General features: G+C 43.4%; 1 non-coding gene across 1 annotated transcript; it reads left to right on the top strand.

Moving 5' to 3' along the window:
• Positions 1 to 13,706: 13,706 nt before the first annotated feature.
• TRNAE-UUC lies at positions 13,707 to 13,779 on the top strand. The gene has a single exon. It is a non-coding gene; the product is annotated as a tRNA-Glu (tRNA).
• The last annotated feature ends 58,310 nt before the right edge of the window (positions 13,780 to 72,089 follow it).

Consider the following 72,089-nt stretch of genomic DNA (forward strand, 5'->3'; position numbering starts at 1 on the left):
TCAAGGCCCTACTGAGAGCTCACCTCCTCCAGGAGGCCTTCCCAGACTGAGCCCCTTCTTTCCTCTCCCCCTCGTCCCCCTCTCCATCCCCCCCATCTTACCTCCTTCCCTTCCCCACTGCACCTGTATATATGCATATATGTTTGTACATATTTGTTACTCTATTTATTTATTTTACTTGTACATATCTATTCTATTTATTTTATTTTGTTAGTATGTTTGGTTTTGTTGTCTGTCTCCCCCTTTTAGACTGTGAGCCCACTGTTGGGTAGGGACCATCTCTATATGTTGCCAACTTGTACTTCCCAAGCGCTTAGTACAGTGCTCTGCACACAGTAAGCACTCAATAAATACGATTGATGATGATGATGATGTGCCAAGCATTGTTCAAAGCACTGGGATAAATACAAGGTAATCAGGTTGTCCCACATGGGGCTGATGGTCTTAATCCCCATTTTACAGATGGGCTAACTGAGGCACAGAGGAGTTAAGTGGCTTGCCCAAGGTCACACAGCAGACAAGTGGCGGAGTCGAAATTAGAACTCAGGTCCTCTGACTCCCAAACCCGTGCTCTTTCCATTAAGCCAAGCTGTTTACAGATATGTAAACATATCTGGAAGCAGCGTGGCTCAGTGGAAAGTGCACGGGCTTTGGAGTCAGAGGTCACGGGTTCAAATCCCGGCTCCACCAGCTGTGTGACTTTGGGCAAGTCACTTCACTTCTCTGGGCCTCAGTTACCTCATCCGGAAAATGGGGATGAAGTGAGCCCACTTTTGGGTAGGGACTGTCTCTATATGTTGTCAACTTGTACTTCCCAAGCGCTTAGTACAGTGCTCTGCACGCAGTAAGCACTTAATAATAATGATAATAATAATAATGGTGGCATTTATTAAGCGCTTACTATGTGCAAAGCACTGTTCTAAGCGCTGGGGAGGTTACAAGGTGATCAGGTTGTCCCACGGGGGGCACACAGTCTTAATCCCCATTTTACAGATGAGGGAACTGAAGCACAGAGAAGTGAAGTGACCTGCCCAAAGTCACACAGCTGACAAGTGGTGGAGGTGGGATTTGAACCCATGACCTCTGACTCCAAAGCCCGGGCTCTTTCCACTGAGCCATGCCGCTTCTCCTACGATTGATTGATTGACTGTGAGCCCCCCATGGGACAACCTGATCACCTTGTAACCTCCCCAGCGCTTAGAACAGTGCTTTGCATGTAGTAAGCGCTTAATAAATGCCATTATTACTATTATTACATGTAAATAAATGCTACGGAGCTGGGAGAGGGGATGAATAAAGGGAGCAAGGCCGGGCAACGAAGAAGGGAGTGGGAGAAAACGAATGGAGACCTTGGTCAGGGCAGGCCTCTTGGAGGAGATCTGCTTTCAATAAGACTCTGAAGGCCGGGGTAGAGTAAGTGTCCGTCGGATGGGAAGAGGGAGGGAATTCCGGGCCAGAGGCAGGATGTGGCTTGGTAAGCGCTCAATAAATACGATCGATTGATTGATTGATTGATTGATTGAAAGACGAGATCTAGGTACAGTGAGAAGGTTGTCCTGAGAGGAACCAAGTGTACGAGCTGGGCTGTACGAGGAAAGAAGTGAAGCGGGATGGGATGGGGCAAGGTGATTGAGGGCTTTAAGGCCAGTAGTAAGGAGATTCTGGTTGAGAATCAATCAATCAATCGTATTTATTGAGCGCTTACTGGGTCACAGCAAAGGGAGCATCTCTGCCACCCCTTCTGCCCCTCCCCTTACCTGGGGGGGGGGGGGGGGATTTAGAATCACACTCGAAGGAATAATAATATCAATCAATCAATCAGTCGTATTTATTGAGCGCTTACTGTGTGCAGAGCACTGTACTAAGCGCTTGGGAAGTCCAAGTTGGCAACATATAGAGACGGTCCCGACTCAACAGTGGATTCCCACCCAACCAGAGGATCCTAGGTTCTAATCCCAGCTCTACCAGTTGCATGCTGTGTGACTCTGGGTGAGTCACTGGACTTCTCTGTGCCTCTTTAAAATGGGGATTAAATACCTGTTCTCCCCTCCACTTAGACTGTGAGCCCCTCGTGGGACAGGTACTGTGTCTCAACTTGTGCTTCCCAAGCGCTTAGTACAGTGCTCTGCACACAGTAAGCGCTCAATAAATACAATTGAATGAATGAATGAATGACCTAATTAACTTGTCCCTACCCCTGCCCTTAGAACAGTGTTTGACACATAGTAAGTGCTTAACAAATACCCGAAAAGAAATATTGCTAAGGCTTCGTGTCTTCAGGTTCATAACTTCTGGGGTTCCCAACACAGTGGAATTTGTTCCTCTGATTGGTAAATGTTGGAAACAGACTCTGAGAGAAGAGAGGACTCAAGCCTCATTGCTGATATTTCTCCACAGGTTATTATTATTAATATTATATTAATAATAACATATGATATTATTATATTATTGTATAATTATTATTATTATTATTAATAACAATAATAATGGGATTTATTAAGCACTTACTATGTGCCAAGCACTGTTCTAAGTGCTGGGGTAGATACAAGGTAATCAGGCTATACCACATGGGGCTCACAGTGTTTATCCCCATTTTACAGATGAAGTAACGGAGGCACAGAAAAGTTGTGATTTTCCCAAAGTCACACAGCTAACAAGTGGTGGAGATGGGATTAATAATAATAATAATATTGGCATTTATTAAGCACTTACTATGTGCCAAGCCCTGTTCTAAGCACTGGGGAGGTTACAAGGTGATCAGGTTGTCCCAAAGGGGACTCACAGTCTTAATCCCCATTTTACAGGTGAGGTAACTAAGGCACAGAGAAGTTAATTGACTTGCCCAGGGTCACACAGCTGACAAATGGCAGGGCCGAGATTTGAACCCATGACCTCTGACTCCAAGGCCCTTGCTCTTTCCACTGAGCCACGCTGCTTCTCTAGAGGGAAAGAGAGAGAGATGGAGGGAAAGAGAGAAATAGAAAGAGTGAGATGGGGGAAAGAGAGAGAGAGATAGAGGGGGAGGGAGAGAGAGAGAGAGAGAGAGAGAGAGAGAGGGAGAGAGAGAGAGAGAGAGATGGAAAGAGAGAGAGGGAGAGAGAGTGGGAGAGAGAGAGAGAAAGATAGAGAGAGAGGGAAAGAGAGAGAAGGAAAGAGAGAAAGAGAGAGAGAGGGAGAGAGAGGGAGAGAGAGGGAGAGAGAGGGAGAGAGAGGGAAAGAGAGAGAGAGGGAGAGAGAGGGAGAGAGAGAGGGAAAGAGAGAGAGAGGGAGAGGGAGAGAGAGAGGGAAAGAGAGAGAGAGAGAAAGAGAGAAAGAGAGAAGAGAGAGAGAGGGAGAGGGAAAGAGAGAAAGGGAGAGAGGGAGGGAAAGAGAGAAAGTGGGAAAGACAGAGAGAAGGAGAGGGAAAGAGAGAGGGAGAGGGAAAGAGAGAGAGAGAGGGAAAGATGGGGGGAAGAGAGAGAGGGAAAGAGAGAGAGACAGGGATAGAGAGGGAGAGAGAGAGGGAAAGAGAGAGAGAGGAAGAGAGAGGGAGAGAGAGAGGGAAAGAGAGAGAGTGGGAAAAGAGAGAGCGAGGGAAAGAGAGAGAGGGAAAGAGAGAGAGAGGGAAAGAGAGAGAGAGAGAGGGAAAGAGAGAGAGGGAAAGAGAGAGAGAGGGAAAGAGAGAGAGAGAGAGAGGGAAAGAGAGAAAGAGAGAAGAGAGAGAGAGGGAGAGGGAAAGAGAAAGTGGGAAAGACAGAGAGAGGGAGAGGGAAAGAGAGGGAAAGAGAGAGAGGGAGAGGGAAAGAGAGAGAGGGAGAGGGAAAGAGAGAGAGAGAGGGAAAGAGGGGGGGGAAGAGAGAGAGGGAAAGAGAGAGAGAGGGATAGAGAGGGAGAGAGAGAGGGAAAGAGAGAGAGAGGGAAAGAGAGAGAGAGGGAGAGAGAGAGGGAAAGAGAGAGAGAGGGAAAGAGAGAAAGAGAGAAGAGAGAGAGGGAGAGGGAAAGAGAGAAAGGGAGAGAGAGAGGGAAAGAGAGAAAGTGGGAAAGACAGAGAGAAGGAGAGGGAAAGAGAGAGGGAGAGGGAGAGGGAAAGAGAGAGAGAGAGGGAAAGATGAGGGAAAGAGAGAGACAGGGATAGAGAAGGAGAGAGAGAGGGAAAAAGAGAGAGAGGAAGAGAGAGGGAGAGAGAGAGGGAAAGAGAGAGAGTGGGAAAAGAGAGAGAGAGGGAAAGAGAGAGAGAGAGAGGGAAAGAGAGAGATAAATTAGATTAGAACCCACGACCTCTGGCTTCCAAGCCCATGATTGGTTAAGTAGATACATGTGTGCAGCTGGGCATCTTGACATTCAGCCGGCGAGGGACAATGGGTAGCTAAGGCTTTCCTACTGGTTACCTTGGCAGCACTCTTAGACCAAGGCTAGACCCTGCCTTCTGCTGTTTGTTCTTCAGTTTCAACATTTCTTTGGGTAGAAGCCTGCAGGCCCGGTTCCAGCATTGCTCATCTCACATCTGTCCCATTGTGAGCTTCCCGACATCGTCCTGGCTGCCGCTGTCTCTCACCCCTCCAGTCGAAGAAGTCGTCTTTCTGGATGTGGAATGCTGCTCATCCCTCAGTGCCCCGGGCATAGTTTCACACCCCTCCGGGAATCCAGACTCTCCTCCTCAGCACTCACCTGCCTCCTTCGCCTCCCTCCCCCTACCCCAGCTCATTCCCCTAGATTTAGTAAAGTTCCCATCTTGGCTCTGCCGCCTGTCTGCTGTGTGACCTTGGGAAAGTCCCTTCACTTCTCTGTGACCCATCTGTAAAGTGGGGATTGAGATCAGGAGCCCCACATGGGACAGGGACAGTCTGAACCTCTCTCCCGAGGCCTTCGGTTCCAATCTCCATGTTTAGATCAGTGGTTTTTTCCCCCCTATTTAGAAAACCGGAAAGACAGAGATTGAGAGAAAGAAGCGGATGGTGAGAAAGAGGCAACAGACATTTTTCCAAATGTCATGAAAGTTTCTCGGCTTTCTGCTACCTAAGCATTCTTTGCCTAATATTAAAAATGTGCGGCCAACCGAACTCTGTGATAGCTACATAGGCGATCCCTAACCCCCCAAATGAAAATAGGATATGAGTGAACATCAATCAATCTGATCATCTCCAGATGTGGGATCTGGTGATTTACATAGTTGGCACTACATAGCGTAGTGCTCAATATGGGCTAAATTAGACAAAAACACATTTTTTTCCAAGGGAATGCAGAATCTGAAAAAAATCTAAGCAAATGGGATCACACCCATTCCTCTTCTTCAGGAAGTAAATAAGGCGACCCTTAAAAGCTTGGAGTTTAATCTGCATACTATTCCCAAACTTTCCCAGATAGATATTACTATTCCCAAACTTTCCCAGATAGCTATAAGCCTGAAAAATCTCTAAGCTAAAAGTTAGTGGAAAATTAATGCCATTCCATGAAAGGATCTAGGTCCTTAAATTCTGATCAATGGGTAAATTTCCCCAGTATTTTTGAAAAGTTCCTGAGCACGGAACTTCCATTTACTTTTTACTGGATTTCAGAAACTCTCACGGAAGTTAATTATAACTTCTTCAAGACACTGAGATTGGCGCATCTCTTTCTTGCTCTCTGTGTGTCAGCACACTTAACAGAACACAGCACGGATAACCCTGTGGCAGTTTTGAAAAGCAGCATTCCTGAGACTGAAGTTTTGAGATACAGCCCAGGACAGAACAGAAAGGAAGCATCAACCGCTGACAGTTTTAAATTCGGTGCTGGTTCTGCCATTTCCAAATGCTGCCAGCATATTCCAGAGCAGAGATAGATGTGGGTACCCTTGTCACCAGTAAGATCATGTGAATCTTCTCTAAGCATCATTAGCCATCACCTTTGTCTTTCTTTCCCTTATTTCACAATGGGAATTCCGCTCCCTGCATTTGTAAGGAACAATTCAACCAGAAATGTAGTGCTTTGCAGAAGCCTCCTTTTCAAGTCCTTCTGCTAAAAGTACGTTATGAATAGTTTATTAGTCGTCGACAGATCGGCTTGTAGACTTGAGCCTGTGTTTCTTATTTAAAACATTATGTCATCCAGAAATATATTTGCTAGCTAGCGGCATTTTGACATGTGCACATCTCCTGCTGCCCACGGTAATAAGCAACACCAATTGTAGACAGCTCCAATGTGTCATCAAAAAGGTATGCTATAGAAAAGAACCCCGAAACAAGTCTCATAATCTTTCTCTCTCCTTTCTAGGAACTAATTGGGTCCACAATGGGCTAAATTATTTTATGAATTTGATAAACCTAAAGTGACCAAATGCTTGGGAAATAATTTTGAATGGGATAAAATATTGCCCTCAATTGAGTAACAGGGGAAATGTCAAATTCTGACTGACGAGTTTTCCAGTGTGTTTCTTCAGTCATGTAAACTAATCATGCTCAGACTTTCCCATGCCATTTAATCCCTCTCCTCAATGTTTCCTACTTTCCTAAACTCTCTAATGAAAACCAGAGGTCATGACAGAACTTAGACCTGCTTGTTAGTTGAATTCAACTTTGCCAAATCTCATTCCTCCATCTGTCTCCCCTGGGGTGGGAAAAATAGTGCCCACTTAACTATAAAAAATTAAAGAAAATAAGAGGGCAATCTCTCCGCAGAAGAGATAGGGTCCAGTTTTCCAATGTATTGTGAACCTGTAGACAAGTCATTCAATCATGCATCCCATTAACATGCTCATTTTCACTCTTACCCAGCAGATATTAAAGAAAAGCATTTAGTATTCAATGAGCTCCATTCTCTTGGCTAAGGCCCATCAGTCACTCAATCGATGGTATTTATTGAGCACCTACTGTGTGCACTGTACTTGAGAAAGTACAGTAAAATAGAGGTGGTAGGGGTGAATCCTGCCTATTAGGAGCTTATAGCCTGCTGCCGGAGTTTACAGTCTACAAGCCTACTTGAAAAGAATTGAGAGATTCTTTCTGTTCTTTTTTAGTTTTAGTGTTCTATTTGGATTTATGGAGACTAGACTTAGAGAAGCTGGGTTCACCCACGTAGAAAGTGGTGTAAGTGGATTTCTGAGAGACAATAATGCTAAGTGGTGTGGCCTAATGGAAATAGCTGGGAGTCGGGAGAGATGGGTTCTAATCCCAGCTTGGCCCCTTACCTGCTGTGCTGCCTTGAACAAGTCACTTGACTTCTCTGTGTCTCAATTTCCTCATCTGAAAAATTACGATTAAATATCTGTTCCTATTCACCTTTCCTAAAGTGTTCTTGATGAGTCAGTTGTGCCATTTGTCACTGGGTAGAGCTCATAGATGAGGCTGAAAACCCTGACTTCAGAAGCTGGAAGTACCTTCTATTCATTCATTCAATCATATTTATTGAGCGCTTACTGTGTAGGCACTTGCTCCACAGACTGTGAACTTCCTGAGGGCAGGGATTGGGTTTCCCAACCGGACTTTCCCAGAAAGTTAGCTCTACACACAGTAAGTAATCAATAAATACCATGGACGAACTGATAGGTTGATATGAAGCTGGATGCCTTATTGCCACTGGATTCGGTCTGCCAATCTTCCACAGGCCATACTGCCCTTCTTGATGTGGCTGTCTCCTGCTTTGATTAGCCATGCATCATTGGATGGTGCCTTGCCTAAGTAGCAAATTTAGTGGGGACATTCAATTCATTTTGTCAATGAAAACATTTTATTATGTGTAGCGATTCCTACCCTGTTGGAAAAACTGTAACAGCAAAGGTGACAACTGAATTACTACCTGTTTTCAGGCGAGAGAGTAATACTTTCCTCAGGGAAAAAACTGATCCACAATATCGTCCTTTTGCATTAGGATGCACGTCACAGGTGGATGTCAGCCTCTTCTAGGAGCTCTACCCAACATCAAATAGCATCAACAGGGAGGTTGTTCAATACTCAGTTCACCAGCATTGAGCAATACTCCTAGAAATACTGCTGCACTTTAGGCAGGGAATGGAAGAAGCGGGATGACCAGGGCCATTGTGTATCTGGGAGAAGGTGTGTAGATGGCGGGGGACAGAGAGGCTGCCCCAGTAGGGGCTTGGTCGGGGGCTAAATCTCTGGTGTTTGGGGGAAGCAGACCATCTGCCGTGGACATGCACAGAACTGACCGGGGAGTGGACTGGGGGGTGGGCTCCAGGCTGACATCAGATTGCATCATATGCCTGGCAGATGTCACTCACAGGGGATAAAGTGCTTGGTCTATAATAGGCACTGAACAAATACCACAGTTACTATTTAGAACCTATCTTTTCATTGCGCTATTTAGGGAATGTACAACACGAGCCTCCTGGACTGTAATCATCTACAAATCAGTTCTGGTAGATTCAGTGTAAGAAGAAATGGGTGTGCACAAGCGTGTCAGGGTTGATACGGTGCTGTGCTTCTTCGCCACTGTCTTCATCTCCCTATACTGTACTGCACTTTGCATTTCATTATAGTTTTTCAATTTCACTGTTTTTAATACACAAAGAGAACAGTGAGTGGCAAGGGTGTGAAGCATTCTTCTAACGTGGCCATAATAATATAACATGGGAATTTGTAGCAAAAGTCTCCCACATATCCTGTCATATAAAGCCATCAACCATTATTTGCTCTGAAGAACATACCCCAGTAATTGATGTCACCATGCGTAGTGTCGCATGGGGTGGATAGAATGCAGAGGTTGGTCTCTGGTACCCACCCCTGAAAAGGTGCAACATCAGCTGTTAGGTGCTCAGTCATCTCTCTCCTGGCTACTTATCCGCACTCCATTCACTACAACGTCGCCTGAACATTACACTCTTTTAACTCCAACCTACCCACCGTCCCTCACTCCTGCCTGTTTGTCATCTAACCCTTTCTCACTGTCTCTCTCCTATCTGGAACTACCTCCCCATCTACAATTACTACCATCATTAAGTGCCGTCGAGTTGTTTCCGATTCTTAGTGACACTATGGGAATAGTTTCTCCAGAATGTCCTGTCTTCTGCCATAATCTGTAACCTTTCTAACAGTTCTCCCGTAATCGTTGTTATGGTCTCTATCCATCTAGCTGCTGGTCTACGTCTTCCATGTTTTCCCTAGACTTTGGCTAGCATTTGTGTCTTTTCCAGAGAATTAGTTCTCCTGATTATGTGTCCAAAATATGCTAAGTTGAGTCATTTGGCCTTCCAAAGACCACTGTGGCTTAATTTGCTGCAAAATCCATTTGTTTGTTTTTCAGTCATTCCATGGTATTCACAAAAGCCTTTTCTGACACCACATTTCAAAAGAATCGATGCTCTTTCTATCCTGTTTTTTTTAACTGTCCAGCCTTCAGATCCATACACTGTCATTGGAAACACCATGGAATTGACAATTTGTATTTTTGTGGCAACTGTCTTCAAAGCCCTACTAAAATTACACCTCCTCCAGGAGGTCTTCCCTGTCTTATATCCCATATTCCTACACTTTTTCTCCCCCATGGATCAGAGATGACTCAAGAGCAGAACACAAGACTGAGTCACCTCTACTGAGCCATCACTCCCTAAGCTCTTAGGTCCTCACCCTACACTTTATCACCACAGCATTTATTTACACATGTTTAAACTCTGTTGTCTCCCCTACCTGTAATTTATTTTAGTGCCTGTCTCCCCTGATAGACTCCAAACTCCTTGCAGGCAGGACACCTGTCCTATCTATCTATCTTTCAAGTTCTCCCAAGTGTTTAGTAGTAGTAATGGTATCTACAAAGTATTTACCATATGCAGAGCACTGTATTCAAGACTGGGAATGAATAGGCCTCTACAAAGAGAAAGTGCTCTATAAATACCAGTGACTGGTTGATCTGAAGGGATTTAGGTTAGAGGAAGTTTATCTACAAATGTTCCCATTGCTGAATATCACTGAAATGGATATTTTAGGCCTTAAACCCGGTAAAATGAGCTAAAGTGGTGATCAGATGCAAGAAATAAGAGAAGTCCCACTGGAAATTGAAGTACCATAGAATATATAAAAGATAAGCAGAATGCAAATAGGTATAAATGAGACTTAAAAAGCACACTCAGTTCTCCTATAATGTATTTTTTCACAACTTGCCTCGACCTATATTCAGAGTGGTATGTGTTTAGTGCTGATTACGTGTCAAGCACTGTATTAAACACTGGGGAAGATACAAGATAATCGGGTCAGGCAGTCCCTCTCCTATGTGAAGCACATAGTCTAAGGAGGAGGGAGACTAAGTAATCAAATCCCCATTTTCCATATGGGAAAACTGGAGCACAAAGAAGTGAAGTGACTTTCCCAGTGTCACAGGGCAGGCAAGTGTCAGAGGAAGAATTAGAACCTAGATCCTCTTGACTCCCGGGGCTATGCTCTTTCCAGTAGGCCATGCTGCTTCTGAGAACCAAAACACCATTAGGGAATTCGGGAATGTCATCCAACAATATAACAATAATAATAATGGTATTTGTTAAGCATTTATTATGGGCCAAGCACTGTTCTAAGCACTGGGGTAGATACAAGGTAATCAGGTTGTTCCACGTGGGACTCACATTCTTCATCGCCATTTTACAGATGAGGTAACTGAGGCACAGAGAAGTGAAGTGACTCACCCAAAGTCACACAGTTGACAAGTGACGGAGCCAGGATTAGAACCCATGACCTCCGACTCCCAAGCCTGTGCTCTTTCCACTAAGCCACGCTGCTTCTCAATATGAGCTTGGTTAGGTACAGTTTTCCATGGAGTCGGAGAAAATGATTTGTGAGTAGGCTCAAAGCATTAGAATGGGTCAATCCTACGGCCTGAGTTTTCCTTATCTTGAGATTTGTGAACCTCAACTCCTGAGTTCTGAGAGGACAGAGTGTATGGAACTGATACTATCTGATTCACAAGCCAGATGAGTTAATATTTGCTCATCAGCTATTTGATGTTCAGTGAACAGCTGCTCACAGCATATTAAAATTCGGAAACCAAGTCAACTCCCACTACGCATGATATCATAGATGGAAACAATATGTGATAATCCAAAGCAGCCAGCTAATGTGATGCAGCAAAGACCCACTTAGGAGAAGTGTTTCAATTAAATACCACTTAATTATTATAATTAGATACTAAACAATTTCATTGGAAAGAAATCACTGTGAATTCAGGGTTTTTTGGTCAATGTATGAAACAATAAGGCTACATTAGGAGAGAAATAGAGCGTGCTGAGAACTCTGCCTCTCTGGAAATTTTCAAATAGCAGTGTAAAAGTTACAGGAAAACTTTTGATTATTTGCCTTAGTTTGCATTCTGAAAAATCTATACACCCCACCACTACCACACACACATATAAATGTATATATAAGTAATATACAGCAGAGACCGAAGAGGAAAGGAGAAAAGAGAGAGAGAGAGGGAGAGTTAGAGGGAAGAGAGAGGGAGATGGAGAGAGGGGTAAGGTGGAAGAAAAAAGAGACAGAGAAGAGAGGGAGAAAGGGAGAGAGGGAGAGAGAGAAGGGAGATGGAGAGAGAGAGAGAGAAAGAGAGAAAGAAGGGAGAGGGAGAAAGAGAAGTATTGTAGCTAAGTGGAAAGAGTGCAGGCTTGGGAGTCAGAAGTCATGGGTTCTAATCCTGATTCCACCACTTGTCAGCTGTGTGACTTTGGGCAAGTCACTTAACTTCTCTGGGCCTCAGTTACCTCATCTGTGAAATGGGGATTAAGACTGTGAGCCCCACGTGGGACAACCTGATCACCTTGTATCCCCTAGCACTTAAAACAGTGCTTTGCACATAGTAAGCACTTAATACCATCATTATTATTATTGTTATTAGAAAGAGCATCCAGAGGATATGCATGTTTGGCAGCAATATGCCATAGTGGAAGACAGCACAGGTATGAAAATCAGATGACCTGGATTCTAATCCCAACACTGCCACTTGTCTGCTGAGTTCATTTGGAAGACACATAACTTCTCTGTGCCTCAGTATCCTCACATGTAAAATGAGAATTAATGATTGTGGTATTTGTTAAGCACTTACTACATTTTTTGTATTTGTTAAGTGCTTACTGTGTGCCAGACACTGTTCTAAGTGCTGGGGTAGATACAGGATAATCAGGTTGGACATAGCCCCTGCCTCAAATAATAGTAATAATAATCATAATAATAATGGATTTTGTTAAGCGCTTACTATGTGCCAAGCAGTGTTCTAAGCGCTGGGAGGGATACAAGATAATCAGGTTGTCCCACATGAGGCTCACGGTCTTAATCCCCATTTTCCAGATGAGGTAACTGAGGCCCAGAGAAGGAAAGTGACATGTCCAAAGTCACACAGGTGACAAGTGGCAGAGTTGGGACTACAACCCACGACCTCTGACTCCCAAGCCCGGGCTTTTTCCAGCGAGGCCCAGAGAAGTGAAGTGACTTCCCCAAGGTCACACAGCATTCAAGCAGAGGAATTGCAATTTTAACTCAGGTCTTTTTGACCCCCAGGCCCAAACTCCATCGACTAGGCCATGCTGCTTCTCTAAGATTCAATACTTACTCTCTCCTACTTAGACCATGAGCCCCATATGCGCAGGCACTGTGTCCCACCTGATTATCTTGAGTCTAAGCAACATGGTGTGATGGATAGAGCACGAGCTGGGTTCTAATCCCAGCTCTGCCGCTTGTTCATTCAGTCATTCATTCAATTGTATTTATTGAGCGCTTGCTGTGTGCAGAGCACTGTACTAAGCGCTTGGGAAGTACAAGTTGGCAACATATAGAGATGGTCCCTATTCAACAATGGGCTCACAGTCTAGAATGCCCCACCTCCTTGCGGGATGGGGGAGCCTCTTTATCAGTAAATTGGATCTCTGCTGTGGGGCAGCTGCCTTCTATTCCCTTCCTCCACCTCAGGTTATATCATAACCTCTTCTAGGTGTGGTCCCAACCCCTGCCCTTCAGGAGGCTCAGACGGGGGCAGAGGGAGGGTCTTTGGTATTTATTTTACTCAGTTCTACTTGTCTGCTGTACATTCTGCTGTGCTGTGCATGTCTGCTGAGAAGCAGCGTGGCTCAATGGAAAGAGCCCGGGCTTTGGAGTCAGAGGTCATGGGTTCAACTCCCGGCTCTGCCAATTGTCGGCTGTGTGACTTTGGGCGAGTCACTTTGCTTCTCTGGGCCTCAGTTACCTCATCTGTAAAATGGGGATTAAGATTGTGAGGCCCCCGTGGGACAACCTGATCACCTTGTATCCTCCCCAGTGTTTAGAGCAGTGCTTTGCACATAGTAAGGGCTTTATTATTGTTATTATGATGCTTGGGCAAGTCACTACACAACCTTCTAGACTGTGAGCCCACTGTTGGGTAGGTACTGTCTCTATGTGTTGCCAACTTGTACTTCCCAAGTGCTTAGTATAGTGCTCTGCACACAGTAAGCACTCAATTAATATGATTGATTGATTGATTCTTTTGGTCTCAGTTACCTCATCTGTAAAACAGGGATTGAGACTGTGAGTCCTACAGGGTCAGGGAATTTATCTAAACCAATTTGTCTGTATCCACTCTAGTGCTTAGAACAGTGCCTGGCACATAGTAAATGCTTAACAAAAACCATAGACACCATTTTATTATTATCCCAGGGCATTGTACACTGCTTGGCACATCATAAACACATTTTAATTACAAGCATTTTTGTCATTATCATCATTATAATCTTAGTGGTTGTTATTATTGTACACTCATTGTACCCGGAGCCCGGGTAGCCCAGAAGAGCCTGGATGGCTCAGGCGGTAGAGCATCAGACTTTCAATCTGAGGGTCCAGGGTTCAAGTCCCTGTGTGGGCAGAAGTTTATTTTTCTAGACTGTGAGCCTGTTGTTGAGTAGGGACCGTCTTTATATGTTGCCAATTTGTACTTCCCAAGCACTTAGTACAGTGCTCTGCACACAGTAAGTGCTTAATAAATATGATTGAATGAATGAATGAACTCACTGGGACAAATGCACTATACTAAACTTTTGAATGTCATTATCGCTTTTTTTTGTGAGTACCCAGTAGGTACTGCCTAGTACCTCCTAGGCAGTACGAGGAAGAAAGCCCTGCATCTTTCTGCTTTGGGATCCTTTGTACATATTTATTACTCTATTTATTTATTTATTTTATTTGTACATATTTATTCTATTTATTTTATTTTGTTAATATGTTTTGTTTTGTTGTCTGTCTCCCCCTTCTAGACTGTGAGCCTGCTGTTGGGTAGGGGCCGTCTCTATATGTTGCCAACTTGTACTTCCCAAGCACTTAGTACAGTGCTCAGCACACAGTAAGCGCTCAATAAATACAACTGAATGAATGAATCCTTCCAGTTGTCACACATGCGCCTAAACTCCATTTGCATGTGGCAATTCAGATTTCTGTAGGACTCACTCTTGCCTAAGGCATATGATGTCACCAAGTGTTATTGGTGCAGTCACTGTTTTCCTACAAGTGTCCCTTTCATCTTTGGGTCATTCGCCCCAAACCAATCTTGGTGATTTTGACAGACTTGTCCAATATCTTGAAATTAAAATGGCTTTAGAAAATACCGTTGCAGAAAATTAAAAACGAGTATGCAATCCTATTAAATTCATATTAAGATACTTCAGTGTTGCTTCGCCTCTTTGGCTGGAAAATGTTACTTTCCATATGAATATCAGAAATTCTAACTGCCCACCTTTCTCACTGTCAGTTCCGGCACTCTGGGAGAAAGGGCAAAATTTAGGATTTGTGGCGGATGGTATATGATGAAACAACATGAGAGGAGTGAGTACCAATTACCACTTAAGAGACTAAACAAAACTACTTAGAAAGGATATAATACACAATCAGAGAACTCAATCCAAATTGGGGCTGTATTGTAGAGAAACAATTTAAATCCTGTTACATTTACACATGTTGATGGAAAAACACATAGCTAAACGACTGTCAGGACAGATGGATCTGTCTATAAATGGATAATTTTTTGAAGCATTTTAATGATCTACTCTACATTCACTTTAATGGGCCATACAAATGTGTTTACCTAAACAATATAATGAAGTCACAGAATTCTGATGGGTCCTTATTCTGGTCTCTGTTGCTTATGGCCATGATTTATAACTGTTACCCTCTGGAAAGGGGGATGCATCTTTCTCACCAAATGGGATCTTAGTGTTCTGCAATCTATCATCATCCTCAACAGCATTCACTTGGTTGGATGTATGCTAGGTACTTGGGAATATACCATGAAAGTAAAAAACACAATCCTTGATGTGGAAGACTTTACAATTTAATTGGCGCGATAACTGTATGCAAATTGTCAAATATAAAGTAAAGTGTGAGATCATGATTTGAAATAATGAAAAACAAAAGGAAACAATTAAATGAATAATTGGAAAGGCCGCGATCAAATAAACAAACATTTTCTACCAACCTTAAAGGTGCTCTAAAATTCCACCTCTCTTGGAAGCCTTCCTAGATTAATTCCCTCCTCAAATTGCATCAATTTAACCCCACCCTTAATTCTTATACATTTCATTTCTACCCTCGGCAACCTATGTACCCATGTATATTTGCATTAGTATATTCATTTGTGCATTCAGTTAAATTAAAATTTCAGACATAAATACTCCAGAAAGTTCAGATTGGTTCCCATTAAAAAATATAAATGGTCTCAATTTTAGTACTACGGATTTTAGATCTGTGAGAATATAATCTTGGCTCCTTTTGTCTTCTTTGCTAAACTGGCACCTCTGCCAAAATGGACTCCCAGAAAGGGCACCAAAAGGACTAGTACAGAACATACTGAACGTAGATATGTAACGCAAAAGTAGCTGAAAATGATTTTCGTATTCAAACCCACCTTGTTTAGATCTAGTAATAATAATAATAATGGCATTTGTTAAGTGATTACTATGTGCAAAGCACTGTTCTAAGCGCTGGGGAGGTTACAAGGTGATCAGGTTGTCCCACGGGGGGGCTCACAGTCTTCATCCCCATTTTACAGATGAGTGAACTGAGGCACAGAGAGGTGAAGTGGCTTGCCCAAAGTCATACAGCTGACAAGTGGTGGAGGTGGGATTTGAACCCATGACCTCTGACTCCAAAGCCCGGGCTCTTTCTACTTAGCCACGGTAAGTGTAGACCAGTCTATGGGCTGAGCCTGTAAAATGGGAATCTTCCCTTTGGGGAGTAATCAAAGCAGCGTGTAACTGCAGAAGCTAACAGTATATCAATCGTATTTATTGAGCGCTTACTGTGTGCAGAGAACTGTACTAAGCACTTGGGAAGTACAAGTTGGCAACATATAAAGTCCCTACCCTACAGTGGGCTCACAGAGCACGGGCCTGGGATTCAGACGGTCATGGGGTCTAATCCCGGATCTGCCACTTGTCTGCTGGGTGACCTTGGACAACTCACTTCATTTCTCTGAGTCTCAGTTCCCTCATCTGTAAAATGGGGATAGAGACTGTGTGCCCACATGGGACTGTGTCCAGCCCAATTTGCTTGCATCCACCCCAGTGCCTGGTACATAGTAAGTGCTTAACAAATACTATATAATTACCCAGAATTTTTTTTTCTGATATATATGTGGTATTTCCTCTTCTGTAAAATGGGTATTAAATTCCTGTTCTCACAGCACCTGTATATATGTATATATGTTTGTATGTATTTGTTACTCTATTTTTTTTTTATTTTACTTGTACGTATTTATTCTACTTATTTTATTTTGTTAATATGTTTTGTTTTGTTCTCTGTCTCCCTCTTCTAGACTGTGAGCCCACTGTTGGGTAGGGACCATCTCTATATGTTGCCAACTTCTACTTCTCAAGCACTTAGTACAGTGCTCTGCACACAATAAGTGCTCAATAAATACGATTGAATGAATGTTCTCCCTCCTACTTGGATTGTGAGGTACATGTGGGACAGGGATGAGATCTTTCCTGATTACCTTGTATCCACCCCACTGCTTAGAACAGTGCTTAGCACATAGAAAGTACTTAACAAATACCATTTTTAAATGGCATAAATCATGGAGCAATTTTTACCTAGCTCAAGGTAGAATCATAAACTCATATAACTGGGACCATCCTAGAGGTCATTTAATCATTTGCCCCCAGAGAAATGAATAATGAATTCAGAACCCCAAGTTGTTCTGGACCTGATGGACTTCTAGATCTCAGCAGATATGCCCTCAACCATTTCAGTCACTTATGTACTTATCTATAACCATATTCAGCATGTGTGTGTGTATGTATAAAATTGTACATTCAATTTTTTTAAAAACTTTGATTACTAGAAAGTATTGTTAGGCCTGTTTCTCCCATTAGAATATCAACCCCTTGTCCGAAGAAGATGCCACACTCTTCATTATCTACTCCCCAAGTGATTAGCACAGTGGTAACATGGCCTAATGGAAACAGTATAGGATTGGAAGTGACCATTCTAGAACAGCATTCTAATTTCAACTCCACCACTTGCCAGTAGTTTGGTATGAGCAAGTCACTTAACTTCTCTGGGCCTCAGTTTCTTCCTCTGTAAAACTGGGATAAAGTTCCTGTTCTCCTCAACAGGCAGCAATTCTTTCAACGATAGCAACTTCTAATATAAATGGAGACTCTACGTTCTGGAAAACTATCCCAGTTACCCTACGGAAAAAGGCTGCTCAAATCCACCAAACCTTCCCTCAGAATAACCCTTCCCTATTCCCTCTTCCCTCTCCTGTCACTGAGAACAGTGACAGGACACGTACAGTGCTAAGCGCTTAGTACACTGCTCTGCACACAATAAGTGCTCAATAAATACAATTGATTGATTGATTGATTGAGAACAGCTCTTCCCTCTTCCCTCCTCACCACACTCAAGGTTGTCTTCATGCATGAGCTTCCACTGATATTCCGTCCAATCCAGGATTCTGATTCTGGCGGTGGAAACTGGTTGTATGAAAGAACAAGCAGTCAGTCCATTAATAGTACAAATTGAGTATCTTCGGTGTCCAGATCACTGCACTAAGTGGCTGGAAGAGGCCATTTGGCACTTCGAAGAGAGATCTTGGAACTGGTAATAGGAGGCCTAGGGTCTAATCATAGCTCAGCCACTGGCCTGCTTATGTGCCCTTGGGGAAATCAGTCAACCTACTTTCTGATCTACTAAGATTCGGAGCACAGTGCAGCTCTAAATCCTGAAAAAGACCTCAGATTTACTTTAGGGAGAGGATTGCCCAGACCCAGCTCAGCCTCCAAATGGTCCTAAAGCTCTCTATTTCTTCCAGTCTTCTAACACAGGTTCTATACTCCATTGGAGAACTCACTCGCTCCCATGGTTTCAACTACCAACTCCATGAAGATGATTCCCAAATCTACATATCCAGCCAAGATTTCTCTCCCTCTCTGCAGCCTTGCATTTCCTCCTTCCTTCAAGACATCTCTACTTAGATGTCCAGCCACCACTCAAAACTTAACATCTCCAAAACAGAACTCCTTGTCTTTCCACCCAAACCTTATCCTTCCCATAACTTTCCCATTCTATCGTTATTATTATTATTACAGCACCACCATGCTTCCTGTTTCACAAGCCTGCAACCTTGACATTAGCCTTGACTCTTACCTAATAATAATGATGCCATTTGTTAAGCACTTACTATGTGCAAAGCACTGTTCAAAGAGCTGGAGAGGATACAAGGTGATCAGGTTGTCCCACGTGGAGCTCACAGTCTTAATCCCCATTTTACAGATGAGGTAACTGAGGCACAGAGAAGTTAAAGGACTTGCCCAAAGTCACACAGCTGACAAGTGGCTGAGCCGGGATGTTATCTCTCACTCAAACCTCATATCCAATCTAGCAATAAAAGCTGTCGGTTCAACCGTCACAACATCACTAAAATCTGTCATTCATTCAATCGTATTTATTGAGCGCTTACTGTGTGCAGAGCACTGTACTAAGCGCTTGGGAAGTACAAGTTGGCAACATATAGAGACGGTCCCTACCCAACAGCGGGCTCACAGTCTAGAAGGCCTTTCCTCTGTCCTTTCCTCTCCATTCAAACTGCTACAATGTTAATCCAAACACGTATCCTATGGCACTTTGATTACTGTATCAGCCTCCCTCCTGACCTCCCTGCCTCCTATCTCTCCCCTCCCCAGTCCATATTCCACTCTGCTGTCCAGATCTTTTTTTCTACAGAAACATTCAGGCCATGTATCCCCACTCAAGAACATCCAGTGGTTGCCCATCCACCTCTGTATTGAACAAAAGCTCCTTATCATAAACTTTAAAACATCCAATCACCTTGCCTCCTCCTCTCTTTGCTCGTTACTCTCCTACTGCAACTAAGCCAAACACTTCACTCCTCCAATAATAATAATGATAATAATAATAATGGTATTTGTTAAGCACTTATTATGTGCCAAGCACTCTTCTAAGTGCTGAGATAAATACAAGGTCCTCAGGTTGCCCCACGTAGGGTTCACAGTCTTAATCCCTATTTTACAGGTGAGGTAACTAAGGCACCGATAATTTAAGTGGCTTGCCCAAGGTCACACAGCAGACAGGTGGCGAAGCCGGGATTAGAACCCACATCCTCTGGCTCCCAAGTCTGTGCTCTTTCGACCAAGCCACACTGCTTTACAAAGTTCTTGAAAAATCTTACCGTTTGTGAGTAAACAAAGCAAGACCAGGAAGCCCCCCAAAAAATATTAATATTATTTCTACCCTACACCAACCTACTCACTGTACCTCATTCTCATATGTCTCACCACCAACCTCCTTGGTGGCGGTGGAAACTGGTTGTATGAAAGAACAATCAATCAGTCCATCAACAGTACAAATTGAGTATCTTCGGTGTCCAGATCACTGCACTAAGTGGTTGGGAGAGGCCGTTTGGCACTTTGAAAAGAGATCTTGCAACTGGTAACAGGAAGCCTAGGTTCTTCCTAGGCCTGGAATGCCTTCCTTTTTCATTTCCAAAGACAGTTACTCTCCCCACCTTCAAGGCCTTATTGAAGCACATCTCCTCCAAGAGGTCTTCCCTGACTAAGCCCCCATTTACCCTTTTCCCACACCCTCCTGCATTAACCTGACTTGCTCCCTTTATTCACCACCCCCACCCCCATAGCACTTATGTACATGTCCATAATTCATGTATTTATATTAATGTCTATCTCCTCCTCTAGACAATTAGCTCACTGTGGGCTGGGAATGTGTCTGTTATATTGTGGTGTCGTACTCTCCCAACAATTAGTACAGTTCTCTGCACATAGTACATATTGAGCACATAGTAAGTGCTCAATAAACATGATTGATTTGGGAGATCTAATAGTGATTCCCAAGCCCCTGCACCCCTAGAGTTGCCACCAGGCATCTTGACAAATGTGTAGTTTTATCCATAACTAGGAAGTGTAAAATTAGTCTAGGGTGGGGCTACTATGGGCAACAGAATCACCCCTGGGAGATCCACTGGGAAAGGATAGTCATGTTGTGTGCAACGATGGAGTGTATGTGTGGTGGGGCAGATCAGCACATCATGGCTTAGTGGAAAGAGCACGGGCTTTGGAGTCAGAGGTCATGGGTTCAAATCCCGGCTCCACCAGCTGTCAGCTGTGTGACTTTGGGCAAGTCACTTAGAACAGTGCTTTGCACATAGTAAGCGCTTAATGAATACCATTAAAAAAATAAAGTCACTTCACTTCTCTGGGCCTCATTTACCTCTGGAAAATGGAGATTAAAACTGTGAGCCCCCAGTGGGACAACCTGACCACCTTGTAATCTTCCCAGCTCTTAGAACAGTGCTTTGCACATAGTAAGCGCTTAGAAAACACCATCATTATCGTTATTATTATTATGAGTTTCCTATCCCTGTACGAAAAATAATGGAGGATGTTCTTTAAGACTTCAAGTGGCCTTGTTTTCTGTCTGCAGTGAAAGGTTAGAACTCCATATTATTTAAAAGTTGTAAGCCATTGAGCAGGTTTAAAGATTGGAAGATTGGCTAAATCCATCACGCTAGGGGACAGTTGAGATTATTTTTTTACTCTGAATATTTAGGTTTTGGAGAGTCATGTACTAACGGGTAGAAAATGAGAAATATGCCTTATGTTTATCATTCCTTAGGGCTATGGTACTTGTTACAATGTTTGTGCCAGCGACAATGCTTTCTGCTTCCAGTCTTTTGGAGGAAAGCTGCTCCATTCATTATTCAGGACATTTTTGCAAATGGAAAGTCATAAGTGGCTTTTCCTGTGGACCTTTATACTCGGCAGTGAGACCTGGCAAGAGTTTGTGGTGGGAGTACAAAGGAAGCCATGACGAAGTGACAAACCCCCTCCCTCAGTAGTACTTGAGCACTAAGAGTAGAGGACTTGGGGAAACATACAGGAGAAGTATAAGACATGAATTTCTCTTCAAGGAGTTTAAAATCTGTAAGGGAAGAAAAAAATCTATGAATTGGCCATTCATAGTCTATATGGTTAATTCCTTATGAGCAGGGATCGTGTCTAGTACATTGTATTTTCCCAAATGCTTAGTAAAAATAATGATGATAATAGTATTTGTTAAGTGCTTACTATGTGCGAAGCCCTGTTCTAAGCCCTGGGGGGATACAAGGTGATCAGGTTGTCCCACGTGGGGCTCACAGTCTTCATCCCCATTTTACAGATGAGGTAACTGAGGCCCAGAGAAGTGAAGTGACTTGCCCAAAGCCACACAGCTGACAAGTGGCAGAGTCGGAATTAGAACCCATGATCTCCGACTCCCAAGCCTGGGCTCTTTCCACTGAGCCACGCTCCTCTGCCCACAGTAAGTGTTCAGATAAGTCATGCCACTTAAGAAAAATATGATGTAGCTATCAGCATTAACTACAGCAGAGAAATGCATCATAAATATATGTTGCCAACTTGTACTTCCCAAGCGCTTAGTACAGTGTTCTACACACAGTAAGCGCTCAATAAATATGATTGAATGAATGAAAATAGAGAAGTACAGGAGTGTGCTGAAGTAGCACAGGAGACATGGGAAAATGAGAAGATTAGTTCAGAGATAGTAGTGATGATAATTGTGGTATTTGTTCATTCATTAAATTCATTCCATTATATTTACTGAGAACTTACTGTGTGCAGAGCACTGTACTAAGTGCTTGGAAAGTATAATTTGGCAGCAAATAGAGACAATCCTTACCCGACAATGGGCTCACAGTCTAGAAGGGGGGAGACAGATAACAAAGCAGGTAGACAGGCATCAATAGGATCAATATAAATAAAAAGAATTATAGATATAAAAACATCATTAATCAAATAAAATGAATAATAAATATGTACATATATACACAACTGCCGTGGGGCAGGGTTGTTAAGTGCTTACTCTGTGCCGGGCACTGTACTAAGTGCTGGGATGATTACAAGCCATTTGGGTTGGACACAGTTCCTGTCTCACTCGGGGCTCGCAGTCTCAATCCCCATTTTACAGATGAGATAACTGAGGCACAGAGAAGTGAAGTGACTTGCCCGAGGTCACACAGAATGCAAGTGGCAGAGCTGGGAGTAGAACCCAGGACCTCCTGACCTGTGCTCTATCAGCTTGTCCATATCAGTGGTAAAATGAACAACTATGCAGTGTTCACTGCCTGAATCTTTCATGATGGTGGATTTTACCCTGGGTCAACAACAACAACACTAACAATTGTGGTATTTGTTAATGTGTGCCAAGCACTGTTGAGAAGCAGCGTGGCTCAGTGGAAAGAGCCCAGGCTTTGGAGTCAGAGGTCATGGGTTCGAATCCTGGCTCCACCACAAGTCTGCTGTGTGACCTTGGGGAAGTCACTTCACTTCTCTGAGCCTCAGTTCCCTCATCTGTAAAAATGGGAATTAAGAATGTGAACCCCACGTGGGACAACTTGATCACATTGTATCCCCCCAGTGGCAAATCAGGTTGGACACAGTCCCTGTCCCACTTAGGGCTCACAGTCTCACACCCCAGATGAGGGAACTGAGGCCCAGAGAAGTGAAGTGACTTGCCCAAGGTCACACAGCAGACAAGAGGCGGTGGTGGGATTAGAACTCATGTCCTTCTGACTCCCGGTCCCGTGCTCTATCCACTAAGCCACGTTGCTTCTCAAATATCCAAATATCTCAAAAGGGCCAACTATCCTGTGGCCGTGCAACCACAGTAAGGGATGCGAAGTAGCAATTCTGATCCTAGAAACTAATTAGTTGCTGGGCTAGCTGATAAATAATACTCATTTGTTTGCCCAACCCAGAATAGCACTGAACGAAATATCTGTGCACATCTCTTGTGTGTAGCAGCTGGGAAAGGTTTAACTGAAAAAGACATAGGAATAACCCTTAGGGAAGAACTTTCCTTATCCAATTTGAAAAAAGGAGCAGTCCTAACCAAAAGCAGAAAGGAATCTCTGATTCTTGAGCAACATATTATTAGCATCTTAAAACGGACACTCCAGGAAATATTTTTCCAAATAAGCCAGAGCGGGAAACTGCATTTTTTATACAGAAACTGGGAGAAGACTATACCTGTCATTCCCATTATCCACACTTTTCGTTATCCACAGCACAGAAGTCAAATTTGTATTTTGAATGTGGGGTAAATTTGAAGGTAGAGTATAGAGAGAATGGGAAATTAGGGACAGAATTTAGAGGGGATAGAGGGGGTTGAAAGGGAGGGAAAAGAGGACAAAAGAAGGACAAGCAGAATGGCTTGGTGGATAGAGCACGGGCCTGGAGTCACAAGGACCTGAGTTCTAATCCCAGCTCTGCCACTTCTTTGCCGTGTGACCTTGGACAAGTCATTTCACTTCTCTGTGCCTCTGTTCTTTCATCTGTAAAATGGGGATTAAGACTGTGAGCCTCATTTGGGACAGGGATTGTGTCTAACCTGATTTTCTTGTATCCACCCCAGTGCTTAGTACAGTGCCTGGCACATAGTAAATACTTATGAGAAGCAGCGTGGCTCAGTGGAAACAGCACGGGCTTTGGAGTCAGAGGTCATGGGTTCAAATCCAGGCTCTGCCAAGTGTCAGCTGTGTGACTTGGGGCAAGTCACTTAACTTCTCTGTTCCTCAGTTACCTCATCTGTAAAAGGGGGATTAAGACTGTGAGACCCCTGTGGGACAATCTGATCACCTTGTAACCTCCCCAGCGCTTTGCACATAGTAAGCACTTAATAAATGCCATTATTATTATTGTCATTATTAACAAATACCAAAATTATCATTATCAACTATTATTATTTCAGAACATCTGGTTTTCAGCTGGGATGCACTTATGTCAGCAGGTTCAGGTGCGTCTCCACTTCTATGGCTCTGACTGCTGGGGTGCCTTCCCCAACCTATGGGACAATGTTTTGAAAATAATAATAATAATAATAATAATAATAATAATAATAATGATGGTATTTGTTAAGTGCTTACTACATGCAAAGCACTGTTCGAAGTGCTGGGGAGGTTACGAGGTGATCAGGTTGTCCCATGGGGGGCGCACAGTCTTAATCCCCATTTTACAGATGAGGTAACTGAGGCCCAGAGAAGTGAAGTGACTTGCCCAAAGTCACAAAGCTGACAGTTGGCAGAGCAGCGATTTGAACCCATTACCTCTGACTCCAAAGCCCAGGCTCTTGTCACTGAGCCATGCTGCTTCTCCTGATAGTAGATGACATCTTAGTAGTAAATGGTAGCCTTCACAAGATAGTAGAAGGTGCCTTTGAGAAGCATATCAAAATATTTTTGTCACCTCTTCAAGATTCTCCTTGTTAAACAAGACTGGAGCTGCCCTAACTCTTCAAATTGACTGTAGTAGAGTGAACAGGTCCCTATACTGTCTTTGTGCTATGTCCAAGGCATTGTTCTGAGCGCTGGAGAGGCTACAGAGTGATCAGGTTGTCCCACAGGGAGCTCACAGTCTTAATCCCCATTTTACAGATGAGGGAACTGAGGCCCAGAGAAGTGAAGTGACTTGCCCAAAGTCACACAGCTGACAAGTGGCGGAGCCGGGATTTGAACCCACAACCTCCAACTCCAAAGCCCGGGCTCTTTCTACTGAGCCACGCTGCTTCTCTAAGGATGAAGACTGTGAGCCCCCCGTGGGACAACCTGATCACCTTGTAGCCTCCCCAGAGCTTGGAACAGCGCTTTGCACATAGTAAGCACTTAACAAATACCATTATTATTATTATTATTATTATTATTATTATTATTATCACTGCATCTGCCTCCTCTCTGACCTCCCTGCCTCCTGTCTCTCTCCACTCCAGTCCATATTTCACTCTGCTTGTATTTTTTTTTCACATTCAGTCCATTTCTCCCCACTCCTCTAGAACCTCCCGTGGCTGCCCATCCACCTCCGTATCAAACAGAAATTCCTTACCAGCGGCTTTAAAGCACTTAATCAGCTCGTCCCATCCTAACTCACTCATCCACTACAGCCCAGCCCACACATGTTGCGCCTCTAGCCCCAATTTACTCTCTGATCTGTCTATCTAATTGCCACCCCCTTTCCTACTTCTTCCCCCTAGCTTGGACCTCCTCCTCCTCCTCTAGATCCAGACCACCCCTCTCTCCACCTTCAAAGCATTATTAAGGTCACATCATTTCCCTCATCTGTAAAATGGGGATTAAGACTGTGAACCCTCCGTGGGACAACCTGATCACCTTGTGACCTCCCCAGCGCTTAGAACAATCAATCAATCAATCAATCAATCAATCGTATTTATTGAGCGCTTACTATGTGCAGAGCACTGTACTAAGCGCTTGGGAAGTACAAATTGGCATCACATAGAGACAGTCCCTACCCGATAGTGGGCTCACAGTCTAATAGGGGGAGACAGAGAACAGAACCAAACATACCAACAAAATAAAATAAGTAGGATAGAAATGTACAAGTAAAATAAATAAATAAATAAATAAACAGAGTAATAAATATGTACAACCATATATACATATATACAGGTGCTGTGGGGAGGGGAAGGCGGTAAGGCGGGGGGATGGAGAGGGGGACGAGGGGGAGAGGAAAGAAGGGGCTCAGTCTGGGAAGGCCTCCTGGAGGAGGTGAGCTCTCAGCAGGGCCTTGAAGGAAGGAAGAGAGCTAGCTTGGCGGATGGGCAGAGGGAGGGCATTCCAGGCCCGGGGGATGACGTGGGCCGGGGGTCGATGGCGGGACAGGCGAGAGCGAGGTACAGTGAGGAGATTAGTGGTGGAGGAGCGGAGGGTGCGGGCTGGGCAGTAGAAGGAGAGAAGGGAGGTGAGGTAGGAGGGGGCGAGGTGATGGAGAGCCTTGAAGCCCAGGGTGAGGAGTTTCTGCCTGATGCGCAGATTGATTGGTAGCCATTGGAGGTTTTTGAGGAGGGGAGTGATATGTCCAGAGCGTTTCTGGACAAAGATAATCCGGGCAGCAGCATGAAGTATGGATTGAAGTGGAGAGAGACACGAGGATGGGAGATCAGAGAGAAGGCTAGTGCAGTAGTCCAGACGGGATAGGATGAGAGCTTGAATGAGCAGGGTAGCGGTTTGGATGGAGAGGAAAGGGCGGATCTTGGCAATGTTGCGGAGCTGAGACCGGCAGGTTTTGGTGACGGCTTGGATGTGAGGGGTGAATGAGAGAGCGGAGTCGAGGATGACACCAAGGTTGCGGGCTTGTGAGACGGGAAGGATGGTAGTGCCGTCAACAGAGATGGGAAAGTCAGGGAGAGGACAAGGTTTGGGAGGGAAGACAAGGAGCTCAGTCTTCGACATGTTGAGCTTTAGGTGGCGGGCGGACATCCAGATGGAGATGTCCTGAAGGCAGGAGGAGATGCGAGCCTGGAGGGAGGGGGAGAGAGCAGGGGCAGAGATGTAGATCTGGGTGTCATCAGCGTAGAGGTGATAGTTGAAGCCGTGGGAGCGAATGAGGTCACCAAGGGAGTGAGTGTAGATTGAGAACAGAAGGGGACCAAGCACTGAACCTTGGGGAACTCCCACAGTAAGAGGATGGGAGGGGGAGGAGGAGCCTGCAAAAGAGACTGAGAAAGAACGACCGGAGAGATAAGAGGAGAACCAGGAGAGGACGGAGTCTGTGAAGCCAAGGTCAGATAACGTGTTGAGGAGAAGGGGGTGGTCCACAGTGTCAAAGGCAGCTGAGAGGTCGAGGAGGATTAGGACAGAGTATGAGCCGTTGGATTTGGCAAGCAGGAGGTCATTGGTGACCTTTGAGAGCGCAGTTTCCGTGGAATGAAGGGGACGGAAGCCAGACTGGAGGGGGTCGAGGAGAGAGTTGTTGTTGAGGAATTCTAGGCAGCGCGTGTAGACAACTCGTTCAAGGAGTTTGGAAAGGAATGGTAGGAGGGATATGGGACGATAACTAGAAGGTGAGGTGGGGTCAAGAGAGGGTTTTTTTAGGATGGGAGAGACATGGGCATGTTTGAAGGCAGAGGGGAAGGAACCAGTGGAGAGTGAGCGGTTGAAGATGGAAGTTAAGGAGGGGAGAAGGGATGGAGCGAGAGATTTCATAAGATGAGAGGGAATGGGGTCAGAAGCACAGGTGGCCGGAGTAGCACTTGAGAGGAGGGAGGAGAGTTCCTCTGAGGATACCACTGGGAAGGATGGGAGAGTAGCAGAGAATGTTGAGAGCCGGGGGGTTGGAGAAAGGGGGGAAGAGACTTTGGGGAGGTCGGACCTGATGGATTTAATTTTGTTAATGAAGTAGGAGGCCAGATCGTTGGGGGTGAGGGAAGGAGGAGGGGGAGGAACCGGGGGCCTGAGAAGGGAGTTGAATGTACGGAAGAGCTGGCGGGGGTGATGGGCATGGGTGTCAATAAGGGAGGAGAAATAGTTTTGTCTGGCAGAAGAGAGGGCTGAGTTAAGGCAGGAAAGGATAAACTTGAAGTGAACGAGGTTGGCATGGTGTTTAGACTTTCGCCAGCAGCGTTCGGCAGCTCGAGCATAAGAGCGAAGGAGGCGGACAGTGGCAGTGATCCAGGGCTGTGGGTTAGTGGTGCGAGAGCGGCGAAGGGAAAGGGGAGCGAGCGAGTCTAGCTGAGTAGAAAGGGTAGAGTTGAGAGCAGTAATCTGATCATCAAGACTGGGTAGAGAGGAGAGGGCGGCGAGGTGGGGTGTGAGGCGCTCCGAAAGATGGGTGGGGTCCAGAGAGCGGAGATCTCTGTGAGGGAGTAATACGGATTTACAGGGGAAAGGAGTGTGAGTGAGGAGGCAGGTGAGAAGATTATGATCAGAGAGAGGGATCACAGAGTTGGTGAGGGTGGACACAGTGCAGCGGTAGGAGATGATGAGGTCGAGGGTATGACCAAGTTGGTGAGTGGGTGAGGTGGGGTGGAGGAAGAGGTTGGCAGCGTCAAGGAGAGATAGAAGGCGGGCGGCAGAGGAGTCGTTAGGGATATCCATGTGGATATTGAAGTCTCCAAGGATCAGAGTGGGCATGGAGAAGGAGAGAAGGAATGTGAGGAAGGGGTCAAAGTCGTTAAAGAAGTTGGAAGTGGGGCCCGGAGGGCGGTAGATGACGGCTACAAGAATCTGGAGGGGGTGGTAGAGGCGAATAATGTGGGCTTCAAAGGAGGGGAAGGAAAGGGAAGGGGGAGGAGGGATAGTGCGAAAGCGACATTGGGGGGCGAGAAGGAAACCGACACCTCCTCCTTTTCCAGTGAGTCTGGGGGGAGTGGGAGAAGAAGAGGCCTGCACTGCAGAGAGCAGCAGAAGAGACCGTGTCGTCCGACGACAGCCATGTTTCAGTTAGGGCGAGGAGGAGTAGAGAACTGGAAAGGAAAAGGTCCAGGATGAAAGGAATCTTACTTAAAACGGAGCGGGGGTTCCAGAGGCCACACTTGGCATCAGCTGTCGAGGGTGGGGAGGGAGGGGGAAGGGTGCGAGGGGTGGGGAGGGTTTGGATTGGGATGAGTTGGCGGGGGCCTGGGCGGGGAGAGTGGGAAGGGGGGGTGGCGATGGGAAAGGAGAACTGGGATGGGGTGGGGGCGGGGAGAAGGGGAGGAGGGGGGGTCGGGAGGGAGAAGCAGAGGACCTGCGCTGGTACAGAGGAATCCTTGGTAGGGGTTGAGGGGGAGCGGTCTTGGTGGGTGAGAGGGAGGGAAACAGCTGGGTGGGAGAGGGGAAGGGGAAGGTGAGGAATGGGAATGGCAGTTGGGAGCAAGGGAACTGAAAGTTCATGGTGAGGTCAGCAGGGCGAGTGACAGTACAGTGGGGGGTTAACAATTGAGATGCAGAAGCAATAAAACAGTAGCAATGATAAAAGTAGGCGATGGCATCACAGGGTGTAGTTGAGCAATCAATATGCTATGGCAATAATAGAATTGGCAAACAATGATGCCACAGAGAGCAGATACAAACTATTAAGAGCTGGAGTAGGGTGGGCCAGTTAAGGGGGGGTCAGGGAGCAGAGATACCTGGGGAGGGGAGCGAACAGTGCTTTGCACATAGTAAGCGCTTAATAAATACCATTATTGCTATTATTATTATTTTTTTTAATGGTATTTGCCCTTGCATCAAGTGATGACTCACAGTCTTAATCCCTATTTTACAGATGAGGGAACAGAGGTACAGAGAAGTGAAGTGACTTGCTCAAGGTCATACAGCAGACAAGTGGCAGAGCTGGGATTAGAATCCAGGTTCGGCTTCCCATTCGTGGGCTCTACACACTAGGCCACAGTCAGTGCTTCTTGAGTGAGATGTCTTCCATTCGTTCATTCATTCAATCGTATTTATTGAGAGCTTACTGTGTGCAGAGCACTGTACTAAGAGCTTGGGAAGTACAAGTTGGCAACATATAGAGACAGTCCCTACCCAACAGTGGGCTCACAGTCTAGAAGACTAGTTCTAGTTCTAGTCCAGTCTAGTTCTACTGGACTGCAGAGAGGGCTCAAGCAGCATGGCTCAGTGGAAAGAGCGTGGGCTTTGGAGTCAGAGGTCATGGGTTCAAATCCTGACTCCACCAGTTGTCAGCTGTGTGACTTTGGGCAAGACACTTAACTTCTCTGTGCCTCTAGTTCCCTCATCTGTAAAATGGGGATTAAGACTGTGAGCCCCACGTGGGACAACCTGATCACCTTGTATCCCCACAGTGCTTTGCACATAGTAAGCGCTTAACAAACGCCAACATTATTACTATTATTCTCTGTGCCTCAGTTCCCTCATGTGTAAAATGGGGATTTTAGATTGTGAGCCCACTGTTGGGTAGGGACTGTCTCTATATGTTGCCAAGTTGTACTTCCCAAGCGCTTAGTACATTGCTCTGCACACAGTAAGTGCTCAATAAATATGATTGATTGATTAAGACTGTGAGCCCCACGAAGGACAACCTGATCATGTTGTATCCCCCCAGTGCTTAGAGCAGTGCTTTGCACACTGTAAGCACTTAACAAATACCATCATTATTATAATTATAATCTAGTAGAAATACAGACTCTTCCTCCTCCTCCTCCTCCTCTTTATCCTCCTGCCAGCAGTCTGTGTGTGTGCGCATGTGTGTGTATGTGTGTGTATGTTGGGGGAAGAAGGGGGAGAGATGATTCTACCTTAATAATAATGAAGGTATTTTATGTACTTCAAATTAATTTCCAAATCAACATCTCAGACGAGTCAGAAGATCTATTGGATAGCAGGTGAGCTGCTAATAGGGGCCTGATGTTAATATTTAAAATACCAGAAAATTGTGGGATGAAAGCTCTCTGCATTATTGCACCCAAGTGGAAGCAGCAGAAGTGATAGCATTTATTAAGTGCTTACTATGTGCAAAGAACTTGACTAAGTGTTAGGAAAAAAAATACGAGTGGGAATCAGACCTCTAATCTAAGAGTGTAGCTTCGATTATAAAAAAATCAATGGTAGCAGGAATTCTGTACCTCACATGTGCCAACTCTACAGGGACATCAGAGCCAGTCAGGATTGGCACTGATGGAGCAATGCCATTAGCTTTACACCCACACCTTCTGAGATCGGGAAATAAGCTTTACTTATCCTGTCCCTTCCCTTGGAGTCCAAAAAATGCCAGAGAATAATAATAATAATAATAACAATAATGATGGCATTTATTAAGTGCTTACTATGTGCAAAGCACTGTTTTAAGAGCTGGGGAGGTTACAAGGTGATCAGGTTGTCCCATGTGGGACTCACAGTCTTAATCCCCCTTTTACAGATGAAGTAACTGAGGCGCAGAGAAGTTAAGTGACTTGCCCAAAGTCACACTGCTGACACTTGGCGGAGCTGGGATTTGAACCCATGACCTCTGACTCCAAAGCCTGGGCTCTTTTCACAGAGCCACACTGCTTCTCGAAGAGAAGAAATCAAGTTGAAAAGCAGCACTGGCCTGAGAGTCAGAAGGTCATGGGTTCTAATCCCAGCTGTGCCACTCGTCTGCTGTGCAACCTTGGGTAAGTCATTCAGCGCTTAGAACAGTGCTTTGCACATAGTATGTGCTAAATAAATGCCATCATTGTTATTATTTTATTTCTCTTTCTCTGTGCCTCAGTTCCCTCATCTGTAAAATGGGGATTGAAACTGTGAGCCCCATGTGGGACAGGGACTTTGTCCAACCCAATTTGCTTGTATCCTCCTCAGGGTTTAGTATGCCTTCAAACATGCCCATGTCTCCCCCATCTTAAACAAACCCTCTCTTGACCCCACCTCCCCTTCTAGTTATTGCCCTATCTCCTTCCTACCCTTTCTTTTAAAACTCCTAGAATGAGTTGTCTACATGCGCTGCCTCAAATTCCTCAATGCCAACTCTCTCCTTGACCCCCACCAATCTGGCTTCCATCCCCTACAGTCCACTGAAACTGCCCTCTCAAAGGTCACCAATGACGTCCTTCTTGCCAAATCCAATGGCTCCTACTCTATTCTAATCCTCTTCAACCTCTCAGCTGCCTTCGACACTGTGGACCACCCCCTTCTCCTTAACTCGCTATCAAACCTTGGCTTCACAGACTTCATCCTCTCCTGGTTCTCCTCTTATCTCTCTGGCCGTTCATTCTCTGTCTCCTTCGCGGGCTCCTCCTCCCCCTCCCATCCCCTTACTGTAGGAGTTCCTCAAGGTTCGGTTCTTGGTCCCCTTCTGTTCTCGATCTACACTCACTCCCTTGGTGACCTCATTCGCTTCCATGGCTAGAACTATCATCTCTACGCTGATGACATCCAAATCTACATATCCGCCCCGATCTCTCTCCCTCCCTCCAGGCTTGCATCTCCTCCTACTTTCAAGACATCTCCATCTGGATGTCTTCCCACCATCTAAAACTCAATATGTCCAAGACTGAACTCCTTATCTTCCCTCCCAAACCCTGTTCTCTCCCTGACTTTCCCGTCGCTGTAGACGGCACTACCACCCTTCCTGTCAACCTCGACTCTGCTCTCTTGTTCACCTCTCACATCCAATCCATCACCAAAACCTGCCGGTCTCACCTGTACAACATCACCAAGATCCGCCCTTTCCTCTCCATCCAAACCGTTACCTTACTGGTTCAATCTCTCATCCTATCTCGACTGGATTACTGCATCAGCCTCCTCTCTGATCTCCCATCTTCCTGTCTCTCCCTGCTTCAGTCTATACTTCACTTTGCTCTGCTGGCTGGATTATCTTTGTACTGAAACACTCTGGGCATGTCACTACCCTCCTCAAAAATCTCCAGTAGTTACCTGTCAACCTAGGAATCAAGCAAAAACTCCTCACCCTGGGCTTCAAGGCTGTCCATCCCCTCGCCCCCTCCTACCTCACCTCCCTTCTCTCCTTCTCCAGCTCAGCTGAACCATCTGCTTCTCTGTTGCTAATCTCCTTATTGTGCCTCATTCTCGCTTGTCCCGCCTTCGACCCCCGGCCCATGTCTTTCCCCGGGTCGGGAATGCCCTCCCTCCACACATCTGCCAAGCTAGCTCTCTTCCTCCCTTCAAAGCCCTACTCAGAGCTCACCTCCTCCAGGAGGCCTTCGCAGACTGAGCCCCCTTTTTCCTCTCCTCCTCCCCATCTCCCCTCCCCACAGCACTTTTATATATTTGTACAGATTTATTACTCTATTTATTTTACTTGTACTTATTTACTATTCTATTTATTTTGTTAATGATGTGCATATAGCTATAATTCTATTTTTTCTGACAATTTTGACACCTGTCTACATGGTTTGTTTTATTGTCTGTCTCCACCCTCTAGACTGTGAGCCCGTTGTTGGGTAGGGACCGTCTCTATATGTTGCTGACTTGTACTTCCCAAGCGCTTAGTACAGTGCTCTGCACACAGTAAGTGCTCAATAAATGTGATTGAATGAATGAATGACACATAATAATAATAATAATAATAATAATAATAATAATAATAATAATAATGGCATTTATTAAGCGCTTATGTGCAAAGCACTGTTCTAAGTGTTGGGGAGGTTACAAGGTGATCAGCTTGTCCCACCGGGGGCTCACAGTCTTAATCCCCATTTTGCAGATGAGGGAACTGAAGCCCAGAGAAGTTGTGACTTGCCCAAAGTCACACAGCTGACAAGTGGCAGAGCCAGGATTTGAACCCACGACCTCTGACACCAAAGCCCGGGCTCTTTCCACTGAGCCATGCTGCTTCTCTAAGTAAGCATATAATGAATACCTTCGTTATTATTAAGATAGAATTGCCTCTCACCCTCCTTCTCCCCCTCACACACACAAACTCACACACACACACACACACACACACGCTGGCAGGAAGAGAAAGAGGAGGAGGAGGAAGAGTCTGTATTGCTGCTAGATGTGGAGTGTGCCCTGTGTGGCCCTGTGGAGAAGGGACATCTGCCTCTCTCACCCTTGTCCACCTGCTCAGCCTGTGTGCTAGGAGATCCACTGGGCTATGGATTGATACCTCTCAATATAACATGGCACAAGTGCTTCATTTAGAACGCACAATCACCACAATGACAAAATGTGTGCAGCCTCATGGAACATCCATCCTGCAGAAAGGTGAGAGGAACAGTGCTGTCTTTGAGCTGGATCTGCTGACCATTGCCACAAAGACTCAAATCTTTGAGAGAAGCAGCGTGGCTCAGAGGAAAGAGCCCGGGCTTTGGAGTCAGAGGTCACGGGTTCAAATCCTGCCTCCGCCAATTGTCAGCTGTGTGACTTTGGGCAAGTCACTTCACTTCTCTGTGCCTCAATTGCCTCATCTGTAAAATGGAGATTAAGACTGTGAGCCCCACATGGGACAACCTGATCATCTTGTCACCTACCCAGTGCTTAGAACAGTGCTTTGCACATAGTAAGTGCTTAACAAATACCATTATTATTATTATTAATCAATCAATCAATCGTATTTATTGAGCACTTACTATGTGCAGAGCACTGTACTAAGTGCTTGGGAAGTACAAATTGGCAACATATAGAGACAGTCCCTACCCAACAATGGGCTCACAGTCTAAAATGGGGAGACAGAGAACAAAACCAAACATACTAACAAAATAAAATGGATAGAATAGAATAAATAGAATAGTCACACAGCACGTACCCTGGGGTCAATCAGATGGCACGGGGAAGGCAGGGGGGAACCAGGCAGGAGCGTGGCAGAGGGAATCACAAGACCTGATGCCCAGTGAGGACCTAAAGTGTAATGGTGGTGAAAGATTCGGCTTCAAGGCTGTCCATCACCTCGCCCCCTCCTACCTCACCTCCCTTCTCTCCTTCTCCAGCCCAGCCCGCACCCTCCGCTCATCTGGTGCCACTCACCTCCTCACTGGGCCTCGTTCTCACCTGTCACCTGTCCCGCTGCCGACCCCTAGCCCACGTCCTCCCCCTGGCCTGGAATGTCCTCCCTCTGCCCATCCGCCAAGCTAGCTCTCTTCCTCCCTTCAAGGCCCTACTGAGAGCTCACCTCCTCCAGGAGGCCTTCCCACACAGAGCCCCCTCCTTCCTCTCCCTCTCTTTCCCCCTCCATCCCCCAAACCTTACCTCCTTCCCCTCCCCACAGCACCTGCATATATGTATATATGTCTGTACATATTTATTACTCTATTAATTTTATTTGTACATATTTATTCTATTTATTTTATTTTGTTAATATGTTTTGTTTTGTTGTCTATCTCCCCCTTCTAGACTGGGAGCCCGCTGTTGGGTATGGACCGTCTCTATGTGTTCCCGACTTATACTTCCCAAGTGCTTAGTACAGTGCTCTGCACACAGTAAGCACTCAATAAATACGATTGAATGAATGGATGAATGAAGAGGAAAAGGAGAACACCAGGAAACACTTTTTGTTTTTTCTTCACCCTCCCTTCCATTTTTACCTTTGGGTACATGATATAAATGTGAATTGCCTAAAATACATTTGATGGGATTAAGGCCCTCCCAGGGTGCCTGTATCTGATGGTCCTCCACCCAGTTGAAAAGGTTGATTTATGACATGCTCATGAGCTGCATCCTCTGATTGCTTCCTGCAGATGGGCTCTGATAAGTTGGGAGACCTGCTCATCTTCTTGCAGACTGAAATCACTGTGGGACAGAGAGATAGCGAAAGAGAGACAGAGACAGAGAAAATGTTTCAGAAAAAGACACCGTATTTCATTGTATGCTTGGATGTCAGTGGAATCAAAGACCCTGGATTTTAAACCCAACTCTGCCAGTTGCCTGTTGTGTGTACATAGGAAAACACTTAGTACAGTGCTCTGCACAAGATGAAAACTTATTAAATATCGTCAATTAATTATTAATTAATATCACTAATTAATGATCACATCATTAATTAATATCATTAATCCCCATCCCCCCACCTTACCTCCTTCCCCTCCCCACAGCACGTGTATATATGTTTGTACATATTTATTACTCTATTTATTTTACTTATACATATTTACTATTCTATTTATTTTATTTTGTTAATATGTTTTGTTTTGTTGTCTGTCTCCCCCTTCTAGACTGTGAGCCCGCTGTTGGGTAGGGACCATCTCTATATGTTGCTGACTTGTACTTCCCAAGTGCTTAATACAGTGCTCTGCACACAGTAAGCGCTCAATAAATATGAATGAATGAATTAATTAATTGATTGATTGATTGACTGATACTAAAACCATCGTAGCAAGGAACTGATTTCTTCCCCTAATTCTTTCTCCTCTTATACAACCTTTCCCCTTCTCCTGTTTTCCTCCCATGCCCCAGTGCTCAGACCTCCCTTGCCTGCTAACCAAAATGAAAGCCAAGAAATCAGAGCACAATCTCATCCCTGAATGAGACGTCTGAAAAATGCAAATGATTTTGACATATGTCCAGGTTCTCTCTCTTCCTCTTTTTTTCTCTTTTTCTCTCTCTAAAAATATATCTTACACACTTTGATGTAAAAAAAAAATCCAGTGGTTTAGATTCCTATATTTTTGCAAGTGTCACTCAGTATACTTCCTTGTGCTGAGGTATGAATATGTTCTGAACTCTCAAGTGAAGATTCCTAGATTTGTTGTGGCAGGGACTGTGTCTACCAACTCTTCTGTGCTCTCCGAAGCGCTTAGTACAGGACTCTGCACACAGTAAATGCTCACTCCCAGACTGATCCTCCTTTTTCCTCTCCTCCTCCCCACCCCCCTGCCCTTCCTCCTTCCCCTCCCCACAGCACCTGTATATATGTTTGTACAGATATATTACTCTATTTATTTTACTTGTTCATATTTATTCTATTTACTTTCTTAATGATGTGCACCTAGCTTTATCTCTATTTATTCTGATGACACCAGTCCACATGTTTTGTTTTGTTGTCTGTCTCCCCCTTCTAGAATGTGAGCCCATTGTTGGGTAGGGACAGTCTCTGTATGCTGCCAACTTGTACTTCCCAAGCACTTAGTACAGTGCTCTGCATACAGTAAGCACTCAATAAATATGATTGAATGAATGAATGAATGCACACACACACACACACACACATTAAAAAAAATGGCTACTGATGTTGAAACGTGTGATGGGGCTGAAACAAAGACCAAATTCCACAGAAAACAATGATTTGTTAAGAAAAAATAAAGGTTGCTCTCAAGAGAATCACTTTTTTTTCTTTTGTCTAGTATAAATAACAAGAATCTGAAATATTGGCAAAAAGAAGAGAAAGATTTGATTTGTCCCATCTAAACTTTCACTGGATCTAAGATTTATTTTAATTTCTGTTCTCCCACACTAGAGGATAGGGTCCTTGAGGACAGGGAGCAAATCTAACTATATTCTATTACATTCTTATAGGAGCAGCATGGTGTAATGTAGTTAGAGGACCAGGGTTTCAATCTCTACTCTGCCAGTTGCCCGCAGTGTGACCCTGCGTAAGTTACTTACCTGTTCTCTCAATTTCCTCCTCTGTAAACTGGGAATTTAATGCCTGTTCTCCCTTCAATTTACTGTGATCTCCATGTGGAACAGGGACTGTGTCCTACCTGACTAGTAGTTAGCGCTTAACAAATACCATAATGAAAAATAATACTCTCCCAGTAGCTTAGTATGGTGCTCTGCACACAGTAAGCAATCAATAAATACCACTGATTCATAATGAAGTGAAAGTAATTTTACACAAATATTTTCATCTAAATAGCATCCATTTTGGATAAAGGTATGCTCATCTTTTCTGCTTTAGCAAGGAGTGAAACTCAGAGGAGTCAATCATATTTGAGTCAACTGTATTTATCGAGCGCTTATGGTGTGCAGAGCACTGTACTAAGTGATTGGGAAAGTACGATATAACAGTATAACAGACACAACGAGCTTACGGACTAGAAGGGGAGACAGGCATTAATATAGGTAAGTGAAATTACAGATATGTACATAAGTGCTGTGGAGCTGTGAGGGGGATGAATAAAGGAAACAAATCAGGGCGACACAGAAGGGAGCTGGAGAAGTGGAAAAGCGGGCTTAGTCAGGGAAGGCCTCTTGGAGATGTGCCTTCAATAAGGCTTTTGAATCGGGGGGAGAGTAAGTATCTGTCAGAAATGAAGAGGGAAGGGATTCCAGACCAGAAGCAGGATGTGGGTAAGTGTTCAGGGCAAGATAGATGAGACTGAGGTACAGTGAGAAGATGAGCACTGGAGTGTGCGGGCTAGATTGAAGTAGGAGAATAGCGAGGTGAGGTAGGAGGGGGCAAGGAGATTGCATGTTTTCAAGTCTGGGCATTTCTTCCCCTTCCTCAAAGATAATCATAACTGTGATAGTCATTAAGTGTTTATTATGTGCAAAACACTGTATTAGGTACAAGTAATCAGGTCCAGATTCCACATGGGGCTTACAGTCTAAGGAGGAGAGAGCAGGATTTAATCCCCATTTTTAAGATGAGGATACTGAAGCACAGAGAAGTGAAGTGACTTGTCCAAGGCCACATAGCCAACAAGTACTGAAGCCCAGATTTGAAAATAGGTCTTCTGGATCCTTCCACTACGCCATGCTGCTTCTCAGGCTATTCAGGATTAAATAACCCCATAGGTTCAAAGCATCATAAACCAATCAAGGAAGATTTCATTGCAATGGCTGGATTCCTGTATGTATTAGCTATGATTAGCTGCATTCATGAATCTATAATCACACCTGCAAACGATGAAGAAATCTATAGAAAGAGGATACGTTTTCCAAAACATGAATATGGATGCAGAATGTGTGTTGCTAGAAATATCATAATCAAAATAGTTTGTAACTATCCAGGATCCAGCAATGATGCTTTTATTTTCCTGATTTCACAACTCAGCCAGCTTTAATAGATGTGCATCTCACTAGTCCGCGTTCAAACTGTTCATTTCCATGTTCTGGCTCTGTTCCTCAGATGACCTGGATCCAAGATGAACAGCAGATAAGGAAATACCCAGGCATCCAATGCCCTAAATCCTAACCAGCTTTGATGGTAGCGGATCAGGAGAGAAAGCTGGACCTCTTTTACTCAACCCGTGGTTTTGAATGGTGCCTTTTTTCTCTCCCCACCTACTTTAGGACTGCCTTATTTGGGCTGTGAATTTTCTAAGTCCCTTTCATAGTCTCAGGTGGACTACCTTTCTACTATTCCATTATGCTGTAAACTTCTAAGGGCAGGGATCATGTCAATTTATTCTTGCAACAACTTAGTTTAGTAGTCCTAGTTTAGTAGGCATCAATCGGTACTACTGAGTGATTAATTGCTCATAAAATGACCGTCAATTATCTCATATTTCTATCAATCCATCAAACAATGGTATGTATTGAATGCTTACTGTGTGCAGAACATTGTGATTAATTGCTCATAAAATGACCATCAATTACCTCATATTTCTATCAATCCATCAAACAATGGTATGTATTGAATGCTTACTGTGTGCAGAACATTGTGCTGAGAACTTGGGAAAGTACAGAACAGGTGTTGGTAAATGTGATCCCTGCCCACAAAGAGCTTCAGACAGATTTTAAGATAAATTATGGGTAGGGTAAATAGTAACAATAAGTGCTGTGGGAATGGGGTGAGTATCAAAGTGCTTAAGAGGTGCACAGATAAGTGCACAGTCATTACAGAGGGAAGGGCAGATAGGAGAAATGGTAAATTTTGTATAGAGTCTGGGAAGTTTCAAGAAGGGTCACAGCAAAGGGAGCATCTCTGCCACCTCTTCTGCCCCTCCCCTTACCGGGGTTGGCGGGGGGGGGATTTAGAATCACACTAGAAGGAATAATAATATCAATCAATCAATCAATCGTATTTATTGAGCGTTTACTGTGTGCAGAGCACTGTACTAAGCGCTTGGGAAGTACAAGTTGGCAACATATAGAGACAGTCCCTACCCAACAGTGGGCTCACAGTCTAAAAGGGGGAGACAGAGAACAAAACCAAACATACTAACAAAATTAAATAGTAATGACAGCATTTGTTAAGCACTTACTAAGTGCCAAGCGCTGTCCCATGTGGGGCTCACAGGCTTCATCCCCATTTTACAGATGAGGTAACAGGCATGGAGAAGTTAAGTGACTTGCCCAAAGTCACACAGCTGACACGTGGCAGAGGCAGGACTAGAACCCAACACCTCTAACTCCTGAGCCCATGCTCTTTCCACCAAGCCACTCTGTTTCTCAAGATACAAATCAGCATGACTTAGTGGATACAGAAAGAGCCAGGGGACAGAAAGACCTGGTTCTAATCCCGGCTCTGCCACATGTCTGCTGTGTGATCTTGGGCAAGTCACTTTAACGTCTATGGACCTCAGTTACCTCATCTGTAAAGTGGAGATTAAGAGTGTGAACCCAGTGTGGGACAGGGGCTGTTTCCAACCTGATTGGCTTGTATCTACCCCAGCATTAAGAACAGTGCCAAGCACATAGTAAGCACTTAACAAGTACCAGAATAATAAGTATAATAATTATTGTTACTATTATTACGACGAGCCTTCTGACACATCCCCATCACACCGGAGGTCAAGAATCATGCGAGTTTCACCCTCTGCACGTGAGTGGCTGAGATCTGAACAGAGGTGGGAGGGGGTCGACCCCCCAGCCCTGACCATCAGAGGGAAGAAACCTGGAACTCTCTTTCTCTTTCTCTGTGCCTCAGTTCCCTCATCTGTAAAATGGGGATTGCAACTATGAGCCCTCTGTGGGACAGGGACTGTGTCAACCCAATTATCTTGAATTTACCCAGTGTTCCAACAGTGTCTGGCACATAGAAAACATTTAAAAAATACTATTAATATTATTATTACTATTATCATTATTATTCCACTACTCTCTGTCGCACAAGCCCATAACCTTGGTGCTGCCCCAAAGTCATCTCTTTCATTCAATCCACATATTCAATCTGTCTCCAAATCCTGTTGGTCCTAACCATCAGTACATTGCTAAAATCACCCTTTCCATTAAAAATTCTATTAATCTGATTCAAACACTTTCAAATCCCTCCTTGACCTTCCTCATATCTACCTCTTCTCTTACCTCCCTGCCTTTGTCTCTACCCTTTCCAGTCCATACTTCATGCTTTCCCTAAAAAAGAAGTTTTTTAACTTTGAGAAACACGCATCCCTGTTTCTCAAGAACCTCCGGTGGTTATCCATCCGCTGCCATATCAAACAGAAACTCCTTACCAACAGCTTCAAAGCACTCAAGCACCTTGTCTCCTCCTACCTTATTTCACTCATCTTCTACTACAGTCCAGTCTGTACAATCCACTCCTCAAGCTCCAGCTTGTTCATTGTATCTTGTCCTTCTCTTTGCCAACACCCATCCTACATCTTCCCTCTGGCCAGGAACTCCCTCAACCCTCCATATAAACCACTGTCCCTATCTTCAAAGCCTTATTGAAGTCACATCTCCCAGAGACCTTCCTGGATTAAACCTTCTCCTCCCTGGCTCCCTCTCCATTCTGTGTTATCTATGAATTTGGGTCTGTGACCTTTGGACATTAGATATTAGATTTATATCTTATAAATTATTCCATTTTCATTAGTGTCTGCCTCCCCATCCAGACTAAATTAGATGGAATATAGTTATCAATTCTGTTGTATCATACTCTCCCAAGGTTTAGTATAGTGCTCTGCACACACTTAGAGTTTAATAAATACCACTGATGTTGTTAATGTAAGACTTGACAAATACAGTTGGTTAAAATTTTGCATTATTACCAATCTTTTCTTGGCTAAAATTAACATGTGCTTGCTATCTAATGGATTAGGTCTTTCAAGTTTTTTTTTTTTTTTTCACTTGTTCAGTTACTTTTTTCCGTTGCCACAAAGGAAATTCAGGGAAACCCAGACATTCTGTATCAGTGGGTCTCTTTGCTCCTTATGACAGACAAATCAGAATCTTCCCCCTACCCCTCCCTGGTGTACATATCTTTAAACTCTGCAGTTTCTCCCAACCTGGATTAAATATTAGTATCTGTCTTCCCTAATAGCTTCTAAAGGCCCCTTAAGTCAGGAATCATGCCTAATAATTCTGTTGTGCTCTCTGAGGTACTTAGTACAGTGCTCTACATAGAGTAAGCACACAATGAATGATTTTGATAAATTGGTTACTTGATTGAATTGAGGAAGGGCCCCATTGCAACCAAAATACAATCAGGAAAACTAAAACTACAGGAATCCCTTCCTTGATTTTTTTTTTTTTGACTCTCACTTATTTCTTCTCTTCACAGCCAGAAATGAAATTCTCCAAACTTGTATATGATACATATGGAGATGCCATTACTCCTCGTTAAACTCCCATACTTGTTTGAAAAGAAGTAGCTCAGTTTGAGAACCAAGGGAGGTTTTTCTAGATCACCGACTTAAGCAGCCATGTGAATATATGTAAGAGGAATGCGTCTGGAAATGAAGGTTGCCGAAAAATCTATACGTCATTGAAAAGTTCACTTTGTTATCTAGGCCATGCAGGCTAATTTAAGTAACAAGTAACAATTTTGCTTTCCAGCTCTAACGAGAATGATGTCTGGGTATGAATCAACGCGTCTGAACATAATTTTCACTTTCTTTCTCATAGGTTTGATTAGTGCACGTTACTACAACAGCATAATTACAGCGATGAGCTAATGAGCAGGTGTCCATTCATTCATTCAATCGTATTTATTGAGTGCTTACTGTGTGCAGAGCACTGTACTAAGCACTTGGGAAGTACAAGTTGGCAACAGATAGAGATGGTCCCTACCCAACAGTGGGCTCACAGTCTAGAAGGGGGAGACAGAGAACAAAACTAAACATATTAACAAAATAAAATAAATACAATAAATATGTACAAATAAAATAGAGTAATAAATAAATAAATAGAATAATATTCCAGTCTCCCTCTCTCATGTTAGCTGGGTTACATAACCATGTTAATGTACTGGTCACCGCCCAGTCACATTTTTCAGCCCAAATGTACTTACGGACAGCAGGAATGGACATTATGTTAAAATTTCATGAGGAAAACATGTAGTCCAGTGAAAATGTGGCATGTATCAATCAATCAATCATATTTATTGAGCGCTTACCGTGTGCAGAGCACTGTACTAAGCACTTGGGAAGTACAAGTTGGCAACATATAGAGATGGTCCCTACCCAACAGTGGGCTCACAGTCTAGAACAAGTCACTAGAAGATCATTATTCTTCAATATCACCATAACTGAATATATTGCTGAAATTCCCCAAATTATGGCTAATTGAGTAGATGCAGCCTCAGAGTACAATAGATTCTTTTTTATTGTCTTTAATGAAAAGACTTCAAATATGTTCTTTCTCATTTCTCTGAATTTCCTTGAACTTTCTCTGAAGATAGGAGACTTTCACCTCAGAGACCCACACCACGGAGCAAGAAACTCTTACCAAAGGCAACACTGATGCCACAGGTGAAACTGCAAGGCTTGCTGCAACTTAATGCCGCCCTTGTTGAAGTCTGAATAGGAGATTACAAATTCCATACTTTTTTCATGAATATGCCATTTTCTTTGATGAGAAGAAGAATGTAAGGTTTGACATGCGCTCCTAAGCACAGTGTGAGAAGAGGTTCAGCAGATGAAGTGGAGAAAGATGGCATTCCTCCTTTGACTTTTAATTTGCTGACATCTGTCAGGTTAAGTCATAATTTTAATGAAATATAGGAGGTTTATTCTGTGGATTGCTCACTTTAAATGGAGGCTTAATGAAATGATTGACGGAAGATTCTTACAGGCATAGATGTTGCAGGAAATGCTACTGCAACCATTTTTGTGTCTAGGTGAAACATATCAGTTTAAAATCCAAACTTCATGTCAAACCCTGAAAACCACGTTTCCTCACGAGTAAAACGGGGATTAAATACCTGTTCTCCCTCCCCATTAGACAGTGAGTCCCATGAGGGACAGGGACTGCTCGTCAACCCCAGCGCTTGGTAAATGCTTAATAAATACCACAACTATATTATTATATACACTCCTTAACCAATCGATCATATTTCTTGAACACTTACTGTGTGCAGAACACTGCACTGAGTGCTTGGGAGAGAACACTATAGTAATAATAATAGTTATGGTATTTGTTAAGCGCTTACTATATGTCAGGCACTCTACTAGGCGCTGGGGTGGATACAAGCAAATTGGGCTGGACACAGAGCTTGTCCCTCAAAGGGCTCATACTCTCGAGCCCCATTTTACAGATGAGGTAACTGCAGCACAGAGAAGTTAAGTGACTTTCCCGAGGCCACACAGCAGGCCAATGGCGGAGTCAGGATTAGAACCTGTTCATTCATTCATTCATTCAATTGTATTTATTGAGCACTTACTGTGTGCAGAGCACTGTACTAAGTGCTTGGGAAGTACAAGTTAGCAACATATAGAGACGGTCCCTACCCAACAGCGGGCTCACAGTCTAGTAGACTGTTCTAAGCACTGTTCTAAGTGCTGGGGAAGTTGCAAGGTGATCAGGTTGCCCTACGGGGGACTCACAGTCTTAATCCTCATTTGACGGATGAGGTAACTGAGGCACAGAGAAGTGAAGTTACTTGCCCAAAGTCACACAGCTGACAAGTGGCGGAGCTGGGATTTGAACCCATGATCTCTGACTCCAAAGCCTGTGCTCTTTCCACTGAGCTACAAAAATCAGTGAGTTAAGATAGTATGTGGCAAGACAATTTAGTGTTTTAAAGACAATGGTAAGATTTTTCTGTTTAATGTGGAAGTACTATCAATGAGAAGATATAGAATTATTTGGTGATATACAATCATTATAGATAGATAGATAGATAGATTATTATCTGTATTATATGTAGATTATTGTAGAGAAGCAGCATGGTGTTGTGGATAGAGCATGGCTCTGGAATCAGAAGGTCATGGGTTCTAATACCAGCTCTGCCACTTCATTCATTCAATCGTTTTCATTGAGCGCTTACTGTGTGCCACTTGTCTGCTGTGTGACCTTGGGCAAGGCATTTTACTTCTCTGTGTCTCAGTTACCTCATCTGTAAAATGGGGATTGAGACTGTGAGTCCCACATGGGACAGAGACTTTGTCCAACCCAATTTGCTTCTATCTGTCCCAGTGCTTAGTACAGTGCATGGTAGTAAGTGCTTAACAATAAGTATGTAGTAAGTGCTTAACATAATTATTAACTATATGAATTAGACATATAACTTAAAGAAAGTATGAATTAGAAGATTAACAGAAGAGGATTTGGAAGTCTATAAACTCACAAAAGTATTACTATTGAGTCTTTTTTTTACCAGCAACACTGGTGGAGACCATATTTTTCTCAACTGATGTTATTCTATAATACTCATTATGCGCGGAGCACTGTACTAAGTGGGAAAGAACAACACAATAGAGTGGATAGACACATTTCCTGCCCATAATGAGCTTACAATCTAGAGGAGGGGGGAAAGAGATAAATTCATTCATTCATTCATTCAATAGTATTTATTGAGCGCTTACTGTGTGCAGAGCACCGTACTAAGCGCTTGGGAAGTACAAGTTGGCAACATATAGAGATGGTCCCTACCCAATAGCGGGCTCACATTCTAGAAGATAAATATGAAACAAGGGCAGAGTGAAGGAGAACCTTAAATCCAGCCCCAAACTGACTAGACTATCAGGCAGAAGCTTCTCACCCTTGGCTTCAAGGGTGTCCATCACCTCGCCCCCTCCTACCTCACCTCCCTTCTCTCCTTCTCCAGCCCAGCCCGCACCCTCCGCTCCTCAGCCGCTAATCTCCTCACCGTACCTCGTTCTCGCCTGTCCCGCCGTCGACCCCCGGCCCACGTCCTCCCCTGGGCCTGGAATGCCCTCCCTCTCCCCATCCGCCAAGCTAGCTCTCTTCCTCCCTTCAAGGCCCTACTGAGAGCTCACCTCCTCCAGGAGGCCTTCCCACACTGAGCCACCTCCTTCCTCTCCCCTTCTTCCCCCTCCCCATCTCCCCCGCCTTACCTCCTTCATGTCCCCACAGCACCTGTATATATGTATATATGTTTGTACGTATTTATTACTCTATTTATTCATTTATTTCACTTGTACATTTTTATTCTACTTATTTTATTTTGTTAATATGTTTTGTTTTGTTCTCTGTCTCCCCCTTCTAGACTGTGAGCCCACTGTTGGGTAGGGCCCGTCTCTATATGTTGCCAACTTGTACTTCCCAAGCGCTTAGTTCAGTGCTCTGCACACAGTAAGCGCTCAATGAGTACGATAGAATGAATGAATGACTAGACTAACTAGAATGGGTGTCACCTTTCCTGTAGCCTGGACCTGAACTCTACTAAAGCTGTTCGAGTGCACACTTGCTCATCCAAAATGGAGATTGGGGTCCAGGTGACTGTTAGCAAGGATGTGATTCTGCATCCCACACAGGAAGATGAAAGCAGGCCCTTTCAAGCCCCAATAATAATAATAATAATGACAACGGTGTTTGTTAAGCGCTTACTATGTATGAAGCACTAAGTGCTGGGGAGAGATACAAGGTAATCGGGTTGTCCCTCGTGGGGCTCACAGTCTTAATCCCCATTTTACAGATGAGGTAACAAGCGGCGCAGTTGGGATTAGAACCAACGACCTTTGGCTCCAAAACCCGGGCTCTTTCCGCTGAGCCCTGCTGCTTCTATCAGTGGGCTCCTCTGGGATGCAATGTAAGAGACCACAATCCCATGGTGTGCAAGTGCCATGGTGGTCTGGGTTCCCTTGGCCTGCTCGGGATTAAGTGGCCGTGGGGAGATTTAGCGTATCTGTGCCCAGTCCTGATTTCTGGGCCCCCACGGAGGAGCTGGAATAGGCTGGCCCGGGACTCAGAGAATTGATTTAGCATGAATGATATTGGCTGAATGTGCCTGCCTCCCAGGGCAGTGCCCTTAATAATTCATTCAATCATTCAATCGTATTTATTGAGCGCTTACTGTGTGCAGAGCACTGTACTAAGCACTTGGGAAGTACAAGTTGGCAACAATAATGATAATCAATCAATCAATCAATCGTATTTATTGAGCGCTTACTGTGTGCAGCGCACTATACTAAGCGCTTTGAAAGTACAAGTTGGCATCATACAGAGACAGTCCCTACTCAACACTGGGCTCACAGTCTAAAAGGGGGAGACAGAGAACAAAATCAAACATACTAACAAAATAAAATAAATAGAATAGATATGTACAAGTAAAATAAATAGAGTAATAAATATGTACAAACATATATACATATATACAGGTGTTGTGGGGAAGGGAAGGAGGTAAGATGCGGGGGATGAAAAGGGGGACGAGGGGGAGAGGAAGGAAGGGGCTCAGTCTGGGAAGGCCTCCAGTCTGGGATGTGGTTGGCCTAACCCCTTAGTAGTGGTTACAACCCATAGGGCAGGCAGAGTCCCATCTCTGGAGCAGAATGTGGTCCAGGGAGCCATTTCATATATATACTGCAGAGAATAAAGCTTGCTTGAGAAAAGTATATAAAAAGGTGGCTCCCAATAATAATAATAATGATAATATAGATAATAATAATAATGATGGCATTTATTAAATGCTTACTATGTGCAAAGCACTGTTCTAAGCACTGGGGAAGTTACAAGGTGATCAGGTTGTCCCACGGGGGGCTCACAGTCTTAATCCCCATTTTCCAGATGAGGGAACTGTGGCCCAGAGAAGTGAGTGACTTGCCCAAAGCCACACAGCTGACAATTGGCAGAGCCAGGATTTGAACCCATGACCTCTGACTCCAAAGCCCGGGCTCTTTCCACTGAGCCACGCAGCTTCTCTAAGCAGTTCCCTTCTTGCTGAGCCTCTGGGAGGTGGGAGTAATGCGGGTTTTCCGGGCTCTGGCAGTGCTGAGAACACTAGGGTGGGAAGGAGCAGGGGAAATTGGTCAATTCTCCCTGCTCAACTCCTTGCCAAGAGTTTCAGGCACTGGCTGTAATGACTGGGCCAGCTTTTTCCCCTGATTTCTTCTCTAGAGCTAGGGCCTCCTCAGTTTTCCCATCACTGCCTGTCATTTCCCCTGAAATATTTCTTAGAGTTAAACTTTGGGAGAACATCTTTCATTTTCAATGGTATTTATGGAGTTCTTATGGTGCACAGAGCACTGGACTAATAAATAGTAATAATAATAATAATAATAATAATAATAATAATGATGGCATTTATTAAGTGCTTACTAAGTGAAAAGCACTGTTCTAAGCGCTGGGGAGGCTACAAGGTGATCAGATTGTCCCACGGAGGGCTCACAGCATTAATCCCCATTTTACAGATGAGGTAACTGAGGCACAGAGAAGTGAAGTGACTTGCCCAGAGTCACACAGCTGACAATTGGCGGAGCCGAGATTTGAACCCATGACCTCTGACTCCAAAGCCCGTGCTCTTTCCACTGAGACATGCTGCTTCTCAGGGTGCTTTTCACCCTGTATTATATTAGTATAATATATATTAGTATAGTATATATACTATATATATAATATTAACAATAATAATGATGCTGGTATTTGTTAAGCACTTACTATGTGTAAAGCACTGTTCTAAGTGCTGGGGGGGATACAAGGTGATCGGGTTGTCCCACGGGGAGCTCATAGTCTTAATCCCCATTTTATAGATAAGGGAACTGAAGCTCAGAGAAGTTAAGTGACTTGCCCAAGGTCACACAGCTGACAATTGGCGGAGCCGGGATTCGAACCCCTGACCTCTGACTCCAAAGCCCATGCTCTTTCCACTGAGCCATGCTGCTTCTCTGATATATAATATATATAATATATCTTAGTATGGCATAATATAATAGTATGAATAGTATAATAATAATAATGATGGTATTTATTAAGCACACACTATGTGCACTGGACTAAAAATGCTAACAATATTGATAATAACAATAATAATGGTAATTATTAAGTGCACATTATGTTCCAAGCTCTACAGGAAGTGCAAGGTAATCAGGTTGGGGCTCACGGTCCCACCCGAGGTAGATGACCTTAGAGAAGCAGCGTTGTTTTGTGGAAAGAGCACAGGTTTGGGAGTTAGAGGATGTGGGTTCTAATCCTGGCTCTGCCACTTGTCTGCTGTGTGACTTTGGGCAAGCCTCTTTACTTCTCTGTGCCTCAGTTCTGTAAAATGGGGATTAAAACTTTGAGCCCCACCTGGGACAACCTGATTACCCGGTACCTACCCCAGTGCTTACAATAATAACAATAAATAATAATGGCATTTTTAAGCGCTTACTATGTGCAAAGCACTGTTCTAAGCGCTGGGGAGGTTACAAGGTGATCAGGTTGTCCCACGTGGGGCTCACAGTCTTCATCCCCATTTTCCAGATGAGGTAACTGAGGCCCAGAGAAGTGAAGTGACTTGCCCAAAGTCACACAGCTGACAAGTGGTGGAGCTGGGATTTGAACCCATGACCTCTGACTCCAAAGCCCGTGCTCTTTCCACTGAGCCACACTACAGTGCTTACCACATAGTAAGCACTTAGAAAACAGCATCATTACTACTATTATCCCCAGTTTAGAGATGAGGTAACTTAGGCACAAAGCAGCGTGGCTCAGTGGAAAGAGCCCGGGCTTTGGAGACAGAGGTCATGGGTTCAAATCCCAGCTCTGCGCATGGCTGTGTGACTTTGGGCAAGTCACTTAACTTCTCAGTGCCTCAATTGCCTCAACTGTAAAATGGGGATTAATAATAATAATAATTATGGCATTTATTAAGCGCTTACTATGTGCAAAGCACTGTTCTAAGCGCTCGTACTGTAAGCCCCCTGTGGGACAACCTGATAACCTTGTAACCTCCCCAGGGCTTAGAACAGTGCTTTGCACTTAGTAAGCACTTAATAAATGCCATCATCATTATTATTATTATTGTTATGAAGAAGTTAAGTGGCTTGCCCAAGGTCACACAGCAGACAGGTGGCAGAGACGGGATAAGAACTCACATCCTCTAACTCCCAAACCGGTGGTCTTGCCACTAGGTCATGGTGCTTCTCTCCTACAGCATTGAGTCTGACTCTCCCGTATGTGTTTGGTTCCCCAAGCAGAGCAACAGAAATATAGAGCAAATAATAATAACTGTGACATTTGTTAAGCGCTTACTATGTTCATGCCGCTGTAATTATAATGATGGCATTTATTAAATAGTTACTATGTGCAGAGCACTCTTCTAAGCACTGGGGAGGTTACAAGATGATCAGGTTGTCCCACGGGGGCTCACAGTCTTAATCCCCATTTTAGAGATGAGGTAACTGAGGCCCGGAGAAATGAAAAGACTTGCCCAAGGCTGCACAGCATACAAGTGGCAGAGCCGGGATTAGAACCCATGTCTTCTGATTCCCAAGCTCTTGCTCTATCCACTAGAACAACCTGGGAAATGGAGCAACTGTACTCTCTCCCCACCCCTCAGTGAGTCAAGGAGACCATAAACTGATTTAACTTAGCTTTTTCTTCCCCTAAGGAGGGAGAAGTGTCAAATCCAATAATAATCCTTGTGTGAAGACAGCCATCACACTGTCCCTCCAAGCAGTATGTTGCCAGTCAGAGGCAGAATTCCGGGTTGGAAAGGCCTAAGTATGACCCCGTAATGGCATTGCTGAAGGCTTTATGTTCTTAATTCCTGTGGTGATGAAAATAAATCATTAACTCTCTGAGGTCCCTCTCTAACATGTCCTTGCAGGGATCAGGGGATAGTTTCTCAAACAAGAACCTGGGAAAATGACAGGCTGTATAACAGGATTGTTGTCGAGAAAATGATCCTTTAAAAAATAACTACAAACACAAATCATGGATTCCAGTGCTTTGGAGATGGTTTGGCCCTTTTGATAACATTCCAAACCACTGAATGAGTAGTAAGTTGTAAGTAGTAAGTAAGTAGTAAATTGATCCAGTTGTGGAAAGGATTGAGATGTCCTTTCTCTAAAACAGTCATATTGAGTCATTATCACAGTCCGCATCTTAGATTGAGTCCTCTGACGCCAGATTGGAGGCATTTTTTCACCTGTCCATTACAGCTTTACTTATGAGAATATTAGTTTTTATTGACTCAGGGAAGGATACTAGATAGCTAACTACTAAATTAATTTACCTTGAGTGAGTATAGAATTATCCCGTTCATAGTCCTGAATGAGTAAAACAAACAGTGGTACACATACTAGCAACGACAACAGAGAGGCATCGTGGGTCTCGTGACTAGGAAGTCAGAGGACCTGGGTTCTAGTTCAGCTCTGCTAATTGCTTGTTGTGTGACCTTGGGCAAACCACTTACCTTCTCTGTGTCTCAGTTTCCTCAACTGTTAAATGGGAATTAAATACCTGTTCATTCATTCAGTCATATTTGAGTGCTTACTGTGTGTAGAGCACTGTACTAAGCGCTTGGGAAGTACAAGTCGGCAACATATAGAGATGGTCCCTACCCAACAGTGGGCTCACAGTCTAGAAGGGGGAGACAGACAACAAAACAAAACATATTAACAAAATAAAATAAATAGAATAGTAAATATGTACAAGTAATTACAGTGATAAATCTGTGTAAACATGGATACAGGTGTTGTGGGGAGGGGAAGGAGGTAGGAAGGGGGGATGGGGAGGAGGAGAGGAAAAAGGGGGCTCAATGTGGGAAGGCCTGCTGGAGGAGGTGAGCTCTCAGTAGGGCTTTGAAGGGAGGAAGAGAGCTAGCTTGGCAGATGTGTGGAGGGAGGGCATTCCAGGCCAGGGGGAGGACGTGGGCCCGGGGTCTTCAGCAGGACAGGTGAGAATGAGGAACAGTGAGAAGGTTAGTGGCAGAGGAGCGGAGGGTGCAGGCTGGAATATAGAAGGAGAGAAGGGAGGTGAGGTAGGAGGGGGCGAGGGGATGGAGAGCATTGAAGCCGAGAGTGAGGAGTTTTTGCTTGATGCGTAGATTGACAGGCAGCCCTGGAGATTTTTGAGGAGGGGAGTAACATGCCCAGAGCGTTTCTGCATCGAGATGATCCGGGCAACAGCGTGAAGTATAGATCTGTTCTAACTTCTACTTAGACTGTGAACACCAGGTGGGACAGAGACCATGTCCAACCGGATTAATCTACCCCAGAAATTAGAACAGTACTCATTTCATAGTAAACACTTAACAAATATCATATTTCAAATCCCCTAACTGTGTAGATCCCTCAAGTTTCAGTTCTTGGTACCCTTCTATTCTCCATCTACACTCACTCCCTTGGAGATCTCATTCGCTCCCACAGCTACAGCTATCATCTCTATTCAGATGACACCCAAATCTATATCTCCTCCCTTGTTCTCTCTCCCTCTCTCTAGGCTGTCATCTCCCTGCCTTCAAAACAACCCCACCTGGATGTCCTCCCACCACCTCAAACTGAAAATGTCCAAGACAGAGCTCATCTTCCCTCTCAAACTCTATCCTCTCCCGAACTTTCCCGTCACTGTGGAAGGCACCACCATCCTTCCCGTCTCACAAGCCCATAACCTTGTTGCCATCTTTGACTCTGCTCTCTCATTCAACCCACGTAACCAATCTTTCAACAAATCCTGTCGGTCTCCCCTTCACAACGTTGCCAAGATCTGCCCTTTCCTCTCCATCCAAACCGCTACCTTGTTGGTAGAATCTCTCATCCTATCGCGACTGGATTACTGCATCAGCCTCCTCTCTGACCTCCCAACCTCCTGTCTCTCCCCACATCCATACTTCACTCTGCTGTCCAGATTATCTTTCTACAGAAACTTTCTGGGCATGTCACCCCCTTCCTCAAACATCTCCAGTGGTTGCCTATCAACCTCCATTTCTAGCAAAAACTCCTCACTAATGGCTTCAGAGCTCTCCATTACCTTGCCTCCTCGTACCTCACCACCCTTCTCTGCTACATCCCAGCCCGCACACTCCACACCTCTGGTGCTAACCTCCTCACTGTACCTCGTTCTCTCCTGTCCCGCCGTCGACTCATGGTCCACGTCCTGCCACTTGCCTGGAATGCCCTCTCTCCTCAAATCTGCCAAACAATCACTCTTCTCCCCTTCAAAGCCCTACTGAAGGCTCACCTCCTCCAGGAGGCCTTCCCAGACTAAGCCCCTCTTATCCTCAGCTCCCCATCCCTTCTGCGTCACTTCAACTCTCTCCCTTAGCTCTTCCATCCCTCCCTGCCCCACACTACTTATGTATGTATATATCTATAATTCTATTTATTTATACTGATGGCTGTTTACTTGTTTTGATGGGTATATATCTATAATTCTAGTTGTATTCATTCATTCATTCAATGTATCCAGTATTTATTGAGCGCTTACTGTGTGCAGAACATGTACTAAGCGCTTGGGAAGTACAAGATGTCTGTCTCCCCCATTCTAGACTATAAGCCTTGTGTGGGCAGGGATTGTCTCTCTTTATTGCTGAATTGTACTTTCTAAGCACTTAGTACAGTGCTCTGCACACAGTAAGTGCTCAATAAATATGATTGACTGAACAACAACAACAAAAAAACCCACAATGCTTTCTGACAAACTGCCAATTAAATGCTAATTCAAAATGACATTACAGGTCACTGAGAGTAGGAGGTGCTATTAAATATACTTTAAATGATATAAACGTAATTAAAATCATGCAACAGATGTAATAACCTAATAACAGAGACCTAAAAAATGTGATTGAAGAGTTGTTTGCTTGGGTTGACATCTGAGAAATACATTAGCAGAATGGGGATGAAGGCATCAAATTGCAATGTTCAATCCATGGACCTTTTTCCCAGAACCTCCTGCTCTAAACACAATTCAGAAAATTAAATTACGAAATGTAGACATTCCTAAACAAACATCAAATTCTTTCTGAATCAAGGTTTCCTCAAAGTCCCATCCAAAGAAAATTCTATGTATCATCCCTTGCCCAGTTCTCTGGGGTCACTGTTTGTGGAAGTGATGGCCATTCCACAAATCCCACCACTAGGAAGATGGAGTAGCTATAGACACTATAAATTGGTAGGTTAAACTCTAAAATGGAAAAACTTCATAATAAGCATAGGAACATATTCCTAAAGGAAGTGGTAGAGACCAAAAATATCATTAGGTTCAAGAGGAATTTAAGTAAATTCATGGGCAGAGGGGTCCTTACTGAGACTATGAGAGGAGAAAGTTTACAAATAGATGGAAAGTTTAGGGATGTTTGATGTTCCATCCATAGCCATTCATTCATTCAATCATATTTATGGAGTGCTTACTGTGTGCAGAGCACTGTACTATGTGCTTGAAAAGTACAATTCAGCAATAAAAAGAGACAATCCTTGCCCAAAGCAGGCTCACGGTCTAGAAGTGGGGAGACAGACATCAAAACAAGTAAACAGGCATCAGTATAAATAAACAGAATTATAGATATGTACACATGAAAACAAACAGGCATCAATATAAATAAGTACAATTATAGATATATACATATATGCATAATTGGGCTTTTCCTTGTCGTGAAACACACAAGGAAGTAAGTTTGGTGGATTTGAGGAGGGAAGGCATTCCAGGACAGAGGTAGGACGAGGGCCAGGGTTTGACGGTGGGACAGGCGAGAACGAGGCACAGTAAGAAGGTTAGCGGCAGAGGAGCGGAGTGTGTGGGCTGGAATATAGAAGGAGAGAAGGGAGGTGAGGTAGAAGGGGGCAAGGTGATGGAGAGCTTTGAAGCCAATAGTGAGGAGTTTTTGCTTGATTTGGAGGTTGATAGGCAACCACTGGAGATTTTTGAGGGAGGGGTTGACATGCCCAGAAAGTTTCTGTAGAATCTGGACAGCAGAGTGAAATATGGAAGTGGGGAGAGACAAGAAGTTGGGAGGTCAGAGAAGAGGCTGATACAGGAATCCAGTCAGGATATGATGAGTGATTGGACTAAAGATGTCAAAAAGGCCAACCCTAACCTCCAAGCACTCCATTGCCACAGCCAAAGGCAGAATACTGGAAAAGATGGACCAGTGGTCTGCAGCAATAATACCATTTCCGGTGATCTTGATTGATGGTACCTATACTATTATATTCAGAGCAAATAATATAGTAGTAGTGGTCAGTGGAGGGATTGTAATTAGCGGTCGTAATGCGTATAGTATTTATTAAGCACCTACTGAAGGGAGAGCACTGTAATAAGCATTAGGGAAATACAACAAATGGGCAGGACACATCCCTTGATCAGAAACAGTTTACGTTCAAATCGAGGAGCTTATGGTCGAGATATTGCAGCATAGCTATCATTTTAGAAATATTTTCATCCACTGTTGTGTGCACTGGTTAATACACAGGCCTTAAATATAGTTACAAACTATTTCACAACGAATTTATTCATTCAGTCATATTTATTGAGCGCTTACTGTGTGCAGAGTACTGTACTAAGTGCTTGGGAAGTACGAGTCGGCAACATATAGAGTCTAATAAATTGTGACTGGTGTAGTCAGGGCAAAACATCCCCAGATGCTCACGGAAGGATCCCTTAAGGATAATAATAATCATCATTATCAATCGTATTTATTGAGCGCTTACTATGTGCAGAGCACTGTACTAAGCGCTTGGGAAGTACAAATTGGCAACATATAGAGACAGACCCTACCCAACAGTGGGCTCACAGTCTAAAAGGGGGAGACAGAGAACAAAACCAAACATACTAACAAAATAAAATAAATAGACTAGATATGTACAAATAATAATAACAATAATAGTAATAATTTTGGTATTTATGAAGTCCTTACCATGTGCCAGGAACTGTACTAAGTGCTGGGGGAGATTCAAGCTAATCATTCATTCATTCAATTGTACTTATTGAGTGCTTACTGTGTGCAGAGCACTGTACTAAGCACTTGGGAAGTACAAGTTGGAAACATATAGAGACGGTCCCTATACAACAACGGGCTCACAGTCTAGGACACAGTCTCTGTCCCATGTAGGACTCACAGTCTCAATTCTCTTTTTACAGATGAGGTAACTGAGGCAAGAGAAGTAAAGTGACTTGCTCAAGGTCACACAGCAGACAAATGGCAGAGGCAGGATTAGAATACAGATCCTTCTTACTCCCACGTCCATGGTCCATCCCTAAGCCACATTGCTCTCTACGATCCTAGGTAATGTGCCCGTTTGTTCTGCCTTGGGTAAACCCTGTAAATGATATTTTTAATGTTGGTGCCAAAGTCCTGCAACCAGAAAACCCAAGCCTTCTAATTGGGTTCTTCCTAACTCCATTTCCCATTATCCCAGCTTGACAATGATAATATCATTAATGCAGTTTCCCAGTTCTATTTGAATACTGAAGCCTTTGTTGTCTGATACCGGGAAAGTGGATCTTCGGTTGAAAGGAGACGTTTGCCTTGTCTTTGTTCCGGAGTGACTTTGTACAAACATCATACTAAGTCATATCGTTCAGCTGGATACTTTTCCAGCTGGGGTCTTTGCCTTTCTTCCCTAATGAGCAGAATACACTGCCAAGGTTCTATTCACAGAGAAGGATTTCCCAGGCCCTTGATGAAAGAGTAATATGATTTATTCACTGTGCACATCTGGCTGAGAGGTTATGAGGATTTGCTGGGGACTGTAGCTCACTTATTCCTGCACTGTCAATCTGGCCTTCATGGACAGTTGAGGTAATGTTAACCCTCAAGGTGCTTTGCATTTTCAAGTATTAGGTTCTTATTCAATACTGCGTTAAGACTTTGAAAGTGACCGCCACTCCTGAATGGGACTGTTTTGTTCTAGCAAAGATTCTTAGGAATGAACACAGCAGAGCTGATGGGAAATGAAGAGCATTAGGCGAAGATGGCATTATTTTGAAGGGATTTCAGACATCACGATGGAGTATAGGTTTGGGAGGCATATTCAATCATTTCATTACTCTGAGGTTGATTCTAGAGGAAAGCTAAGTAGGCGGAAGTCTCTTAGTGATTTACATCTTTAGTTTCATTCTACATGGCACAGATGGGAAAGTTGTCAAAGTTATTGGCCCCAGTAATCTTACAGAAGAGAAATAAATGCTCAGAGTTGAATAAAATCAATCAATCAATCAGCATTTAATGAGCAACTACTGCATGCCCGCTTCTGCAGTGACCCCTTGGGAGGACAAAATCGAATTAATAGGTGTGATCCATGTTCTCGAGGAATTTATAATCTAGCAATTCCAATCTAATCTCCATGGTTATGCCTATTTTAAACATTACTTCTTGTTACCTCCTTGGGGCTTCCAGTCCACTGATATCAATTAGTAATAGAGATTATAATTCACTACGTCTACTGACCTCCCAATTAGCTTGTGTCCATTTCAGTTAACCCTATTGGATATCTTGCTATCATACATGAAGCGGTGTGGCTCAGTGGAAAGAGCACGGGCTTTGGAGTCAGAAGTCATGGGTTCAAATCCCGACTCTGCCAACTGTCAGCTGTGTGGCTTTGGGCAAGTCACTTAACTTCTCTGTGCCTCAGTTACCTCATCTGTAAAATGGGGATTAAAATTGTGAGCCCCTCGTGGGACAACCTGATCACCTTATTTCCCCAGTGCTTAGAACAGTGCTTTGCACATAGTAAGCACTTAACAAATACCATCATTATTATTAATCTCCCAAGTGCCACCAAGGGAAGCTTTTGGTAAGTTTACCACATTCCAGGAGCTGGTAATCTTGCCTTGTCCCTAGATAATGTGTTTAGTTTACTGGTGAAACTTCTCAAGAAACTGGATTTGACTTCGTCAGGGTCTGTATCTCATGGAAAGTTGGGCATTTTCACATCTTTAATGGCCCGCAACTTGGTCTGATGTGGGCTGCCCTAGTGATGTTAAGGATCCTGTCAGTTTCCTTTCTCATTCTGTTTACTATTGGAGGGTGCAGTTACTCAGCGAAGAATTCATTGAGAATGCAGTAGAATTCAGTGGCAGCATTCATTCAATCGTATTTATTGAACACTTACTGTGTAAAGAGCACTGTACTAAGTGCTTGGGAAGTACAAGTCAGCCACATATAGAGATGGTCCCTACCCAACAACAGGCTCACAGTCTAGAAGCATGTTTTGCCAATAAAAATCTTTGGTTGTGAAGTTGGCTTTTCTGGCTATAGGCCGGTACTTAATCTCGGTTTAATTTAGATACATTGGCAATCCAACTCTCTGTGACCATTCATAATTATTTGAATGTTTTCCTATGTACAATCCTCCACAAGAGCACAGTATTTCTTGGATGACTACCTCAAAGACTTTTGAAGATACTTGTAGCCTGTTGAGTTGAAAGAGTTTGCAGGTGGATCACAGTGTAATATGACTCTAGACTTCACAACCTCGGTGATAAAAAAATTGGTCCACGAGGATCCATTCCCACCCCACTGCTCTCTTTTATCCGATGGTGATAGAAAAAAGATCAAGCAGACTTCTAACTCAATGGATGTGATACATACACAATTAAATACCTATTAATTATCTAATGTCTGCTTTTCTTGTCTCTGTGTCCATTTTATAGAACCATTTATCTCTTCTCCTCCTTGAAATAGTAACATCTCAGAAGTGAGGACTTAATAATAATAATAATAATAATAATAATAATAATAGTATTTGTTAAGCTCTTACTCTGTGCCAAGCACTGTTCTAAGTGCTGGGGTAGATACAAGATGATCAGGTTTCCAATGTGGGGCTCATAGTCTTAATCCTCATTTTACAGAGAAGGTAACTGAGGCACAGAGAAGTTAAGTGACTTGCCCAAAGTCACACAGCTGACAAATGATGGTTCCGGGATTATAACCCATGACATCTGACTCCCAAGCCCGTGCTCTTTCCACTAAGCCACGCTGCTACTGTGGAAACTTTCTGATCACCTACTACCTTGCAGATAAACAGAGGATACTTGGTGAATAGATGTTGCACTCACTTTCCTCCCTACTTTCCTAATAATAATAATAATAATGGTATTTGTTAAGCTCTTACTATGTGTCAAGCATTGTTATAAGCACAGGGATAGATACAAAGTTATGAGGTTGTACTTATGTGGGGCTCACGGTCTTAATCCCCACTTTACAGATGAGGGAACTGAGGCCTGGAGAAGCAAAGTGACTTGTCCAAGGTCACACAGCAGGCAAGTGGCAGAACCAGGATTAGAACCCACACTCCCATCCTCTCTTCTCCTAAAAACGTGGCTCTCCTACAGTTTACTATACTTTCTCATCAGAGAAACTTAGTGTAGTGCTCTGCACACAGTAAGAACTCATAAATACCATTGATTGCTTGATTGATTTGTGGTACTCAACCATTCTGATTCACACAATCAATCAATCAATCAATCGTATTTATTGAGCGCTTACTATGTGCAGAGCACTGTACTAAGCGCTTGGGAAGTACAACAATTCCCTCTGACACCACAGTGTATCTTATGCAAAGAAGTCTGCACTGTGTGATGAATTCTTTTTAATTTCCTAACAGAGTTGTAGCCATAATGCAGAGCAAAAACATTTACTAGGAAAGTGCGTGGGGACTATGGAATTTAAATCTCTTGCTACTCAGGTAATTGAAACCAACAAATCCATGTTAGTTACTCAGGAAAGCGGGGGTTATTGTCTAAATCATCCAAACCTCTGAAAAGTGTCAAATTTACTAGATTATTGAGAAACCGTCCACCACTTTAGCCACAGTAACACTTCCCTAAGAATCCTTATTTTAATTCAGGGTTAACTGAACGATGTGATTCTTTCTTTGTCTTGTTTTGTTTTCTTTTTGATTCCCTTCAAAACAGTTTTCTAATTCCAGGCTTCAGTTCCCTATACATATATATATATATATATATATATATATATATATATATATATATATATATATATATATAAATTTTGGAGGATCATTTAGCTTGAATTACAGTAATAAAATGGACGTTTATTTATTGTCTGTTTGTATATGAAAAACAAATAAGCATTCTTTCTAAAGGAGAGACCGTAATAATGAAATGCTAAACTCGGTTCACAATAGTATCACTAACAGACTAAGGCTGTTAGAGAGACTTGACTATAGCCCTTATAAGAAGCTGATGATTAATATTAATCCATGATGACTACATAGTTGCTATTTATTGCAGTTCTAGCAGATGATTATATATTGAGCTTATTGTAAAGTGCTTTTGTATAAATTAGATGAACTCTTTCTTGTTAACAATTTTAAAGGGCAAATAAACATTGAGTATATTTATATAGCTACTGGACACTGTGCCAAACTAATATTTTATATTACTTCATCCAAGAGCAAAGGATACTATAAGGTGGTACTCTTTTAGAACACATGAATTCAATCCAATCTCTTTTCTATTGAAATCTTAGTCAAGCTCAACTTTCATTTGAAAGACAGACTCCTGTCATAAACAACATAAACCAAATAATCTCCGGATACATATTTAAAAGGTCAGGTTGATGCCACACAAAATTACAAAATGCTTTTCTATTTTTCTTTCTGTAAAGTCATAGTGAATTTTCTGCCTCTGAACAAAATCCCTATGTAAAGAAATGAAAGGCAAGAATAGAGGCACGCAAGCCCAATCATTTATTCATCATTATTTCACAGTAACATAACTGCCTTTTCTCTTGGTTCTCCAGTGGAATGGAGGGTCTTCCCAAATGTTTGTCTACTCATTGCAGAAGTGAAGTGCAATTAAATAATGTTATTTTTCAATTCCGTTTTTTGAAAGACTTGATGAATACTGTATTCAATATACTGAATAGCAAGGTAACATTAGCATTTTCACAATCAAGAAATCCTGTTTTGGACTTCGTTCTTTTCATTGATTTAGACCTCGAAGAGCAAAGAGAATGACTATCCCATCATCGCGTAGGCAGCTCGTGGTCATTCATTCATTCAATCGTATTTATTGAGCGCTTACTGTGTGCACAGCACTGTACTAAGCGCTTGGGAAGTGCAAGTTGGCAATGTATAGAGATGGTCCCTACCCAACAGCAGGCTCACAGTCTAGAAGGGGTAGACAGACAACAAAACAAAACATATAAACCAAATATAATAAATAGAATAAATATGTACAAGTAAAATAAATAGAGTAATAAATATGTACAAACATATATACATATATACAGGTGCTGTGGGGAGGGGAAGGAGGTAAGGCAGGGGGGATGAGGAGGGGGAGGAGGGGGAGAGGAAGGAGGGGGCTCAGTCTGAGAGGAAGGGGCTCAGTCTGGGTCCATATGGGTTGCATTTGTGAGGCAATTCAGAATGTCAGAGCTTTCTTCTTTTCTCTCACCTCAGCCTTCCAGAAGCAGCATGGCCTAATAGACAGAGTTTGGGCTTGGGAACCAGGAGTCCTGGGTTCTAGTCCTGGCCTCCACCACTTATCTGCTATGTGAACTTGGCAAGTCACTCAACTTGTTGTGCCTCAGATTCTTCATCTACAAATTGAGGATTCAATTCCTGTTCTCCCTCCCTTTTCATAATAATAATAATGATGGCATTTACTAAGTGCTTACTATATACAAAGCACTGTTCTAAGCGCTGGGGAGGTTACAAGATGATCAGGTTGTCCCACGGGGGGGGGCTCACAGTCTTAATCCCCATTTTACAGATGAGGTAACTGAGGCACAGAGAAGTTAAGTGACCTGCCCAAAGTCACACAGCTGACAATTGGTGGAGCTGGGATTTGAACCCATGACCTCTGACTCCAAAGCCCGTGCTCTTTCCACTGAGCCACACTGCTTCTTTAGACCCTTAGACCATTAGCCCTATTTGGGACAGGGGCTGAGCCCAATTTGCATATGTGGATCTATGCCAGTGCTTAGTAATAATAATAATAATGATGGCATTTATTAAGTACTTATTATGTGCAAAGCACTGTTCTAAGCGCTGGGGAGGTTACTAGGAGATCAGGTTGTTCCACGTGGGGCATTCACCCCCATTTTACAGATAGGAGAACTGAGGCACAGAGAAGTTAAGTGACTTGCCCAAAGTCACACAGCTGACAAGTGGAGGAGCTGGGATTTGAATCCACAACCTCTGACTCCAAAGCCCAGGCTCTTTCCACGGAGCCACGCTGCTTCTCATACAGGCTGCTTTGTACAGTGTTAGACACACTTCGATGCCACAATTATCATTAGTTGGGAAACACTGTAAAAACTGAATGGCGAAAGAAAACTCCCCATGGTTTCTGTATCCCTAATACTTAATATTATTCTAACCAAATTGTGTAGAACCTAATCACGGTATCAGTAGGCAGATAGTATATTGCTTTTCACACACTCCAATTAACACTACTTGAATGATCAGAACATCTCCCACTATTTTCTTGTTTTCTTATCCTAATTAAATGACAAATTGAATTTTTTTTAAATCAATATCCTTGGTACCATATCTTTGCTATAAGCTAACTCTCATGATAGAAACTTGTGTAGTTTTAGAATATTTTATTCAGTAGGTAAAGAGCTTCACTATCTAAAAACTTCACCTTTCCCCAGTCTCTGGCAGTTGACGCAGGCTGTTAAACAGTTTTAATGGAAGATGAACCCAGCCTCCTACTCTGAGGGCATGAAAACGTTTTTTTTTTTATTGGCCTCACTAGAGTCATGGTTCGTTAAATACTATGTACAGCCATTTTACAGCAGCAAGCTAACCCCACAAAGAGTTGACAGTTAAATGAAAGTTGTCTGTCTTCCTTTTGCACTCCCTGGATTGGGTAATAAAAGTGTAGAACCTGCAAATCTGACCCAAAACTTATATCAATGGCTCAAACAAATAAAAAGAATGTAATGAGTTGTTGAAAGATGCAGGAGGAGGAAGCATAGGTATTTAGACCTCTAGACAAATAGTTGGCAGTGGTAATAAATCTATAATGAAAGACCTTAAGAAATACCACTGGGCTCTGCAGAATAGATAAATAGCAAGTTTGTGGTCTGATATTTACAGAAAAGCATGCTGGATACAAGCAACAATGAAAAAGACATTTGGATCACTGCTGCTCGAACACGTTTTTTACAGTTACAGTTGATTCAACACAGAATAAATAAAATGTTATTGGCAGGTTGGCATCTACCTTCCTTTTACCGGAAAATGACAAACAGCTCTACTTTATTGCCTTTGCGTTTTAAAATGCAAGTTGCACTAATTTATCATTGGGGCATCCACAGAAAAGAAAACGTCCCCTGATGTAGAGAGCACATTTTGGCTTCACACCGTTTAATACTCCAGAAAAGATAAAAAAAAAAAAAACCTGCAACACATCAGAACATCAACAGAGAGTCAGGCTACTGGGCAAACTTAAAAGTATGTTTAAACTCTTCAAACTAAATTTTTCTTTTGTCTTGTTCCACCTGGGGCAAAATTTACTCTGCAGTCAAGAGAACACATTCTGAAGCCTCCCTTCCCAAACTTTGATTAATGATCAAGAAGGTCTTTGCCTTTCCTCTGCCTACGCTCTGTAATTTGATCAGCAAGGTTTGCGGAGTGGTGGGAAACCATTCCAATATTTGCACTGTTGCTGTATAGTATTAGGGGTTACAGTATTAGCCGAAAGACATCATTCAGCAACAAAGCACGACCATCCTGGGATTATTAAAATTATTACTGGGATCAGTGCAATTTCCTTTACCAGATATACAACACAAACAGTGAACATTAGTCTAACGTTGTCTTTACATTACGTGAAGTGTGCAACTAAATAAACTACACCAGGATACGGGCTAAAATAGACCGTTGGTAACTAACTGTTCTGGCTTCTTGGCACCTCGACGCTCTTTGCATCAACAGAAGTTCCTTAGTGCTCTTTATTGAGTGCCTAATAAGCATTCAACTTAAGGCACCATTGTAAGCATTCATTCATTCATTCAATTCAATCACATTTATTGAACACTTACTGTTTGCAGAGCACTGTACTAAACGCTTGGGAAGTACAAGTCAGCACTATATAGAGACAGTCCCCCCCCAACAGCGGGCTCAGAGTCTAGAAGAAGAAGCACCTTGTGGTGGTGATAGTAGTAGTAGTAGTAGTATTTATTGAGCACCCACTCGGTGCCATACATTGTATTAGTTGTTTGGGAAGTACAGAGTAATGCCCACAAGGAGTTTACACTCTAAACAGGCAGACATAAAAATACTTTACAACTACAGAAGTCAAATGTTAAAAAAATGAAGCAGACACGTATACCTGACTGCTAAGGAAGGTGCAAATTAAGTTCATATGTGCTGGATACAGAGCGTGGGTGAATACAACAGAAGTAAAAATGGGATTACTACCCTGAAATATTTTTCATTTAACAATATTCTTACAAATGGGCTTAAATGCTTCCCACAAACACTCTCTCCATACATACTACTCCACCTGCTACACCCCAATTTGCACTCATTGCTCCTCACTATCTGATCTTTGTACTACATCCTGGCATGACTCTCCCAGTCTCACACCCATTGCTCCACATATTTCCTGCCAGAAGAATCCCCTGAATCCCTCCTCCCCTTCAAATATGTCAAATAGAGCCTTTTCTGTTTCTAAAGTCTTCTTGAAAACCCACCTCCTCCAGGGAGCCTTCCTTATGCCTCGTGGAACAATCGGGAAATACTTGACAAGCATCACATGGAATTTACATTTCCCCCTGGTCTATTGAAGATGGAAAGAGAACAGCTCAGTGAACTTAAGAGGCTTGTTGAAGGTTGTGTAGCCTCTCAGTACCAGCTCCATGAGGGAAACTGAAGGGTTTTAACCCACACTGTGGCTCTTTTACCAGTGAACCGTAGCCCAGCCCATTAAAGCAATTATTTCCTATCTTCCAACCATCTTCCTTAAACAAGCAATGACTTTCCCCAAGTACCTTCCACTATCTAGTCCTCCCTCAACTGATTTATGTGACTTCTGGACTTGTCATTTCCCACAGTCACCTACACGGACTTACACATGCCATTCAGGTCGAACACAGACCCTGACATGAACAGGCTTTACAGTGTTAGTAGGTGGAGGAACAGGCATTTAATTGCCATTTTACAGATGAGGAAATTGAGGCCCCAAGGCATTAAATGATTTGCCCAAGGTCACCCAACAGGCAAGTGGCCAGACTGGGATTAGAGTCCACATCCTCTGATTCCCAGGCCTGGGCTCTTTCCAGTAAGCCATGCTGATTATGAACTCCTCAAGGGAAGGGACTGTCTTTTACATTTTGAATAATCTTTTAAGCGATTAGCTCAGTGCTCTGCAAATGGTAAGCTCAATAAATACTACCAAATGACTGCCTGAGAAGAGTAGTACTTGTACATATATATTCTACTTATTTTATTTTGTTAGTATGTTTGGTTTTGTACTCTGTCTCCCCGTTTTAGACTGTGAGCCCACTGTTGGGTAGGGACTGTCTCTATATGTTGCCAACTTGTACTTCCCAAGTGCTTAGTACAGTGCTCTGCACACAGTAAGCGCTCAATAAATACGGTTGATTGATTGATTGATTGACTGCTAAATTTTCTCTGGTAGACAAGCAACTTGAGACAGCCTTAAGTTGGATTTTGGAACCTCTCTCCACTGCAGACAGATAGGACCATCCAGTAGCAGTGTGCATTTCTGGCATACTATTATTTGTCATTATTTGGAAATTCTATTTCTCTGACAAATGATGTACTTGTTTCAAAGTAAACATGAAAAATGGAATGAGAAACGAAACCCTGGCAGTTTCAGCACACTGCCCTCATCGAGGAAATATATTGTTTTCATCAAAATAACCACCCATGGTGGCTGCAGGATTTGTTTCTAGTGGACGTGGGAGAATATTATGGTAACAAATCTAAGACATTTTGGGTTGGAGTGAGTAAACAAACACATGAAACATATGACAGCTATTTTCAGATCCTACATCAATCCTGGATTCATCTTATTTGACAAATGAAATCAACTGCCCCTTTGATGCTATTCCCTGCCATGCCCTCAGACAGACATCTCATAGTTTGTAAAAAAATTTGTATCTCAGGAGGACAAAGAGGCTGTTAAGTATGCCAAGCTGATGCGGAACTGGAACTGTAGTAAGTAGACGAATTCTAAGGGACCCAGAGGCCTTTGCAGTTGACTTCCTGCTATGGCTAAGGACAAAGGTTTTGGTGGAAAACTGCAGCTAGAGACAGAAGAAGAAATATTCGTTGGGCTTTCCTGACCTTTTAACAGAGTTGCTGTGATAAGAGGTGTGACCCATATATGTGAGTCACTTATAATAATAATTATGGCATTTGTTAAGTGTTTACTATGTGCAGAGCACTGTTCTAAGTGCTGGACTTATCTAACAGTCAACCAATCTATAATATTAATTGAATACATAATAGCAGAAGGTAGTAGAGTTAGTAGACATGATACTTTCCCTAAAAGGACTTATAGTCTTGTGAGGGGAAGATAGGCACTAGAATCAATTTTAGGTAGGGGAAGCCACAGAGTTTAAAAATCATCATCATCATCATTTGTATTTATTGAGTGCTTACTATGTGCAGAGCACTGTACTAAGCACTTGGGAAGTACAAATTGGCAAAAATGTATACATAAGTGCTACGATTAATTGATTGATTGACTATGGCACACAAGTGTAGAGGAGACCCAGAGGTACAGTTCATTCATTCATTTAATCGAATTTATTGAGCACTTACTGTGTGCAGAGCACTCTACTAAGCGCTTGGGAAGTACAAGTTGGCAACATATAGAGACAGTCCCTACCCAACAATGGGCTTACCGTCTAGACAGCTGGGGTTTGATAGGGTGGGCAGGTGAGAGATTAATCAGGGAAGGAGGCTTCCTAGAGGAGATGTAATTTCCGGAGGGCTTTGAAGATGGTAGTGGTGGGCCAGATGCAAAGGAGGAGGTAATTCTGTCCAAAGGGAGGGAATAGGCAAGCAATTGGCAGTGAGAGAGACACAATAAACAGGGCACAGGAGTAGGTTGGAATGAGAGGAGCGAAATCTGTGATCTGGGTTTTAATGGGAGAGAAGAATAAGAAGGGAGAGCCTGGACTGAGTGGCTTAAAGTTGATGTTCAGCATTTTCTGTTGGACGCAGAGGGCAGCTGAAAATACACCCGGTTCTTCATTTACTTCACCCAATGGGAAGGTAAGGACAGATGGAGTCCTGAGAAGTATTTTACCCAAAAGAGCATGTCATGTGAGCCCACTGTTGGGTAGGGACCGTCTCTATATGTTGCAAACTTGTACTTCCCAAGTGCTTAGTACAGTGGTTTGCACACAGTAAGCGCTCAATAAATACAATTGAATGAATGAATGAATGAATGAGGGCAGCGATCCTAAATTTAACCCCCCATCCCCCAAAAGAGAACCTCCCCCGACAAAAGAATCATATAACTGATTTTTTTTATTCTCTTTTGTTCCTAACATTTGCTTAAAATGGATTTCTTAGCAAGCAAAGCCTTACTGGATCATATGCGTAGTACATCCTGTTCAAATTTTTGTAACATTCTGTATCTCCTGCATTTCAGGAGTTGTGATGTTATTCTGTTTGTATCAAGTAGGTGTTCTTACCTGGTAGAATAGATTTAACATCCAGCTTAAGGCTGCTTGCCAGTGTTTACCTATGAGATCTTCCAACCAGAAAGAGTGTGGCCTAGTGGAAAGAGCATAGGCTTGGGAGTCAGAAGACCTGTGTTCTAATCCCATCTTTGCCAACTGCTTGCTGTGTGACCTTGACCAAGTGATTTAACATCTCTGTGCCTCAGTTTCCTCAACTGTAAAATCGGGATAAAATCTTACTCCCTCCTACTTAATCTGTTTTCCATCAAGAAAGGCCCTAAAAGAAAGAAGATGGAAGCAAGGTGAAACAAAAGCTATGTGATAAACTTGTGAAAGCAAAGTTGATGAGCCAGAGGGGTAGTGGAAAGGAGGTGAAAGACAGGAAATGTTGGGACAGCCAGAAATAGAAAGAATCTGTGGATAGGGAGGAGATTATGGGGAGGGGAGAATTAGGGGAGAGGAAAGGAAAATTACCATGGCTTGGCAAGACTTGGCCAGCTTCACTTTGCTGGACAGTTTCACTCTATTTGGCAATTGATTGGATCATACAATGAGTGCCAATGAGAGCCTTTGATAAATCAAATTTATAAATAAATAAATAAATAATAAATAAATAAATAATAAATAAATTTTTCTGATAAATCAACTATCTGGAATTATTTTACTGACTTGGACTTTAGAGCCGTGGTTATTTATGGGTTTCTCTGGACGGAAAGCTTGGCATATTGGATATGCATAGTCAACATGCTTATTACATGTGTCTTTATGTCTTATTATAAGAAGTGGGGGGAAAAGGAGGCACTGTGAGGCACTTTTAGACTGTGAGTCCACTGTTGGGTAGGGACTGTCTCTATATGTTGCCAACTTGTACTTCCCAAGCGCTTAGTACAGTGCTCTGCACTCAGTAAGCACTCAATAAATATGATTGATTGATTGATTGATTGATTGAGGCACCCGAGGCTGTGACATCACCAAAGAGAGGCATTCCTAATCCGGCATGTATTTGTTTATTTTGCTCCAGAGTAGGTAAAATTGTGTGGAGTGCGTGGGAAGCTTTTTGTAGGGATGCATTGGGGTTTAAAGGATAGGAAGGATATTCCTGAAGCAGAACATCTTTTTGAGAAGCAGTGTGGCTTAGTGGAAAGAGCCCGGGTTTGGGAGTCAGAGGTCATGGGTTCTAATGCTGGCTCAGCCACTTATCAGCTGTGTGAACTTGGGCAAGTCACTTAATTTCTCTGTGTCTCAGTTCCCACAACTGTGAACCCCACGTGGGACAACCTGATTACCTTGTATCTTCCCCAGTGCTTAGAACAGTATTTGGCACATAATGGGCGCTTAACAAATACCAACATTAATATTCATTCATTCAATCATATTTATTAAGCGTTTACTGTATGCCAAATACCGTTCTAAGCACTGGGGAAGATTATTATTATTATTACTCTCCCAAGAACAGAGTATAGTGCTCTACAGTCCGTCAAACATCCTGAGAGCTTACTGTGCGATAAGCACTGTGCTAAGTGCTTGGAAGAGTATGGTATGTCAACGGACAGACAAATTCCCTGCCCTCAAGAAGCCTACAAGTCTAGAGGACTGCACATAGTAAGTGCTCAATAAATACCATTGATTGAGCTTTTATTTCTGCTGTATGCCCTCTGAGTACTTAATCTGCTCCTGGTCAGTGACTAATACGTATATTGTTGGAATGCTTCAACCCTTCTTTTCGGGGAGAAAGGGCCAACCTGGATGGAGTCCGGTGGTCTAGTACATAAGGACCTGGGTCCTTATTCCGGCTCCACCACTTGTCTGCCAGGTGACCTTGGGGAAGTCACTTCTTCTCTGGGCCTCAGTTTTCTCCTGTCTAAAATGGGAATTAAGACTGTGAGCCCCAGCTGGGACATGGACTGTGAGACCAATCCGATTAGCTTGCATCTACCCTGGGGCTTAGTACAGTTCCTAGCATGAGTTAAGCCCTTAGCAAATACCACTGAAAAAAATAAAGGGAATATGCCTAGGTTCATCTTAGAGATAAGGCTTCACCCCACAGCGGGGAACTTGGTTAGTATTTGCTTCTAGTTATGGTGCTCTGCACTGTAGAGATGCAGCGTGGTGTAGTGTGTAGAGCATAGGCCCGGGAGTCAGAACGTTCTGGGTTCTAATCCTGGCTAGGCCACGTGTCTGTGGTGTGACCATGGGTAAATCATTTCACTTCCTCTCTGCCTCAGTTACCTCATCTGTAAAATGGGAATTGAGACTGAGAGCCCCACCTGGGACAGGGACTCTGTCCAACTCGATTTGCTTGTATCCACCCCAGTGCTTAGTACAGTGCCTGGCACATAACAATAATAATAATAATGATAATGATAACAATAATAATAATAATAATAACATTAATTAAGCGCTTACGATGTGCAAAGCACTGTTCTAAGCGCTAGGGAGGTTACAAGGTGATCAGGTTGTCCCATGGGGGGCTCACAGTCTTAATCCCCACTTTACAGATGAGGTAACTGAAAAACAGAGAAGTTAAGTGATTTGCCCAAAGTCACATAGCTGACAATTGGCAGAGCTGAGATTTGAACCCATGACCTCTGATTCCAAAGCCCAGACTCTTCCCACTGACCCACGCTGCTCGTCTTCGAAGAGTATGGTATATCAGTGGACGGACAAATTCCCTGCCCACAAGAAGCCTACAAGTCTAGAGGACTGCACCTAGTAAGTGCTCAATAAATACCAATCAATCAATCAATCATATTTATTGAGCGCTTACTATGTGCAGAGCACTGTACTAAGCGCTTGGGAAGTACAAATTGGCAACATATAGAGACAGTCCCTACCCAACATTGGGCTCACAGTCTAAAAGGGGGAGACGGAGAAAAAAAAAAAAAAACCAAACGTACTAACAAAATAAAATAAATAGAATAGATATGTACAAGTAAAATAAATAAATAAATAAATAGAGTAATAAATATGTACAAACATATATACATATATACAGGTGCTGTGGGGAAGGGAAGGAGGTAAGTACTTAACAAATACCATCATTATTAAGCACTTAGTACAGTGCTCTGCACACAGTAAGCGCTCAATAAATACGATTGAATGAATTGTTATTACAATTGTTATTAAAACATAATTCCTCACCTTCCCACTCAAACCCTGTTCTCCCTTTGACTTTTCTATAATTGTAGACAACACACCACCCTCCTTGTCTCAAAAGCTTGTAACATTGGCATGCTCCTCAACATTTCTTTCATTCCACCTGTCACCAAATACTGTCAGTACTTCTATCACAGCATCTGTAGAATCTGCCCTTTCCTTTCCAATTAAGCTGTTACCATGCTGATCCAGGTACTCATAAGCCCCCACTTCCCTCTTCTCCCACTTCGTTCTGCTTCATCATGACTTGTTCCCTTCATTCTTTCCCCCTCTCAGCCCCACAGCACTTTTGTACATATATGTAATTTATTTATTGGTACTAATTCCTATCTTCCCCCATCTAGACTACAACCTTGTGTCTGTGTGACCTTGGGCAAATTACTTAACTTCTCTGTGCCTCAGTTACCTCATCAGTAATAATAATAATAATGGTGACATTTATTAAGCACTTATGTGCAAAGCACTATTCTAAGTGCTGGGGAGGTTACAAGGCAATCAGGTTGTCCCACGTGGGGCTCACAGTCTTAATCCCCATTTTACAGATGAGGTAACTGAGGCACACAGATGTTAAGTGACTTACCCAAAGTCACACAGCTGACAATTGGAGGAGCCGGGATTTGAACCCATTACCTCTGACTCCAAAGCCCATGCTCTTCCACTGAGCCATGCTGCAAAATGGGGATTAAGACTGTGAGCCCCATGTGGAACTAACTGATTATCTTATAATTACCCCGGTGCTTAGAACAGTGCTTGGCTCGTAGTAAGTGCTTAACAAATACCATAATCATCAAGTGCTTAGTATAGTGCTCTCCACACAGTAAGTGTTCAATAAGTACGATTGAATGAATAAGCTCAATGTGGGCAGGGAATGTGTCTGTTTATCATTGTATTGCGCTCTCTCAAGTGCTTACTGCAGTGCTCTGCACATAATAAGTGCTTAATAAGTATGACTGAATGACTGAATTTCCTGCCTTGATACTGCATCAGTCTCATTGATGTTCTCCTTGCTAAGAGAAGCAGCATGGCTTAGTGGAAAGAGCACGGGCTTGGGAGCCAGGTGTCATGGGTTCTAATCCTGGCTCCACCACTTGTCAGCTGCGTGACTTTGGGCAAGTCACGTAACTTCTCTGTGCCTCTGTTACCTCATCTGTAAAATGGATTAAGACTGAGCCCCACCTAGGACAACCTGATCACCTTGTATCCCCCCAGCACTTAGAACAATGCTTCGCAAATGGTAAGCACTTAACAAATGCCATCATCATTATCATTCCTGTCTCTCCACTCTCCTGCCCAAACTTCATCCTGCTTCCCAGATCATTTTTCTGAAAAAATGTTCACTCCATACCTCCCCATTCCTCATAAACCTCCCATCACTGCCCATCCACTTCCACATCAAACTGAAATTCCTTACCATCATCCTCTCTTACCTAACCTGCATATTCTGCCCTTCTATCACCAACCTACTGTCTGAACCACAATCCCTACTCTCCTACCACTGAACCCTTGGCCACTTTCTCCTTTGGGCCTGGAAGTTCCTCCCTCTTCATATGGTGGTTTTAAAGCACTCCATCACCTTGCCCCCTCCTAACTCACCTGGCTTCTCTACTTCTACAATCCAGCCTGCACACTTTGCTCCTCTCACTGTGCTAACCTTCTCATTGTCCTTCGATCTTCCCTGTCTCAACGCTGACCCTTGTTCCACTTCCTACCTCTTGCCTGGAATACAAATACACCAGACTATACTCTCCCAACCTTCAACGGCTTA

Source organism: Tachyglossus aculeatus, chromosome 4 (genome assembly GCF_015852505.1).
Source record: "Tachyglossus aculeatus isolate mTacAcu1 chromosome 4, mTacAcu1.pri, whole genome shotgun sequence".
NCBI lineage: Eukaryota > Metazoa > Chordata > Mammalia > Monotremata > Tachyglossidae > Tachyglossus > Tachyglossus aculeatus.